This window comes from Brassica napus, chromosome A2, assembly GCF_020379485.1.
Source record: "Brassica napus cultivar Da-Ae chromosome A2, Da-Ae, whole genome shotgun sequence".
NCBI lineage: Eukaryota > Viridiplantae > Streptophyta > Magnoliopsida > Brassicales > Brassicaceae > Brassica > Brassica napus.
In genome coordinates this window covers 17,830,877-17,902,428 of record NC_063435.1, presented here as the reverse complement: position 1 = coordinate 17,902,428, position 71,552 = coordinate 17,830,877, and the positions used below count along the sequence as shown (strand labels likewise).

The following is a 71,552-nucleotide window of genomic DNA, read 5'->3' as shown; positions in this document are numbered from 1 at the left end:
AATTAAGGATTAATCTTTCTTTAATTAATGATTAATCTTGGTTTAACTAAGGATTAATCTTGTTTTAACTAAGGATTAATCTTGGTTTAATTAAAGATTAATCTGTGGTTAATTAAGGATTAATTATGATTTATTAAGGATTAATTATGGATTAATTTTAGAATAATTATGGAAGTAAAATCATGTGAAGTCTTGTTATATTCACTATCCCTAAAGCCCCCGCATTACCGTGACTTGGTCCTGCGAACGGAACAAGGTCATGAAGACACGATGATGGGGTAGCTCCCTGGAGACCGTCTACTGCATGACGATGCAGTGTCAGATTGTTCATACCGGACGTTCGACAATGATGGTGATGCTAACTCACTAGTCTCGGTTAGCCTTAGTGGTTTCTCGGGTCTAGTATATATATTGTATTATATGAGTATGGTAACGGGCGGGTGTTGTGGAAGTGATGTTTAAAATAAGAATTCACAATGATCATTGGTATACTAAAGTATCGTACTACTACTTGCATGATCATGGATATGCATTTGATAATTGTTTGGTTTATTATTGATTGTGTTGTGATTCTGGATTCACTGAGTAAATTAGTTGCTCATGACTCATTCGTGTGTGCAGGTAACCCTTAGGCGGGAGACACTTTACTTTTTGGACGGAAGGAACGGCCAACCAGCGGTAGTATTTTGTTGTCCTTGCAACGTACCTTTTGATGTATATTTACTTAAAACGTTGTTGGGCAATAGGCCATAGGATAAAACTATAACACTTTATAAGATGTTTAGAGTAAATAAATAATGTATAAAAGATGTTTATAAATCACGAGTTCTCATATGATATTAGTCCTTGTCCGGGACGAACTAACTATCGAATATTGCTTTATCGGGTTGAAAAGCCTAGAGTAATATCTGAAAGGAGCGTCTGTGTTCTTTGATTGTTGGTCTAAGGCGATCAGATTTATTTCGAGAACCTCGGGTCGACCATCAGGGAACATCGACCGTGTCATTTCTGGTTATCTACGATCGGGGGTGTCACAGCCGCAGCTCATGGGCATCGACTATCAGACCTAAGGCCAGCTTCTCCAGATGGCTGTGGCGGGTCTCTGAATCCAGGAGAGCCTTACTCCTGTTGTAGATTGCTAACTGCTTGCTTCCTTCCTCACGTACTAGGTCTGCGGCAACCAAACCTCACACTGTAGATTTTCGTTTTAATTAGGAAAGTCAAGAAACCCTAACTTTTCCGAAGGTCCAGGATTCTCTGCGAGAGCCAACGATAAGTAACCAAATAGATGCGGAAAATATGTAAAGACAATAACGCGAGTTTAGAAAGAGTTGATGTTATTTCGAATCCGCGTAAGAGCGTTGAGATCATTACAAAAGATTACAAAAACTTCGGCCGCAAGAGCTGTCAGCGAGTTCCTGATATACCTTGGATTGACCCGTTTTCACCCATGGTATATAGGTGTTTTACTATATATATATCTATGTTTTCTACTCTTCTAGGTATGTTTTCAGGTTTAGGTGCATTTCGGAGTAAAGCTATAACTTTGGAGCATTTTGGAGCTTAAAGGACATTTCACCCGAGCTGACCATGTAGAGGTCGACGAGAGGAAGAACAATCGATCGATGCGCATAAGTGCTGTCGATCGACACCAGGATATGCCTCGACAGATGAAGATTAATATCGATCGATGTACACAAGTACCATCGATCGATGTCGAGGCATTGGACACGCGACATTTTGGATCCAGCGGACTTAAAACCCAAGGCCAAGCCAAATTATGAAAATGCCCTGACGAGCTTTTAACCTAGTAGATTATATACTGCCTAAGTGTTTTTGACGGCAAACAGAGCTTTTTGGTTACAGTTCTACTTTGAGAGAGAAGAGAGAGTTTTGGAGAGAAGATCACTTGTGATTGGAACTCCTTTTTTTCATTTCTTTTCATCTATACTATGAATTCCCATTTCTTCATTGTCATGAATTGCTTTGCTATGTCTGAGAAGTTCATTTATTAGATCCAGGGTTCAGATAGGTTTGTGGGATTAGCCCCAAACTATAGATCTGCCTTGTTATGATATTCATGATAGATTTCTATTCATTGCTTGTTTTAGCCTTGCTAACTAGAACTTGATCATAGGATTGTATACTCAAGCACCGTTGTTATCCCATCCTGACATCTATCTTTCATATTAGGACTGCTAGAGAGGGCTAACCGCCAATTTAGTATCTTAATAGGGCATATCATACTCGCGCATAGGCCTGGCTAGAACCCGTCGATCGATGTCCTCAACTGATCGATCAACTTAGGCAAAGGTGTATCGGTCGACGTCCCAATAGGACCATCGATCGACACTCTTTTGTTGTCAACATACTCACCGTTGAGACACGAGATCTAGCATGTTAACCAGTGAAACATGCGACAGCTGATCACTGAGTTAAGCGGTTGAGCTCTAACATATCATGCATGCAACAAATAGGCATCTATAGATATTATAATCTCCAACACATGAATAGTGGTCCTGCATCTAATATCATTTCCAACCAAGTTACATTTACTATTTACTTCGCTTGTTACTATTGCTATTTCATTTAAAAAATTTACAACTCTTAGAATTAATAAACATTAGATTTAATTGTTCCCTAGCTCTTTGTGGATTCAATCCCTAAGTACTACATCTGAACCTCTTTTGATGAGAGTAACACTCCTTAGGGTAATTTGAGTGGTATCAGTTCCCTAGTTCTAATGACCAAAAAGCTTAAACCTAGTTGAGTCGCAAATCGATAACAACAAACGGAAAAGATATGAAGAAAAATGTTTTGATTTGATTTCAGACTGAACCTTATGAAAGGCTGCCTACGTTATCCATTTCTCTCGAGTCTTTTTCTCCGGAAATTTTATCGAGAGTGTGTCGATAAAGATTTCGTACAGAAACGCAACTTTTGGACGTTTGTTTGCAGATAACCAATTTTGACCCCAATAGTTAAATGTTTGCTTCTTGTTGTCGATAAAATATATGAAGAACCATGAGTTTGCTTTTTATTGCAAGAAATATTTTCCGGGGATTTTCAGACATTGATTCTGTCGTGACCGATTTTGATCCCAACAGTTAGCCCACCAGCTCTTTAGAACCATGAGTTTCTATAGCGTGAGGTTCTAGAGAGTGGCTTGGCAAGTTAGGCAAGTTCGGTAAGTTAGGCGGAATTAATGTTTGAACTGGTCTGTCTTATGTGGTCTTCTCGCTCTTCTAATAGTTGAACGCGATAAGATTGGGGCTGCGCCTTATGACAGCTACCTACGTACCCTTGTTGAAGGGATCAAGCATTCCGTAGTTCGTTTTGGAGTTAAGGTTCTTATGACCTGTTTTCCAGCGAGACCTTTACGGTCTAGTTTATATGTAGAGGTTATCGGGCATGTTGCTGACGATGGCATTTTATATGGGTGTAGAAGGAAGACTACGAGTTGTCATCTCATAGTTTAACTCTGTGTGAACTACTATATCCATGATCTGTTTTGAGATTTTCTGCAGTGCGTAAACTTGCAGGATTTCTGAAGACGCTCGAATATTAGCCAGGAGATAAATTTTGGGATCTCGTATCAGGGTGTTTGATACTATGCCTAGAGATGTTAGAGACCAGTGTGTTGGATTTAAGGCAAGACCTAGGTCTAACCACAGCTTTAGGGGGTGCGATGACTACTTCGACTTACGTTTCATGTATCGTTTTCAACCTGATTTCGTCCGGCTTTTAAGTCCGCAATATGTTCTCGGCTTACGTGACTTGTATGGTAGGAATCGAGCATCTCCTCCAGGACAATTTTTAAGTCTCCCGAAAGTGCTGACCAAAATTTCATATTTTTTGTATAGCGCTATTACCCTTGTGTCGGGTGTTCGAGAGCTATCTCTACAAAATGGCTTAGTCTGTCTAGGACGTTGAGAGTTTGTTGTGATCAGCAACAAAACTTACCGGTAGATATTACCGTTTTTGACTCTTCTCGAAGGATACATGTTTGAGAAGATGTTAGTGCGTATGACTGTTTGGTCTTCCAAGAAGGTGTTTTTATCGAGGAAGGTATTTTTGTCGAAAAAACTTATTCTTCAAGCGTCTGCGACGTCTCGCGATTCTGAAGGTTGGTTTTTCTTTTGCATGCCGTGTTTTCGTGGTTGAAATGTTTGCGGGCTTGAAAATGTTTTGCGGTGTTGCAAGAGTTTAGTCTTAACCTTACGTTGGAGAAACATTTTTTGGTTTGTCTGCGGATGATGTTTGCAGCCAAAATTTTTATTGTTGTTCGGATGGTAATTGTTTGATTTGCGATCGAGGAATTAGGACCGAGGGGTCGCGTAAATTTGTCCATGGGAAGAAGCATTTTCCTTCATAGTGCTTTGTGAAGTGTTTGCCTTCTGAGATCTATTCCGTGCAATTTTTTTAGGATGTTTCGTATAGCTCTAGGAGCTTTGTTACGAATTTTCCCTTACATTCCGCGTATTATGCATAAAACATAGAGTGCTTAAAGTGAATTGTGGAATGAATCGAACTTGGTCGATTGTCGACAAGTTTAGGTTTTCCGTTAACCGTTTGGTTGTTAGGACTGAGTTTCGTTACGAAGAACTTATCATATGTTTTAAGACAAATCATAGATTGTCGTTTAGCCGTTAAGTGATGGAGCGATGGTTTCTTAAATAGTTTGACTTGGCGTGAAGGATGTGTTCACTCAGATAGCCAAGGACGTTGTAGGTCAAGGATTAGACCATGTTACTTTCGGGTTAACATTAAGGTCATGTTAGTTTACGATCGCCCTTAAAGGCGATGCCAAATTCGGATTTGGACCTTTACTGGAAGATGTAATAGACCGAGGGCGAAAGAGCGCTTGTCGAGATTGATAGGCTAAGTTTGCCAGAGTTATCCGTGTTAAGATGGCCGATAGTCATAGAAAACGATTCTCCCCTTTAGGTTTCAGTTATACGATGAATGTTTTGTATAATGTTACATATAGTCTTATGAAAATTGATTCGTTTTGTCAGAGGAAGACGTAGCCTAAGAGGATTTATACATAACCAGTGCGGAGTCAGTTGCAGGCCGTTTGCCTGCTCGGATGTGACCGAGGGGAACAAAATGTAGAAGCCAGTGAGCCGCATGGCTAAAATATGAGATATTTTAAATCGTAATGCGAAGAGATCTCTCTTTAGATTGATCATCCAAAGTCAGATTTTACACCTTTGTATTTGCTATACGAAAAATATTTCTTCGTAATTATGTTTACTTTTGAAAGTTTCTTCGTCTGAATTGATCTGATTGTACGAAGGATTTTTTTTGTAAGTAACGGGCGATCGGTTTTATGAAGGTTGTAAATCGGTGATACTTATACACATGTCAAAGTAGTTACGTTTCTGCGGATTTTACTAGAAACATTTCTGCTTTGATGTTAATCTTTGGTGCAAGTTGCTTGGAGTTACTCATGGAGTGTTATCGAAGTTTATTTCATTATGATCTAGCCGCATAACTTTTTTCATAGGCTTTTGAGAGGATTGTCATGACATATTCGTTTCTGGAACAAATTGGTCAACCAGCGGTAGATCTAGCCAACGATCGGGAAGAAAGTGTTCCCTTCAATGTGCTCCCTGCTACTTTTATTCTCAAGTTTTCTTCGTCGCAACTATTTTTGATGATTTACCGTGACTCACTTGGTTCAACGGAGACTGAAGAAATGCTTTGATGCTTGAAGATTTCTCGTAAAATATTTTATATGAAACATGCTTTATAAAGCCGGAGAGGGTTTCAAGACTTTGGCTAATAGTCGAGTTTCAGTTTGATATTGGTACAGGTTCTCTATAGGCATGATTGCGACAAGAAATGCTGTATAGTCTTTGATATTATGTTCATGATCGTCTGGATATGTTGCTGGCGTTTAGACAAATTTCCGATCGTCGTTTGCCTATTTGGGCCGATTTGCTTTGACGAAAGCGTTTTCTTGATGATTTGCAAAATCATTTTGAAGTTTGGGAGTATATGAGTATAGTATACTTACCTACTCCCCCCCCCTTTTTTTACACGAAAGAAAACAGTTGAATCGATACTTTGAAGGGTTGTGTACGTTTCTTCTTCCGAGGTTTGGAATGATCGACAATCCGGGTCGATTTAAAGACGACGCTGGGACTGTGATTTGGTTGTTTCCAAGTTGACGACTTGGAATGTCGGTTTTGAGAAAATTGCTAGAAACGATTCGGTTTTAAGACGGCGTTAATGTATCTAGATTTTCTCTCTTTAGGAAGCGAGCTGGATATGCGTGGAATCGTTTCTCGATTTTCAGAGAGTTTAGATCGGTTTGCAAGATCTGGCTGAACAGTTATGGAACAATATACCGAGACAAGAAAAATCGCCTAAGCCTTAATTCGCTAGACTATCCACCTAGGTTTTAAGTTCCCTAGAGTTCTATGGCAGTTTCAAAGTTGTTTTTATTTCTTAGTAGTTTCCTACGAAAATTCCTAGTCTGGTTTTAAAAATTTCAAGTCGGAAATACCTTAGTTCTCTCGATGATTCGGGTTAGTCTCTTCTCCGTTTTGCTTGCTCATTTGCCCTTACTCTTTTATTGTCTGTCTGCCCATTTCGAATAGCAAGAATATTGATTCTTGATGGACTTCTCTGATTTCCTGGCCGCGTTTAGGCTGCTGCCAATCTTTCGGTTTTAATGATCCATGTTCCAATCTTAGTATCATTGGATTTACAAAAATGAATAAGCATCTCGTCGAAAACTTTTTAACGTTTAGGAATAGCCAGGGACGATCAAGAGATGCCAAGGATGATCAGGAAGACTTGCCAGGTGATGAGGTTTTGGCGACAGATCAAGGCATGAGAGGAAGGATGGTGAGACCGTGGAAAGAGGTGGATGGGTGAATATTGATTCTTGGATTTCGCTCCATCTCTTTCCTTATCCGAGATTATTTTTCTGCGATCATTGTTAGATTTTCGAAGGTTATCAAATGTTGCCAACTTAAGTTTTACTATAGTTTTCTCCGAAAATAATATGGAGTTTAATTTTACGAAAATTATTCCGCAGAATGTTATCCATTTTAATTTTACTAAAGTTGTTTCGTAAAATGTTGTCGAGCTTAATTTTTGCAACGATTATTTCGCAAGATTTTGTCGAGTATAATTTTTACAAAATTTTTTCTGTAAAGATGTTTTCAAGTTTTGGATGTATGTGAGCCGTGACGAGGTTAATCACTGCAACCAAGCTTAATCATAAGTTTTTCTCATATCCGTGGGATTGATCCATGGAATTTTAAGGATGGGAAAAACGCTAGACTTAGGCAAATTCTCAGGTATGAAAAGCATGCAACTTAGTTCAGGCTAAAGGGTTTGACAGTTTTTGAACTCAAACAATGGTAAAACCAGATAGGTTTTCTTTACTAGATCTCGGATCTCAACTTCCGTCTTTTGATCTCGAGAAAGAGTCGATCGATGTAACTTAATGCACATCGTTCGATACACCTTTCAAACAATCGATCGACACAACGATAGTAGCGTCGATCGACGGTTCTTCTAACAAGCTTTACGAGCGGGTTTGAAGCTGTTCTCTAACCTTCTAGACCAACTCTCGTTGTTATCTAGTCAGTTAGATCACGCTGGCTATTTCAGGTATTGAGGGTAACGGTTGGTTATCGCTATTAATCCTAAGATCTAAAATGAGGGTGATCAATCCTGATTTTAGCACTAAGCTCAACAAGCATGAAAGAACAATCAAAACACCTTTTTAACAGTCTTATTAGTAGCACATACTTTTAACCTTAATAAAAAACCTAAGTCTAACAATTGGGTTTACTCAGACATATTCATGAGAGAGAAACTCATGTTGGTTTGAATAAAACTCAAATGAAATATTGAACACAGAAAGTAAGAGTAACAGAAATAAGAGAGTTCAAGATCTTCTCTGTTATGCAGTCTCAGATCTCTCTCCAATCCTAAGTTCTTCTAATGGTAGCCAAAATGCTTCTTCTCCAAACTAGGTTTTTAGGCCAGTCTGCCTCTAAAATGATACAAAACCCTAGTACATATAGCCTAATAGGCGGCTAAGAGCTTAGGTTGCAATTAATAAACTTTATGGAAATGAAATCTTCTAATTTCGTGATTAGTCCTCGGGTGATCCAACATTGATTGATGACTCTGAATGGCTGTTGATCGATTTTAGTTGGCTTCGGTCGATCGACAATGCTCTTCAAGCGTAGATCGATGATCTACGCGTAAAAGTACTCCAAAGTATCCCAAAAGCTTCATTTCCTTCTATCAAGTAACTGAACCTGTAATTGTTTTGAAAAGACTCTAAAACATGATAAATATATCTTAAAACACATATATACTAATAGACAATATATTTTACCCATTTTTAATCATGGTCTATAAGTGTTTTAAAGTGTTTTAAGATATAATTATTATGTTTTGGAGTCTATTTAGAGTATTTACAGGTTCAGGGACGTTTAGGAGAAATATGGTGATTTTGAAGTCTTTTGGAGCCTTTGGAGGTGTAGAGTTGCACAGACGCGTCATATGTTTTGACACAAGATAGATCTTTGAGTTAGCTTTCCAATGACACCGGTCTCAAGTCAATCAGCATCCTGTAGCAGCCGTTATGCCCATTTTACTGAAGAGTGGTCAGTCTGCCTCGCGAGAGGATGATGCCGAGAAGAGGAAGCCACGTCGATCGGTGCAGCACTCTGCACGTCGATCGATGGAGATCCCAGATCGTGGGCCTTGTATATTTTATGACTGCGTGAAGCCCAGAAGTAACCACAAATTACCAGAATGCCCTTGGACGGCCAGAAATCCTATTTATGTTATTTCTAAGCCATTGTTGACGGCTACGCTTTTTACACACTTTCTTGGATTCATAGTTTTGTTAGGAGAGAAGGGAGCAACTCCTATCAGAGTCCTCTTGGAACTCCTTTGGTTTTATTTTATCTATTTCATTTCAGTTTTTTCTATCTATTCATCTATGACTTTTGTTTTCATGTCTGAGTAGATCCACCTGTTAGATCCAGGGTTCAGATAGGTTTGTGGGATTAGCCCCAAACTATAGATCTGCCTTGTTGTGATATTCATGATAGATCTATACTTATTGCTTGTTCTAGAGTAATTAACTAGAATATTGATCATATGATTGCATACACAAGCATCCTTGTTATCCCATCATGACATCTATCTATCATATTAGGATTGCTAGAGAGGGATAACCGCCAATTTAGCATCCTAATAGGGCAAATCATCTCGCGCATAGGCCTGGCTAGAACCCGTCGATCGATGTCCTCAACTGACTATCGGTCGACGTAGGTAAAGGTATATCGGTCGATGTCCCAATAGGACCATTGGTCGGCACTCTTTTGTGATCAAGATACTAACCGTTGAGACACGAGATCTAGCGAGTTAATCAGTGAAACATGCGACAGCTGATCACTGAGTTAAGCGGTTGAGCTCTAACATATCTTGCATGCAACAAATAGGTACCTATACGAATTATAATCTCCAACACCTGAATAGAAATCCTAGATCTAGCAACCATCCTTCCATCGAACAAACCTTGCCAAGCTGAACAATTGAATTGTTCAACTTATTTACTGCTTTGTTTATTTAATTGCTATTTTACTGCTTTATAATCTATTAGCCTAGTTTATTATAAATTGTTTAGATCTAATCGGTTCCCTAGCTCCTTGTGGATTTAATCCCTAAGTATTATAACTCGACCTCTTTTGATGAGAGTAACACTCTTTAGGGTAATTTGAGTGGTATTAAATTTAGCGCCGTTGCCGGGGAGCTTTGATCACCATTAGATATTTTTAGTTAGATTTAGTTTAAGTTTTATTATTGTTCGAAAAAAAAAACTCATAAAATTTTTTCTTCTATTTCAGGTACATACATATCAGTACGAGAACAATGAAGAGAGAATTTCTAGGTCCTTCAAGGAAGGAGTCTGCTGGTCTATGCACGATCCGTAAGTCTAAGAGGGAATTATCGATCGACACCCTCCAAGCAGCATCGATCGACAGCATACACCATCAATCGATCGACACCATTCATCCGACGTCGATCGACAAACGACAAGCAGCGGTGATCGACAAAGCCAACAAATCGTCAAACAACACTGTTCACCGAGGACTATTCATCGAGGTACTGTTCATCCATGTTCTGTTCATCATAATACTATTCATCCTAGTACTGTTCATCGCGATACTATTCAACGCGACACTATTCACCTACCGTCGGTCAACACTATTCAAATTTCGTCGATCGACACTATTTATGTCCCGTTGATCGGCACTGTTCATCTCGTGTCGGTCGACACTATTCATATCCCGTCGATCGACACTGTTCATCCTGTGTCGGTCGACACTATTCATATCCCGTCAATCGACACTGTTCATCCTGTGTCGGTCGACACTATTCATCTTCCGTCGATCGACACAGTTCATCTTCCTTCGCTCGACACTGTTCATATTTTGTCGCTCGACACTGTTCACCCGAACACTATTCATCCGAACATTGTTCACCGTGATACTGTTCATCCGAACACTGTTTATCATGACATTGTTCATCGAAACACTATTCATCGCGGCACTGTTCCTCCAATGACAAACACCACTTACGGAGAGACAGAGAAGGTCGAAGCGCTCATACTTAAGATCGACAAGAAAGGTATTTGGCGAGATGAAGAAGGTCGCCCTTGCAGCCGCACAAGAAAATTGATTAATGCAGAGGGTAATGAAATCCCTGATGTAATTGATGTTGCTGAGATGAATACATTTGATCTGACGAGCCAATGCTATAATTGGGGAAGTGAGGATCTTTTCCGAGGTCTTCCTCATGAAAATCCCAGAAACCACATCGAAGAGCTTGAGGGTCTAGTTTCAAGGTGTAAGCAGAAACAAATATCCGAAGACCTCATACTCTGCAAGATTTTCCCTTATACTATCTCTGGAGATGCTTTTAGCTGGTTCAGTAAGCTACAGCCAAGATCTCTAACCTGCTGGGAAGACATCAAAGACGCCTTCCTAGGTAATTTTTTTAGCGAAGCAGTAGCAACTTGAAGTAGAAGGTTTGATTACATGGTGGACAAGATGATTGAAGATCACGGGAAAGGAATAATCACTAGTCTTAGTCAGATTAGTATTAGTCAGATTATGGATTTTGCCTATAGCGAGCAGAATGGAGATATTGGAACACCGACAACTCATGTCAAACAGCCAGCCATTCAGGTTCACCATGCAGATGAGAGTAAGCAGAAGCACAAACTGAACAGAGAAAAGCTGGTCAACCATGATACAGTTGAGGATGAAGAATATCATGTACCAGGAGAGCAGAGCAAAGTAGAAGAATCTGCTACAAAAGATCTGACTTCAGCATCGATCGACAGTAGTAACTCAGAATCGATCGATATCCGCACTTCAAAAACGATCGGTACAGATATTTGTCATCGATCGATACCTTCTACAATCCCTGATGCTACCACTGTGTATGTTAGGACTGGACGACCGAAAGCAATTAGAGATTATAACAGTCCTGAGGACGCCTATGCTAAAAGGTCTGCATTGCGTCGTTCAGCACTTCAGAATACTGTCCTTGAGCTGCACCCTGCATATATCTCTCTTGTGGGTCAGCATTCTATCCATGGTTTTCCTCATAAAGATCCCACTAGCCACCTGGAGACATTTGTAGATCTAGCATCGACCATTAAATGCAATGGAGTCTCTGAAGACTACTACTTTTGCAAACTATTTCCATACTCTCTTGCTGGAGATGCAGCTCATTGGTTGAAGAAGCTACCACCAGGATCTATCACTACCTGGAATGACATCAGATACGCCTTCCTCAACAAATTTCTCTATGATGCTGCAGCAAATCTAGAGATTGAAATAAGGTCTATGCTGGAATATATGGTGGAGGATGATGAGCAACATGAGTCTGGAATGCTGAGCAAAGTAGAAGTAGCTGATATTAGTGACACGACCTCAACATCGATCGACATCCCAACCGTAACATCGATCGATACCAGCTTTTCAACATCGATCGACCCCAACCTTCAAACATCGATCCATACAAACTCCTGTTGTCGATCGATACCACTCGAAATCCCTGAAAAATCGAGTTGTCTTCAGAACAATGCAGACTCGACACTGAAGAGCATCGATGTATCAAGTTGTTACTCTGACCAAACAGTAGAAAAAGAAATCACCATGGAAGATTTCTTGAAATTAGAATAATTCTTGGAGTTTGAGGATAGACAACAGCTTGGAGATTTGGATTTGAGTGAAGAAGTAACTATGGAAGACTTCTTGGAGCTGGAGGAATGGCTTGGGGAATTAGACCAGAACGCGAAGCAGAAGTTTGATGATCAGCACACTTCGGGAAGAGGTCTGAAAATTTCATCAAAGGCTGACGACATCAATTGACATCAACCTGATGAGATCGATCGATACACTCCCTGCATAATCGATCAACACCCACCCTACGCCATCGATCGACAGTCGCCACACATCATGAATCTACATACACCCGACTGCATCGATCGACGCCCGCCCAATTGTATCGATCGATACTCATGGTTGGATGAACTATCTGGATACCCAATTGAACCAGGACCGATTGAGGAGATAATGCACATGTCTAAGACATCACACATTGGTGTCCCCGAACATCTAAGACCACCTATATGCGCAGAAGAAGCTGTTGGGATTTACAAAAGAGTGAAGAGGATACATGATCCTGTGAAGATTATGGTTCCATGTGCAGTGTTTGAAGTTGAATCTCCTATCCCACCAGATAAAGGTGTGTATCTGAGTTCTTACATTGAGGTATTGAATGATCAACATCATGTAGAAGCTTCTCAGAGAAGGCTGCGATTTAGAGATGAAGTAGATGAATGCCCAGTAGAAGCACCATCGAGCGACATCAGCAAATCGGAATTGATCGACATTAACACTTCATCATTGATCGATACCGATCATATACCATCGATCGACACCAGACGCGAATCAGAGCAGAATGAGTATGAATTGTGTGGAAATATTTTTTATGGAGATACCACCACGCATTCAGATAAGTCTAGGGGAAAGAAGTGGAGGAACTGGAAGAAGAAAAAAAGAATCAATGAAGGTTCTCAGTTATCATTGATTCCTCACTTCTCAGATGATGCCAGGAAGTCCAAAGTGAGATTACACAAGTCTGTCGGAAAGAAGGGGAGAAATTGGAAGAAGCGGAAACGAACCAAAGGAGGTTCTCAATTACCATTGACTCCTTACTTCTCAGATAGTATCAGAAAATCAAGAGTGCGCAGCAAATGCTTCTCACATCCATATGCAAAACTTAAAGCAGTCCTTATTGCTGAAATGATAGACAAAGGAGAAGGGTATATGGAGGAGGCTTTCACACAAGAATGATAAAGCTTCAAAGAGTAGACATTGAGACTTGATTTGGAGCAAGTTCTCATTTTTATGCGGACTTAATCAGATCTCCAGAAGTCAAGCTAATGACTAAAAATAAGCGCTGAGTGGGAGGCAACCCACTGTTAGGTTTGTTTTAAATATGGTTTAATTTTCATTTATTACTGATTTTTCTTGTTTTCTAATGATTTCAGGTTAAAAAAAAAAAATTTATTGGTTTTATTAGTTAAATATTACTAACTTTTAGACTTTTACTGTTTTATTTATGTTAGGTACAATGAAAAGATCCGAGGAAGACGAGTTTCCATAGAAATCGACAATGGCTAGCTAACATCGATCGACAGAGCATTACTAGCATCGATCGATTGCCACTTAATTGTGTTGATTGATAGAGCATCACGAGTATCGATCGCCACTTAACTGTGTTGGTCAACATTCATATCAACGTCAGTTAGCTGTTTAGAATAGGGACCCGAGTAAACGATTGCCATGATATCGACCGACGAGAACAGTCGATATCGATCGACATTGCTACATCTTCCACGACCGATGACAACACGTTTACATCGATCGACATCCATTCCGGTCAAATATATCATTCTAACTTGTTAAATTGATTACTTATGATTTATTTACACCATAACTCCGACTGGATATACACTGGTCACAGCGTTATCTAAGTCTGGGGGAAGTTCTACTGATATTGTGTTTTAGTTAAAAAAAAAAAAAAACACAGATCCATGTAGACGATTGCTAAGATCATCGACCGATGTGACCATCTCGATATCGATCAACAACACTTCATCAACAACGATCGATAGTCACTTCATTGTATCGATCGATACTGAGCATGATATCGTTCTTACTTGTTAAATTTTGTACTTCTGCTTTATGATTTTCACCTTACCACCGACTGTGTTACACTGGGGACAGCGTAATTTAAGTCTAGGGGGATTACTAACGTTTATCTACCTTTATGAGTCTTATTTAAAATATTTTCAAAATTTGTTTTTATTGAGTCAAGAAGAGGGTGATGATCTAATTCGATTTATTACTTGTCATCTAAACCACTCTTTAGACCAGTAGTAGAGATACTAAAGTGGATCAAACTGTCACTATGTTTGCACTTGCTGAGAGTGTTTGAAGGAACCAAAGCTGACCTCCAACCTAATTTGACTTGATTTGCTTGTCTTGGGGCTTGGTATACAAGGGATCGGAATCCTCCTGCAAGTCTGAAAGGTAAACGCTCATATGTGTTGATGGTTCCCTTCCTTCTCTCTCTTCGGCATCTCAAAGATCAAAATTATAAAGAAAGGATTGAGATGATTTCCTGGAAGAGGCAGAGGGGTAAGAGTGTCTCCTGTGACCCCATTATTCTAAGTCTGAAGGGAATGATCACACATTGTAGAAACGATGGGTATGAGTATCTCCTATGACCCTATTATTCGCTACACTTTGTCAAAAGAAAAAAAAGAAAAAAAAGGAAAAGAGCATCATGTCAATAAGATGAACTAGATGTCTAATCAACATCGAAATTCATTGGGATTGAAACTAATAAAGATATTCAGAGAAGAGAGTAGGGAGAAGAAAGGAATCAGATGAAACTACCTACTTGCTTGAGTTGAGTCCATGTGTTCCTTGATCGATACTCCCAAGGTAAAGCCTGCACTTTTATTTTATGCAAGAAATGAGGTTAGTAGAGGGGATTGTCAGACAGGATCTGTTGAGTTGTTGACTAGGTGAATTTGGTTGCTATACTAGGATATTGTATAATGTGCTTCTAAAGTTAGGATGTCTATGATTTGGTTTGCACTACTAGAAAGATGATGACTGAGTTTTTAAAATCTTTTGAGTCCCTGCAGTTTTCAAACCTCTTTCAGAGAGACTGCCTGTTGGTTTTGCTTGAGGACAAGCAAAAGGGTAAGTCTGGTGGAGTTGATAGACCATATATTTTACCCATTCTTAATCATGATCTATAAGTGTTTTAAAGTTTTTTAAGATACAATTATTATGTTTTGGAGTCTATTTAGAGTATTTACAGGTTCAGGGACGTTTAGGAGAAATATGGTGATTTTGGAGTCTTTTGGAGCCTTTGGAGGTGCAGAGTTGCACATACGCGTCAGATATTTAGCTATGGATAGAGACCTTCCGACACTTAGATTGAGCCCATATTTTCCCACAAGATAGAGCTTTGAGTTAGCTATCCAATGCCACCGGTCTCAGGTCAATCAGCCTCCTGTAGCAGAGATTATGCCTGTTTTATTGAAGAGTGGTCAGTCTGCCTCGCGAGAGAAAGCTATCGAGAAGAGGAAGCCACGTCGATCGATGCAGCACTCTGCACGTCGATCGATGGAGATCCCAGATCGTGGGCCTTGTATAATTTATGACTGCGTGAAGCCCAGAAGTAACCACAAATTACCAGAATGCCCTTGGACGACCAGAAACCCTATTTATGTTATTTCTAAGCCATTGTTGACGGCTACGCTTTTTACACACTTTCTTGGATTCATAGTTTTGTTAGGAGAGAAGGGAGGAACTCCTATCAGAGTCCTCCTGGAACTCCTTTGGTTTTATTTTATCTATTTCATTTCAGTTTTTTCTATCTATTCATCTATGATTTATGTTTTCATGTCTGAGTAGATCCACCTGTTAGATCTAGGGTTCAGATAGGTTTGTTGGATTAGCCCCAAACTATAGATCTGCCTTGTTATGATATTCATGATAGATCTATACTTATTTCATGTTCTAGAGTAATTAACTAGAATATTGATCATAGGATTGCATACACAAGCATCCTTGTTATCCCATTCTGACATCTATCTATCATATTAGGATTGCTAGAGAGGGCTAACCGCCAATTTAGCATCCTACTAGGGCAAATCATCTCGCGCATAGGCCTGGCTAGAACCCGTCGATCGATGTCCTCAACTGACTATCGGTCTACGTAAGTAAATGTGTATCGGTCGATGTCCCAATAGGACCATCGGTCGACACTCTTTCGTGATCAAGATACTAACCGTTGAGACACGAAATCTAGCGAGTTAACCAGTGAAACATGCGACAGCTGATCACTGAGTTAAGCGGTTGAGCTCTAACATATCATGCATGCAACAAATAGGTACCTATACGAATTATAATCTCCAACACCTGAATAGAAACCCTAGATCTAGAAACCATCCTTCCATCGAACAACCCTTGCCAAGTTGAACAATTGACTTGTTCAACTTGTTTACTGCTTTGTTTATTTAATAGCTATTTTTCTGCTTTATAATCTATTAGCCTAGTTTATTATAAATTGTTTAGATCTAATCGGTTCCCTAACTCTCTGTGGATTCGATTCCTAAGTACTATAACTCGACCTCTTTTGATGAGAGTAACACTCTTTAGGGCAATTTGAGTGATATCATATACCATGACTGAAAATTGGTGAAATCCATGGTATATCAACTCCCCCAGACTTATCATTTTGCTTGTCCTCAAGGAAAACAAACGGACAGTCTCTCTGAAAGAGGTTTGAAAACAGCAGGGACTCACAGATTTAAAACACAGAAGTCATATCGCATTCCACATCTAAAAAGTCCTAATCACAAAACACATTATACCATATCCTAGCTTAGCAACCAAATTCCTCTAGCTAACAACTTAGCAAATCTTATCTGACATTCCCCTCGACCAACCTCATTTCTTAGGATAAATAAAAGTGCAGGCTTTACCTTGGGATTAACGATCATAGGATGCAAGGATTGTCAAACAAGTATCTGGATCTGCAGGTAAAAGTTAGTTCATATCTTCTCTCTACTAATTTCTCTCTTCGGTCAAAGTCTGCTCATATTGCATGATCATTGACCAAGATTGGACAGGCTTCCATGAATCAAGTCATGTTCACTTCTTTTTGACCTATATCCAAGAATTCATATGAATCGAGCCTTGACGATTGCCGCCTCCAAGTCCCGGTCGAATTCTTTTTGTTGGAATCCTTATGAAGCAAGCCTTAATGGTGTAGCCACCAAGTTCGGTTCGGATTCCTCCTAAGTACTTACCTATTATATATATATATTTATGTTTTTTTCATATATCTCTACTTATAAATCAAGGGTCGAAATAGAGAGAGAAAAGGTGATAAATCTACACAAGGCTTTACCTTCCAGACTTGTTTGACGAATCCGATCCCATGTATACCAAGCCCCATGTCAGGTTAGTGTTGGAGGTTAGCTTTGGTTCTTTCAAACAAGCTAGGCAAGTGTGTATAGTTGACACGTTGATCCACTTTAGCATCCTTAGTGCTATCTGCGATTAGTAAATCTAGAATGGTGCTAAAAAGTGGTTAGACATTGAAGTAAAAATCATAAGGTCTTATTCCCTTTCTTGACTCAATAAAATTATTTTTAAAGATTTTGACAAAACTCAAGAAAATGGTGTTAGTACTACCTCTCCTAGATTTAAATTACACCGTCTCGGTGTAAAGTCCCCAAAGGTGGTGATAACCAAAGTTAGATGTTTGAGAAGTTAGAGCAAGGTGTCGTACCTCTCTGTCCCGCACATCGATAATACTTAAATGGGCAAACGAGCTGGATCAGGTCTAAGAGACCTTCAATCCTGGCCAACCCTTAATTACAAGTGGTACAACCACGCAAAAACAAAACGAGTATGAGACATAAGGTAGGAATGGGTCTGCGCAAGCCCGAGTATGCCGTCAATACTACCTAAAACCCCTGTATAGCCTCAGGCATATCGGGGTCCAAAGAAAAAATACTAAAGTGTGAAAGTACTTGTATTAAAATACTATGTGCTAGAATAATACAGGGGACACGAGGTATAATTTCCCTTGAGCAAGTGCAAAAGTCCGGGAGCACCAGATAATACTCTACTTCTCCAGATGTGGAAAATAGCAAAGCCTGGCACTTGGGTTTTCACCCACACCAGCACCCTCTAAGCCTGATAGTGGCTTTCTGCAGAAAGCAGCATGCAGCATGGGAACTCGATAGTGACCAGCGTCCGAGCGAAAGAATGCGAAATCCCAACAGGTACCGGTAGTGGCCTCGCCTAGGATGGCAGAATATGTTCCCTTAAAATTTAAACTGAATACGCCCGGGTTATTAAGAACTTTCGGGTCCCCATGCAGTCTCCGGGTCCCCATGCAGTCTCCGGGTCCTTAACAAATTTCTTCAGGGCCTGGAAAAGGTAAACCTCCAGGTTCTTATTAACCCCCGGGCCCGACTACGATCTCAGGATCCAAAGATAAAACCTCCGGGTCCCCAAAGATCTTCGGGCCATATACCCTCGGGGCTAAGACCTCAATTCCGAACTTACGGGAAAAAAGGAAACAGGGTTTGCAGGAAAAGAAATCCATTACGAAAAAGCATTGTTCCAAAGGAGAATCAAGAAAGGCAGTAAGGAATTGGAATGTAATAATATCGATTCATAACGGATTCATATTGATACATGCATTAGGATCCCGATTTATGGATCCCTCGGTTCAAGAAAGAAAAATAGGAGGATCGAACCACAAGAAGCCATTATTCAAAGAAAAACAGATTCGACAACAAGCAACAAACATCTAGAAAGGTGGACCGGCTGAGACTCGAGACTCCGCAGCGGACCTCGAACCTACTTGAGGGCACCCTCCAAAGTGATGATCTGATCCTTCAGAAGAAAGCAGATGCCGATGATATTCTTCTTCGGGATCCCAGCGTTCTGTTCTTCCTTCCAGCCACTCCGTATAAGCTCCCATCTGGCCGAAGCTCTCACCTGCCAAATCAATAAGTCACGCTGAGCTGCCATGTCTTGCACCCGGTTACGAAGAAGAAACAACTCAGTAAGAAGCCTCTGCGGAACGCCCATTAGCGGTGCATCTCCAATCGCGGTCCTGGAGGGGAGCGGCCTAGTCCTAGCAACTGGCGGTGTTGCCCTAGTCAAACGAGGTGGGGGAGTATAGAAAGAGCGTCTTCTTCGCGTTCCAACCTGCTGATATTTGTCATAAAGGCCAGAAACAGGGAGTCTCGCAATATTCCCTGAAAAGTAAAAAGTGTAGAGATGAGACCCTACCAAGACAAGATTCTATTAAGAAGGGACCAAGAAGCAGAAATTTACCCCAAAGACGACGATGACGCATGACCTTCTTACTCATCAGGAAATGTACTCCACGGAAACGTCGAGGGATCGCTAACATCTTTTTTGCTACTGCTTCCCCAAGAAAGGATACCGGACGAGAGACATCTAAAAACAGAACCAGTTGTCAGCATACCAACAATCAAAGAAGGAAAATGCGCCAGAAGCATGACTTACCAACAGTACGCCAAAATGTAGGATAATGGAAGGGTTCCTGGATCTTCATAAACACGTACCGACTGGTCCAATTGTCCCCAAAGGGGTAATTACCCCGGGTGCCTCTCGAAGGCTCTTCAACCAAGGGAGCGCCGTCACGAGGCTGAAGGTGGTAGAACCCATGCATGATTGTCAAAGGGGCAAAGTATTAGGAGTATAGAACTTCGTATACCCCGGTATCAAGGTCATAAAGCTCCCCGAGTACTTGGATCGACATTAAAGTCTTCCATGATAAAGGAGTGAGTTGATAAGGACAGAAACCCAAAAACGATGATACTTCAGCCACGAGCGAAGGGACGATCCCTCGGAAACCTGCTATCAGATACGCCTCAAAAATAGCTATCTCGCCTGGCCCCCCATCAGGAGCGCGCTCAAACTCCAAGGAACTCCTCATCTGCACCGAAGAGTGGATCCCGGACTTTCTCTGTATCACCTTCAGAACTCCCTCCTGAATTCCAGAACACGGGCCATCGTCGATAACGAGGGAACCACGTTGCTTCAAAGGTGCCATTGGGATCGCCTCGCTATCAGTTTCAGAAACTTCTCCGAAAGAAGCGACATGGGAGGAGAAAGGATCAGCAAACAGGCGGCAAGGCCTTATGCGGCCACCCACGAGTGAAGCAGGAAGATCAGAGTTCATCTTCTTAAATAAGGGATGAACGAAATTCTACGCATCGGGCACCCTAAATATATGCCTGATTATTTCATTTTTGGAGCCAGAGAAAAGGAAATCAGATAATTCCAAATCTTCGGAAAAATCCTTTATTAAAAAAACAGCCGGCCTGGAAAAAGGAAAGGTGCCAAGGGAAGCAATGGCTACACCTTTCTCCTCAAATCGACGGATCTTAGTCTCAAAGGCCCCAGAATCACCCCAGCAATAACTCTCTCTAGCCCGTGCGTGGTTCAAATTTCAGACCTCCAGCCTCGTCATCTCCAGAAGATAAGATAAACTACTACTAGACTCAGGTCAAACACGAAGGAACCGGTCCTCACCTGGGTTCAGAATGAGTTCCGGCTTGAGTGGAACCCAGGCTAGCAAGACCAATGGAACGGGGTCCTGCCTAAGGGGATCCTGCTGAGAATGAGCAACCCGGTTGATTTGAGTACACAAGTTATTCCCCGACTTCGATGACGAAATCGAGAAATAAGGGGGAAACTGTTGGGGAAAAATATCCCGGTATCATTTCCTCCAGCCTCCAGGCAGGACCCAGACCCTCGGGTCCCCGATAAGGGAATGCTCCAGGTCCCTGCTTGAAGGAACCCCGAGTTCGGTCCCTGGAACCGAGCTCCCTTCCAAGAAATGTAAAACTTCCGATAAGGAGAACCTTCCATATTTCCGTATATGGAAGCGTTTAACTTAATGGAACCGACTCCTAGACGACTATATAAGACCTACTAAAACCCTAAAGCAAGGGATCGACTTCTCCAAGGCTTAGAGACTAGGACTAGACGGCTAGAATTAGGGTTCTTACTCAATACCTTGTAACCTCGCTTTTTCGTGCTTGTTCTATCTAATAAAAGTCTCTTCAACCCTATCTCTTTATTATCCTCTCTAAATCCTCACGAAATACATACAAATACCCTTGGTTTACTAGCTTGTCCATCGTTCCGTAGTACTCACAAAGAGCCTACACAAAAATCCCCTAAAACTAGGTAGTCTTGCAAAGGCAATTTTATCTCTTCACCTTTTATCAAGGTGGGGTTTATCTCAACAGGGATTTCAATCCCCTGTTTAGTTTGGCTAGCCTCATTGCTCAATTGACCTATTGGTTCAGTTTGGACTACTTCCTCATTAATAAGCTCCGTAAGAGAAGACTTACCTGCTTCCGACTGGGCGGTGTCGATCGATGTCAGGAACTCCGTGTCAGTCAATTCTTCGGTCTCCACGTCGCTCGATAACATTGCATCTTTGTCGATCGATGCTCGGCCGAGTTCTATGTTCTCCATTCTTAGTGTCTGCGTAGACAGGGAAAGAAAGAAAACTTAGCATGTTTTTCGTAACAAGTCTATACTAAATTCTAAATTAAATCTAATGGTAATAAGAAAGAGTCCCCGACAATGGTGCCAAATTTGATATCACTTAAATTACCCTAAGGAGTGAATTACTCTCTCAAATAAGAAGTTCAGATGTAGTACTTAGGGATCGAATCCACAAGGACTCTAGGATTACTCAATAGATCTCAGGGATTAGAAATAAACATAGACTAAGAGGTTTATTTGTTTAAAAGCAGTAAATGATGAGTCGAACAAGGTAATTGTTCGACGGTATAAGTTGAAGTTGTTTTAAGGATGGAAAAACAGCTAGACTTAGGCAAATTCTCAGGTATGAAAAGCATGCAATTTAGTTCAGGCTAAAGGGTTTGACAGTTTTTGAACTCAAACAATGGTAAAACCATATAGGTTTTCTTTACTAGATCTCGGATCTCAACTTCCGTCTTTTGATCTCGAGAAAGAGTCGATCGATGTGACTTTATGCACATCGTTTGATACACCTTTCAAACAATTTATCGACACAACGATAGTAGCGTCGATCGACGGTTCTTCTAACAAGCTTTACGAGAGGGTTTTAAGCTGTTCTCTAACCTTCTAGACCAAATCTCGTTGTTATCTAGTCAGTTAGATCACACTGGATATTTCAGGTATTGAGGGTAACGGTTGGTTATCTCTATTAATCCTAAGATCTAAAATGAGGGTGATCAATCCTAATTTTAGCACTAAGCTCAACAAGCATGAAAGAATAATCAAAACACCTTTTTAACAGTCTTATTAGCAGCACATACTTTCAATGTTTATCAGAAACTTAAGTCTAACAATTGGGTTTACTCAGACATATTCATGAGAGACAAAGTCATGATGGTTTGACTAAAACTCAAATGAAATATTGAACACAGAAAGTAAGAGTAATAGAAATAAGGGAGTTCAAGATCTTCTCTGTTATGCAGTCTCAAATCTATCTCTCCAATCCTAAGCTCTTATAATGGTAGCCAAAATACTTCTTCTTCAAACTAGGTTGTTAGGCCAGTCTACCTCTAAAATGATACAAACCCCTAGTACATATAGCCTCACAGGCGAGGCGGCTAAGGGCTTAGGTTGCAATTAATAAACTTTATGGAAATGAAATCTTCTAATTTCGTGATTAGTCCTCAGGTGATCCAACATCGATCGATGACTCTAAACGGCTGTCGATCGATTTTAATTGGCTTCGGTCGATCGACATTGCTCTTCAAGCGTCGATTGGTGCTCTACACGTAAAAGCACTCCAAAGTGTCCCAAAAGCAACATTTCCTTCTATCAAGTAACTGAACCTGTAATTGCTTTGAAAAGACTCTAAAACATGATAAATATATCTTAATACACTTTTATACCATGACTAAAAATGGGTGAAATCCATGGTATATCATTTAGACAGAGAAATCGCGAGCTCGTTTCATTGCACTTCCTGTGGCGAAAAGTCACGGCTAGATTTTCGAATTTCTCAAGAACTGTGGTGTTTGTGTAAGCGTTGGCCATAGGCGCAATGGCGGCTGGAGTTGTCTTACCAGCGTTGTTGCGAACTGCGATTTTGTCTTTCGTATTTCCTGACATTGTTTTGATCAAGCGTTTTGCGGCTATGAGTTAGAGTAATCCATACCCCGCCCCTCCTTTTATCGCCAAACTATGGAAACCAAAACTCACACCGTCGATTTTCGTTTAAATTAGGAAACCCTAACTTTCCGAAGGTACCGGATTCTCTGCGAGAGCCAATGACAAGTAACCAAATAAATGTAGCAAATATGTAAAGACAATAAAGCGAGTTTAGAAAGAGTTGATCTTATTTCGAATCCGCGTAAGAGCGTTGCGATCATTACAAAAGATTACAAAAGCTTCGGCCGAAAGAGTCGCAGCTCGAGAACAACAAACAAAAAAGATATGAAAAAGGTTTTGATTTGATTTCGGCCTGAACTTTATGAAAGGCTGCCTATGTACCCCTTTCGAGGATCAGTCGAATGTAGTTCGATTGAAGGAGTAGAACAATAGATCGAACTGCCTAGGCAAGTTCGTCTAGTAATCAGGTGCCAGTCATAGAAACAAAAAATGTCGAGAATAATGCCTAAAAGTTTCTAAATGCAGAGAGTTCTAAGTCTAAAAGAATTGTCCCCTTGCCTCTTCAACCACGACGTCCTTATATACTCTTCCTAGAGGCGGTTTTCTCTTTCCATTTCTGCCCTTGGTCAAGTTTATCGCTTCGCGGTAATATTCCTTTTTCCTTCGATCTTTGTGTTTATCTTTGGAAACTTCACATTTATCCTCTGACCTTGACATTTATCTTCTCCTGCATCACAAAAGATAAACCGTCATAACGATTGGGCTTGATTTCGTATAAAATCGTAAGTGGGCTCTTATCCCCGTTCTGGGCCATTTCGGGCCGTCTTCCGACTTAGGCGTTTTTACGATTTTATAAAAAGAGCGCTTTTGAAACGATGTCGATTTCGAAGAACATTCAAATTCCTCGTATAGCGTAGGCAATTCGAGGTGTTCAGCTTACCGTTGTCGTTTTATATGATCGATACGAATGTTATTCGAGAGAAAGAGTTCTTGCGGTTTTTAAATCGTAAAGTGCCAACGGTGACTCCGATCGAGATGAAACAAGAGCAGGTTCGTTCTAATCCTTAAAGGGGGAGCTGCGAGGATGGGAAGAAGACAGGACGATCGTTCCAGAACGGCCATCCGCCAAACTGTACTAGTCTAGCTCGGCGGATTACGAGCTGGTCGCGTGTTCGTTCAAGCTCTTCGGATGGCCGAGCTGGTCGCATGTTCGATCCAGATCGGCCATCCGCCGAACTGTACTAGTCTAGCTCGGCAGATGACAGAGCTGGTCGTGTTGTTGATGGCCAAGCTGGACAGTGTGCTCCGTTCACCCTTCAATAAAACGGGCATAACATATGCTACAAGATGCTGATTGACCTCAGACCGGTGGCATTGGAAAGCTAACTCAAAGCTCTATCTTATATCCAAAAACGGGCTCAATCAAGCCATGGGAAGGTCTTCCTCCATAGCTAAAACTATGACGCGTCTGTGCAGTTCTGCACCTCAAAAGGTCTGAACGAACGAGTTGGACTGCGTGTTTGGTTTCGTATTCCATTTCTCTCGAGTATTTTGCTCAGGAACCTTTGTTGAGAGTGTGTCAAGAAACGTTCGTACAGAAACACAATTTTTGGACGTTTATTTCGAGATAACTGATTTTGACCCCAACAGTTAAATGTTTGCTTCTTATTGTCGATAAAAAATATCAAGAACTCGTCGTATAACCTGTTAAATAAAAATTATACGAAATTTTTATTGCGAGAAATATTTTCCGAGAATTTTCGGAAATTGATTCTGTCGTGACCGATTTTGACCCCAAAAAGGTCCATAGCCTCGTTCGCTATCCTCAGCGATAATTTTGTGGAACAATTCGCCAGCAGCAGAGACCTGGAGAAAACCTCTGTTGGTCTATACGAAATCCTCCAGCATCGGGCGGAACCCCTGCGAGGCTACATAGCCTGCTTCAATCAAGAGAAGTTGGCCATTCCCGAATGCACCATCCCCACTGCAATCTATGCCTTCAAGAGAGGCTTACTCCCCTGCGGGGAAAATGGTAAGAAGATGTTGCCAGTCGCTCTAAGGCGCAGATAAAGCAAGACCCCAAGGCGGTCAGAACGGATCTAACCGAGCGAGACGAGAAACATTCTCCAAGACAAGCCAGGGATTCCGGGAACAGAAGCCAGGGCAGATACCAGAACCGGCCGAACAAGAAGGCAGAAGGGATGGCAGTGTCCACGTGGCGAGACATCTCTCACCTCTCCATATCAAGGCTGTGGAAACTGAAATTCGCACTGTCGATTTCCGTTTAAATTAGGAAAGTAGGAGAACCCTCGTTTTCCAGAGGTCCCGGATATCTCCTAATACCACACGCCAAGCAATCATAACACGAGATAACAACGATAAAGTATAAGAAATCATAAAAAGAGAACAAAGAGAAAGTTTTCTCCATGCCTAGTTGCTCTAAGTGCTAAGTTTTCTCTGAAAAAAGTTTTCTCCATGCCTCTCGCCTAGGACTCCTTATATACTCGCTCCTAGTTCGGTTTACGCTTTTCCCCTTCTGCCCTTAAACCGTCATAGCCTAAAAATGGAGATATTCTATTTTTCCCGATCTTCGTAAGCATCTTCCAAAACTTCGTATTTATCCGCGTAAACTTGACATTTATTTTTCCTTGCGAACCAAGCGTAAACCGTCCTACGGATTTTGGTTAAGAAACACATATTTATTCTTAGGACTTCTAGGATAAGGACTAGGACTGTTGTGGAGCATCCATTGGATTCCCTGCAACAAGATTCACCGACATCTCCTGCAACAAGATTTACCAAGACACCCTTATTTAACTTGTTTCTATTTCCAATTTAGTTAAGCTCTATAGACGTTATGCGTATCATCTTTTACCTGTGGAACGGCCTCTTATGTAGATGCTGATGCTACATACTCAGCTGCCTTTGTTGATGCTTCGGCTGCTTCCTTCATTTTTTTCTCCTCCTCCAACATTTTCCTACATTTGAGATTGAATCAACCGATGAGTAAGAGGAGATTGAATCAAACAAATTGTTTATTCGAAGATCAAAAGAGACCACCTCTGCCAAGTGGGTATGTAGTCATTAGCGATACAGAAATTTTCATGATGCTCTGACCAATTCCCATTTTCCTCCCTGTACCTTTCACAAAAACTCAAACGCCACATATTCAATTTCACTATAAAGTCCTTCACCATGATGGAAGAAGTGCAAACTGTTCCATATCCCTGAAAATTGAAAATACAAATTAATATTGATAGTTGTAAAATCATAACGCTAATTAGTTCTAATTCTTACCACAGTGTCGACAAAAACCGAGTTCAGCACGTCATCCTCATCAGCTCTTGTTGGATTGGTCATTATTGTCTTAGCAATCTGATAGTCATATAGATGTTGGTCTTGATACTTTGCCAGCATGTTTTCAAACTGAACCATGAGAGCTTCAGACTGCATAATTCCAAAAAAAAATTTAGAAATGATTCCTAGCACTAAACGTTTGTTCATTCCTTAGCAAGCTTCAGACTGCATTTCCAAAACTAAATCATTTCTGAGCACTCAACGTTCTGTCTTATTGGTACCTTAGCATTGGTGGGATCATTGCGACGCATACCATTTAGACTGCACTCGGACAAAATGTCTGCATCGGGAGTAACTTCATGGTACTCCGGAGAATAATCTGCAGTGTTGTTGATGTAGTAACATAGAGTTACACTGGATGTCAGCGACAATAAGATAGAAGTTCCATAGGTAGGATTCCCAAAGCTTACACCTCTCTACGAAAATGTTTGGGAGTACGGAGGCCTATACAGTATAAGATATAAAAAACAAACAATCAGTTCTTTTTTTTTGGCAACTTGTATATTAATAAAAACAGAACTGTAAGATAATACATCAGATTTTTATGAGCCAAAAACATAAGGTCCTTCGTTTCTTCTAAAGGAAAAAATAAACCTGTCCCAAAAGACTAGAACAAGAACTTCTAAAACAAAGCTCTAATCCTTACAAACACCTGTAACGTCAACCATACAACCACATTTCCAACAGATTAACATAAGCACATATTTGTACTCGGAAACTTCAACTAATGAAACTACTAAATCTGTCTCCAAAAATCTTGAGGCTTTTCCTGTACTTATTTGTTTCTATCAAAGAAACCTCTACGTCTAACATCCAAAGTTACTAGAACAAGAAAACGTACACACAGTTTTCTACATACAAACAATCGATCTAAGACAAGGAAAAAAAAACTTAACAATTTTGAAGAAAGAAAAAATATATACCGTTGTAAAGTCAAAACAAAGACATTATATCCCTGAAGTCCGCGATAGAGCATATGGATGAAACATAACAGCAATCTGACCATTTTTAGAAAAAACATAAAGAATAACCTCCCGTAACCTTGTTTCTTCCACCGTAAACCTGTTGGTTTTCATCCCAAGAAGCAGCAGACCTTACACAGCTGTGATCATCATCACTGTTATGCAAGTGCAGAAGCGCGTAATAGCGGCTCACCCCCCCCCCCCCCCCCCCCCCTCCAGCTAAATGCAGCAGTACCCATTTTTTAGAGAAAGTGAAAACCGAATGAGAAAGAAAGAAACTGGGGAGAGAGAAACGAAACTGGGGAGAAAGAAACTGAGGGTTATAAGTTGATTTTCTTATAAATTTATCATGTAATATAATATTGTGTGTTACAGGTAGTCATCATCATTCCACAACATCCATCACTTCTTATTTATTTTATTATCATACCAATGAAAATTTTATTCAAGGGATACTCAATGTCAGAAGCAGTCATATCAAAGATCTTTGAATTCAAAGAAAATACAAAAAAAAAAGATTTTTTTTTAAATACATATAAATATTATGTCATCACCTCATCATTTAGTTAACTTGGAGCGATGCTGATATGTCATCACCTCATAATTTAGTGAACTTGGAGTGATGCAAAGGAAGCAGCCAGATCCAACGCCGCTTGTAAGTGAGAAGCATTCGTTCCCTGAACCAAAAAAATAAAAAATTGTTGACAATTGTAAAAGATAAAACTAGGAGTTATGTTCCATTCATTTACATGGACGATAACATATTATACCACTAGCCAAGATAATTACCAAATCCAAATGATATAAGATGAAAGAACTGACATTATCCATCATAATTACCAAGCACATAATGTGTTTAAGAAAATGTTTTAGCATTAGCAATATGAACCAAAAAGAAGATCAGTTTAGCATTACCTTCTTAACGGTCATATTCTCATGTCTGCCGAACATTGTGTAGTAGTATGGTGTAGAGTCCTTTGTATTCAAATTGTCTACCTTTCCACACTTCAAAGCAGTGACGAGCTTGAATTCACGCAGAGACAATCTTACTGGTTTTCCCCCAAACAGAACCCAAATCTCAGTTTTATTTGAAACTTCTATTTGCCTTCTAAGCAAAAAAAACCCAAATCTCGATGACCATATGGGTTTCTCGGCCAATTCAAACAGCTTCTCGAATCCGTTCTTCTTGAAGACATCAATCTCATATGGTTTTAGTATGGCTAAAAGATCTCTTAGATGCGTCATAACAGAGTAAGTATTAACCTTCTCTCCGTTTGGTTCCAGCCCCGCTCTGAACAACCATTTTGGGAGACCAGAATCCATTTGTATATACAGAACGGTGAGATCGTGAATTTGTCAGTTTAACAAATTCCAAAGATTGTGAATTTGCGATTGATCGAAACCGTTAATGTTTAAAGACTTACAATTCACTGGAAAATGCCGAATTTCTTGACGGTGGCATAGGGTTTATCGCCATCGGGGATGAAGAGAAAAGCAACAAAACAAAAAAATGTTGCTTGGATCGTTTTCTCTTCAGTTGGGCCACGTATGGGCCTTTTCTCTTATTTAAAGAAGTTCTTATTAAAAGAAGTTCTTTTTTTATGTCCAAAAACAAATCAGCTCTTCACTGTCGCAACTCACAATCTTCTTCTTCTTCACAAAATCGCTTCGATTCCGTCACGAATTTTTGATTGGATTTCTGGGTTCTTTCTAAGAAAGCAGTCGACGTGTTGATAAAATCAACGAAGAAGATCCTTCGTGCGTCTTCTTCCTCCTCTCTGTTTTGGGTTTTTAGAGTTTATCTTCGAAAGTGAAATTGATTGAATTTAAAAGGGTAAATGAAAAGTTTTGTGATTTTTATTTCAATCTCTGAGATTTTTGAGTAGCTTTTTGTGTTTTTGAATCTGTAGATTTTTCCAGTAGCTGAAAATTGAGGTCGATTTGAACCGAGGAGTCCAAGCTTCCACAAGAAATTGATTTGGAAGATCATAATACCACCGGTAAGAAATTGATTTTTGGAACTTGATTTTTCCGATTGGTTTGTTTATTTTATGCATTTTACATAGAAATTCCATGTTTTGGTGAAGCCCAATTTGAAACACGAGATATGTTTGGATATTTACATAGGCTAATGATATGTGTTGCTATCTGTATCTAATTTGTCAGTTTTAAGAATTCTCTAAAAGGTGGTAATTCTCTGAAAGCTGGTAACCTCACGAATGGTTGTATATTGATTTTTATGTAGGAAGACTTGCTTTAAACACCATGAGTGTCAAAACGCTTGAAATGAAAATGCATATGCACACGTTTCTGGCTTGGAAATTGGACCCAAGAGTGTCTGCGCTTGTGGAATCACATGTTTCGGTGGGTTTTGAAATTCAAAAATGGTCTTTATAGGCAAGATAGTAATCTTCTTAGTGCCCTTGCCTCGATGTATGATGAGAGTAAAGATCATTTCGTCATTGGGAATCCTAAGATGGATATTGATTTTGGTCTAGAAGACGTTTTATATATTACAGGTCTTCCAACTGACGCAGAACATGTATTTATCTTTTCTTTTACTTCAACATATCTTTAGTTTTAGTTATTCGATTTCTAATGCCCAATTTGAATACAGGTTTCAGGATATGAGAGTCAAAACATCAAGGGTACAATCATGGAGCATTTTAAGATAAATGAAGAGAAGGCTGAGTCATTAATGATGAACTCCGGTAACAGTATTGATCTCTCAAGATTGAAGTTTGAATTTGAGATGGTACCACAAGAGGAGGATATTGACTTAGAGCCTTATTTCAAGGCTTATCTCCTCTTTTTGTTGGGAGAATTCATTCACCCAAACAACAGCTGCTCTTATTCTCCCATGTACCTACCACTGCTTGGATTGAATGTTGTCAACCACTATGCTTGGGGAGCAGCTATGTTGGCGAATATGAAAGAATCTATAGAAAAAGTGAAGAAAGTTGGGAAATTCACAAGCTTATGTGGTTTTTCGTACGCCCTCACGGTAAGGTCTTTAAAAAACAAAAGGTAGTTAATATGATTCATAATAAATCAATGATGTACAATGACAATTATTGTTCTTTATCTTTTTCTTATAGGTATTTGCATTAGAGCGGTTTCCATTCCTTAGAGAAAGATGTGGATCATCACCTCTATATTCTCTACCATCCGGATTTCCCTTGATTTTGGGGTGGATGGAGGCGTTGTGTAAACCGAATAAAGACACGAAAAATGTAAAGTCTGTGGGATACTACAAAAAGAAGCTTCAAGACATGGAAGAAAAAGACGTAAGATCTTAAACTCTTATTTCTGTTTTTAAATACATATAAATTGAATATATATCATTATAAATTGAATATATATCGTTTTTAACTGAGAAGCATAGGTTGTGTGGCAGCCTTATAACAATCGTGACTTTAAACTGTCGGAGAAGTATGCTTCTCAGTTGCCTATGGTCTTTTCACGCACACCATGTTCGTGATTTAAAGAATGTGCGTATAATCGTCCAGATGTATGTTTTAAGCAATTAGGATTAGAGAAGTCGCAAGTCAAAACATCGTGGCCAAAGATTAAGAAAAAGGAGGAAATTGAAACTAAGCAAATACAAAAACAAAGATTGGAAATCTTCCAACCCTTACTACAAATTCGTGGCTGAGGAGTGGACTAAGCGATATGAAAATTTTATCTGTGAAATTGCTCGAGATGAGGTGACGAGTGTTCCTGAGGTGAGTTGATTATTTAAGTTGATTTTTTTTTGTTTGTCTTTGTGTACTTCGTATTATTGTCTTTGTCTCCGTAATAACAAAGTTTTTTTTCTGAGGAAGAGTTGCAAGTGGTGGATATTCTACTTCTCATTCTTTTCGAATTAAACATGAGAGGCCTTATTTGGTCGAAGACAATGAAGAGGTGATTTTGAATTCTTGTTTTAATTTTGTTCCTTCTTTGTTTGAACTTTCATTTGTATCCGAGTGTCTTCTCTCAACTAATTGAGCAAAAGCTGCTGATTGTCAATGCATGTCAATAATCAATGCATGTCAATGGTTTTCATAGGGACCATCGGATCATAGAATGGTGTGTGCCACACATGTTTGTGAGAATGAATCATCGGATCATAGAGATTCTGCGTGTGAGAGCACGCATGGGGATAATTCCACAAATGCACACAGCAGCGAAAAGGAGCAACCATCACCATCATCACACAACAATGACAATGGTAACATACCATCTTAACACGCTCTCAACATATGTATACTAACCATTGTGAAATTATGATATGCCATTTTTAAATAAACAGGGGACTACGTAACTGTGGAGCCGGAGCTGCTAGAGCTACAGGTGACATTTATTCTCTTTTTTTAGCACAAATGAACGTTGAACTCCCCTTGGTATGATGTGCATTATGTGGTCTCTCAAATCCGAACAGTTTGGTTATCTCTCATTGCCTTATTTAATTGTTTACCTCTAATTTTACTCTGATTTGATTGTGGAGAATCAGGTTGAAAGACTTGAAGAGAATAAGGTTACGACTGTCCCTCCTCTGAGTGTTCAAGCAAGTTGATATGACTCAAATTACCCTAAAGAGTGTTACTCTCATCAAAAGAGGTTCAGATGTAGTACTTAGGGATCGAATCTACAGAGACTCTAGGATTACTCAGTAGACTTAAATAATTATAAATGAAGATAGACTAAAAGGTCTTAATAGTTTTAAAAGCAGTAAATGATAAATCGAAAACAATAGTGATTCAATAGATTAAATTGAAGTGGTTTCAAGAATGGGAAAGCAGCTAGATTCACGTAATTTTCAGGTATGAAATGTACGCACTTAGTTTAGACTAAAGGGTTTGATGGTTTTTGAACTAAACAATGATTTAACCGGATAGGTTATGTTTGCTAGATCTCGGATCTCAACTGTCGTAGTTTGATCTCGAGAGAGTGTCGATCGATGTGACTTGATGTACATCGACCGGTACACCTTTGTAACGATCGACCGACAGAACGATAGTTGCGTCGATCGATGATTATTCTAGCGAGCCTTGCGAACGGGTTTAACTTGTTCTCTAACCTTCTCAGACCAACTGTCGTTGCGCCTGAGTTGGTTAGATCACGCAAGTGGGTTCAGGTATTGAGGGGAAACAGTTAGTTGGACTCAATTAATCCTAAGATCTAAAATGAATGTGATCAATCTCAATTTTAGCATTAAGTTCACAAGCAATGAAAGAACAATCAAAACACCTTTTTAATAGTCATATTAGCAGTACATAATTTCAACCATGGTGAGAACCTAAATCTAACAATTGGTTCACTCAAACATATTCATGAGAGACAAAGTCATGATGGTGTGAAATAAACTTAAATGAAACATAGAACACAGATAGATAGAGTAATAGAAATAAAGGAGTTCAAGATCTTCTCTGTTTTGTAGTCTCAGATCTATCTCTCCAATCCTAAGCTCTTCTAATGGTAGCCAAAATGCTCCTTCTCCAAACTAGGTCTTTTTGCAAGTGTCTCCTAGAAATGATACAAAACCCTAGTACATATAGCCTAACAGGCGGCCAGGGACTTAAGTTGTAAAATAATAGATCTTCTGGGAAATGAAATCTTTTAATTTGCGATTTCATTCGTGTGACTGGGAATCGATCGATGCACATGTATGTATGTCGATCGATGGTAAGTGATTATGATCGACCGATGTTGCTCTACAAGCGTCGATCGATTTTCCTTGCGTAAAAGCATTCCAAAACGTCCCAAAAAGTATTATTTCCTTCCATCAGGTGAATAAACCTGTATTTGCTTTGAAAAGACTCTACAACATGATTAATACATCATAAAACCTTTATATACCATGCATAAAAACGGGTGAAAATCATGGTATATCAAATCCCCCAGACTTATCTTTTGACTTGTCCTCAAGTTAAACCAGCGGACAATCTCTCTGGAAGAGAGTTGAAAACATCAGGGACTCACCGATTTGAAACATTGAAATTATCACCTCTATAATATTGCATTCCACATCTAAGGTTCCTTCTTACAGATATACATTATGCAATATCCTAGCTTAGCAACCAAAATCATCTAGCCAACAATCTTAACTAATCTTATTATCAATCTCCTCAACCAACCTCATTTCTTAATGTAAAAAGTGTAGGCTTTACCTTGGGAGTATCGATCACAGGATGCAAGGATTTCAGACAAGTATCTGGAACTGCAGGTAAATGTTAGTTCCTAATTTCTCTCTCTCTAATTTCTCTCTTGAGTCAAAGTCTGCTTCCATTGCAGGATCAGTGACCAAGATTGGACAGGCTTTCATGAATCAAAACTTAATGGTGGCTGCCACCAAGCTCTATTCACTTCTTTTTGACCTATATCCAAGAGTTCTTTACGAAAGCGAGCCTTGACGATTGCCGTCTCCAAGTCCCGTTTCGAACTCTTTTATTGGAGTCTTTTATGAATCAAGCCTTAATGGTTTTAGCTACCAAGTCCTGTTCAGACTCTTCCTAATTAAACAATTGATCTTATTTTATTATATGTATATATTTTATATTATTATTATTTTTTTTTTTTTGACTAACTAATCTAGGGTCGAAATTAGAGAGAGGAATGTGATATAAAATTCTACACAAGGTTTTACCTTCCAGACTTGTCTGAAGAATCTGATCCCATGTATACCAATCCCCAAGACAAGCAGTGAAGTCAGGTTAATGTTGGAGGTTAGCTTTGGTTCTTTCTAACAAGCTAGAAAGTGTGTATAGTTGACTGGTTGATCCACTTTAGCATCTATAGTATTATCTGCAATCAGTAAATCTAGAATGGTGCTAGAAAGTGGTTAGATATTCAAGTAGAAATCATTAGTTCATAACCCCCTTCTTGACTCAATAAAATTATTTTTGAAAAGATTTTAGACAAAAACTCAAGAAAGTGGTGTTAGTAACTACCTCCCCCAGACTTAAATTGCACCGACTCGGTGCAAAGTGCCAAAGGGTTGGTTAAAATTAAGTTAGATGTTTGAGAATGTTAGAGTGAAAATGAAGTACCTATCCGTACTACACATCGATCAATGTAATCCTCTCCATATCGATCGATGTTACTCGCCTAGAATCGATCGATGTAATCCTGTCCATATCGATCGATGGCGAAGCACAAAAATTTTGCATGTGCTTGGTGTCAAACTTGAAGTTCCTTGCCTAATGTTAGCTCTGTTAGACAACCATGCATGAGAAATAATAATAAGCATCCTCAGACATAAAATATAAGTTTAAAAACATAAATCCTACAAGTTCAGAAAAATAAATAAACAAGTTCATAATAAGAGGATAAGAGATAGAGATGTGAGGACTAGTCGGTGTCCTCATCAGTCGCCTCATCGTCCTCTGGGGAAGGGTCCCTGCGTGCTGCTGCTGGGGCCTGCGCTCCTGTGGCTCTCCTGCTCCGACAAGAAACTCTAGCCCAGATGGCCTGAAGAGCGTCCACCACGAACCTCTGAAAGTCTCCCTGGTCATGCATAGGGATGTCCGGTATGTTCGGGAAGTCGGGGAGAGGAGGTGCCTGTGCGTCCTGAGCTCTGGTACGGCGAATGCAGGGAGGTCGGCGTGTCATGTTCCGCGGGTTGCGGAGGAATGCCTCGTCCGGCATGCATAGAAGCTGCTCCACGTTGTTCCCAAAGTCAGTTATCCTCCTATCTGGTAGGGGTAGAAGGCGATGCTCATCGTGGATCCTGAAGCGCCATAGTTTCCCTTCCTCGAGCCATAGCGAGTGCACTAAGTGCTGCTCGTTGAGGAAGGCGTGGTCGCGGTCGGCAGAGCGAGGGTCGAGGCGGATACCGAGGTACTGGAAAATCGGGGTCAGAAGACTCCCAACTGTCTCCTTCTTCTTCTTACCCTTGCTGGTGAAGGGCTTCTTATTCAACTCCATCAAGTGCGCGGCAAAGACAGCTCCGAGGTTCGGCGGGCTTACTTTGCCGTCCTCGTCCAACTCAACCAAATCCACCACGCCATTCACTGCGCAGAAAAGTAGTGTGAGCTCCTTTATCCTGACCTTGTTGGGCTCCATCTTGCAAACCAGTGTGTTTGCAAGGAGCCGTAGGAAGTAGCAAAGTGCAGGATGGCGGATGTCTGATAGCACGGCCCTGTTCGTGTCCCAAAATCCTGTGCCGACGATGTCCCAGAATCCCTCGAGGTGTGGGAAAGGTGGGACCGTATAGGAGGCGATGCTCTCATTGAAACCGTAGATGCGGCAGAGCTTGGTGATAGTGATCCTATAGCGTGTCCCTCTGGCGAAGAAGGTCAAAGTACCATCTCCCGCTACCCTCGCTGCTGAAGTCCTGTAGGTGACCTCGACAGTGGCCATGAACTGGCGGACGAGATCGGGGTAGAGGTCGTAAGCGCGAGAGGGCATGGTACCGAGTCCTAGCTGTGTGATCATGTCCTGAGCTTCTTTAGGATGGGTCGGTCGAGGAATTTGGTGGGCTCGATAGACACTCCCAGCCAAGCATTGTAGAAGAGGCTGTCGTTGTCGTCCCAGTTGTCGGACATGGCACGTTGACGGCACTCGTTGCTGTTGATCGCTGCCTTAGGATCATCATAGCCCGGGACATAGAATGGTGTGTTTTCGGCGCGAGGCCATGGAGGACGCTGTGGGTTGGTGGAGCTGCTAGTCTCGTCGAACCTCTTTTTCGACCTGAGTTCTCTGTTTCGTCCGTTTGTCTCTGAAATGCTCATCTGAAACCAAGAAGAAAAGAAAGTTAGCATTGTCGATAAAAGGTAGTATCGATCGATGGGTTATACAGAACATCGATCGATATTGTCGTGTCGGAACAATCGGACAAGAAAGCATCGGTTGATGCGAACGAGTTCATATCGACCGATGTCGAATCGCGAAACCTGCAACATCACTCAACTCCAAATCGCGTATATATGAATCAAAGGGTATAGAAATCACAAACCGAACTCTAGATAAGCAATATGAACTACAAAAACATCTCTCAATCACACTAAATCAAGCGTACTAGTCCAACTCAAAACCAAAACCCTAATTTTTCAAAAAATTGAAAATTTCGAGTGCATACCTTAAATGTTGATTTCGGGAGTGGATTTAACAGTTACAGAGTGAAAAATCGAGTGGATTTAGGCGAAGAACGGACGAAATCCGTCAAGAATCGAGAGAGAAAATGGGTGTTTTTGTTTTCGGTTTCGGTTGTGAATGAGGAAGGGGAATGGGTCGATATCGAGTGGAATATGTGTTTTAACCATCGATATGCCCGCATCAATCGATGGCACTGATGCCTCGTCGATCGATGTCCTTTTTAAAGATAAATCCTAATTTTTAAATCTTCTAAATAATGCTAATAAAAAAAATACGGAAATTACTATTAATTATTATTAAATATAATTTATTAATTAATGATTTTTAATTTTTTTAATTAATTGTTTTTTTTTTATAAAATGGGTTGCCTCCCATTCAGCGCTTAATTTTTTTTTAAAAGTCTTTAGCTCGACTTCCTGATTAAACTAATTATCAGGTTCATACAGCACCATGGGCGTTTTTGCTGGTGGTTTTGCCCAATAATGATTAACTCGTTGGCCGTTCACTGTAAATTCTTGGCCTTTATCATTTTGTAAGGTGATAGCTCTGGAGGGTTGAACGTTCGTTACAGTGAAGGGTCCAGACCAACGGGATTTTAGCTTTCCAGGGAATAAAGTTAATCTAGAGTTATAAAGGAGGACTTGATCATCCGGTGCGAAGTTCCGGGATATGATCTTTTTATCGTGATAAGCTTTAGTCCTTTCTTTATAAATTTTCGAAAGCTAAATGTCTGATTTCATCCAGCTCGTTGAGCTGGATGAGTCTCCTTTCTGCAGCTGGTTTGATATCAAAGTTTAAAAGTTTGGTAGCCCAAGCTGCTTTGTGTTCCAGTTCGACTGGTAAATGACATGATTTGCCATAAAGGAGGTGGAATGGTGTTGTTCCTAACGGCGTTTTGTAGGCGGTCCTGTTGGCCCCAAGTGCATTATCTAGTTTTCTAGACCAATCTTTTCTGGAGGTTCCTACGGTTTTCTCTAAGATTTCCTTAATTTGCCGGTTAGAGACTTCTACTTGTCCACTTGTCCACTAGTTTGGCCCAAAGTGCATTATCTAGTTTTCTAGACCAATCTTTTCTGGAGGTTCCTACGGTTTTCTCTAAGATTTCCTTAATTTGCCGGTTAGAGACTTCTACTTGTCCACTAGTTTGTGGGTGGTAAGGTGTAGCTACTCTATCATGAACACCATTCTTTTTAAGCAATCTATCAAAGATTTTGTTCATGAAATGAGTTCCAGCGTCACTAATGACTACTCTTGGAACTCCAAATCTCGGAAAGATTATACTCTTGAAGAGTGTAATAACCACAAATGCGTCATTGGTAGGTGAAGCTATTGCTTCGACCCATTTGGATACGTAGTCTACAGCGACTAGTATATATTTGTTTCCATATGAAGACGGGAAGGGTCCAATGAAATCGATACCCCAGCAATCAAAGACTTCAACTTCAAGAATGAAATTTTGTTTCATTTCGTGTCTTTTGCTGATTTTTCCACTCTTTGGCATCTGTCAAATTGGGTTAAAAATGCGTGGACATCGCGAAAAGTGGCCGGCCCCGAAAATCCTGCTTGGAGAATTTTCGAAACCGTTGGAAAAGGTAGAGAAATGTCCTGCATAATCAGCTCCGTGACATTGGTAAATAATGTCCGGAATTTCAGCTTCAGATATGCATCGTCTGTATATGCCATCAGAACAATGCTTATAGAGGTAAGGTTCATCCCAATGATAGCGTCTTACTTCTCTGAAAAATTTCTTCCTCATATATCCCTTAAGTTCGTCTGGCTCAACTTCAGCTGCCAAATAGTTAACTATGTTGGCATACCAGGGTCGGTTATTCGAGTTTCTACCAATCGCGTTTACCTCCCGTTGTGATAATTCCTCAGGTGTGAGATTAATCTCATCACCAGAAACAGTAACTTGTAAATCGAAGTTGATTTTAATAAACGGGGGTTCGTGATCTTGGTTATTGGAGAGTTGAGAAGTTACATCAGTCTCATCATCGATCGATGTATCACTACGTGAATCGACCGATATGCTAACTCTCTCATTGATCGATAGATCTTCAGATGTGAGAGATATTTGACCGACGAAGGATGTATCTATGTGTGCAACATTCTCTGTGGGAAAGAAATCGTCTATAGGGACATCATCCTCTATCCTTATCCGCGAAAGATGGTCAGCGACTCCATTATCTACTCCTCTCTTATCCTTAATTTCGATGTGAAACTCTTGGAGTAGTAGAATCCAGCGTATGAGTCGAGGTTTAGCATCTTTCTTTTGCATTAAATACTTGATGGCAGCGTGATCAGTGTGAACTATCACTCATGAGCCAATCAAGTATTGACGGAATTTTTCAAAAGCGTAAACTACAGCTAATAGTTCCTTTTCTGTTGTCGCGTAATTCTGTTGCGCTTCATCAAGCATGCGGCTCGCGTAGTAAATGGCATGTAGCTTTTTGTCTTTCCTTTGGCCTAAAACTGCTCCAATTGCGAAATCGCTCGCATCGCACATGATTTCGAAAGGAAGATTCCAGTCGGGGGCTTGTACGACGGGGGCAGTGATAAGGGATTTCTTTAAATCTTCAAAAGCTTTCATGCATTCAGGGGTAAAATCGAATTTAATATCCTTGCATAATAGGTTATTTAAAGGTCTAGCGATTTTGCTGAAGTCCAGTATAAATCTCCAGTAGAATCCGGCGTGTCCGAGAAAACTTCGCACTTCTTTAACAGTTTTGGGTGGAGGTAAACTAGTCATTACTTCAATATTAGCTCTATCTACCTCTATACCAGCGGTGGAAACCGTATGTCCTAATACTATTCCATCGTTAACCATGAAATGACATTTTTCCCAGTTTAGGACAAGGTTCTTTTCTTCGCATCTTTCCAATACTTTGCATAAATTGTCGAGGCAACTCTTAAAATCTGATCCGTAGACTGAAAAGTCATCCATGAATACTTCCATGAAGTCCTCGATTATATCTGTAAAGATTGACATCATGCAACGTTGGAAAGTGGCGGAGGCGTTACATAGACCAAATGGCATTCTACGATATGCGAAAGTTCCATAGGGGCATGTAAACGTTGTCTTTTCTTGATCATCCGGGTGTATAGGAATTTGAAAAAATCCGGAATATCCATCAAGAAAACAGTAATACTGGTGATTAGCTAATCTCTCCAGCATCTGATCAATAAAGGGAAGGGGAAAATGGTCTTTCCTAGTAGCGGCATTGAATTTCCTATAATCAATACACATCCGATGACCAGTAACGGTGCGAGTCGGAATGAGTTCGTCCTTTTCATTCTTCACTACAGTGATACCTCCCTTTTTGGGTACAACATGTACGGGGCTTACCCATTTGCTATCCGAAATAGGGTAAATAACTCCAGCATCAAGGAGTTTTATAATTTCCTTTTTAACTACTTCCTTTAGATTCGGATTCAATCTCCTTTGCTGCTCTATTGATGTTTTAGCGTCATCTTCCAAGTTAATCTGATGCATGCAAAGATCGGGAGAGATTCCAGGAATGTCATCGAGAGAATACCCGATCGCTTTCCTGTACTTGCGTAATTTATTCAGCAATAAAGCAAGTTCTCCGCTAGTAAGATTGGCGTTGACGATAACAGGGTAGGACTGGTCATAAAGGTAAGTGTACTTAAGACCGCTGGGTATAGGTTTTAACTCTACCTTTGGTGCTTTATCTTTAGACCAATTTGATTATGAGGGAGGTTGTCGATCGACGGTATCTTGTAGGTATCGATCGATGACAACTTCTGAGTCGTCATTTTCTTCTATGTTTGCAACTTTGATGCTAGTGTCCATTAGTCGCATGTAATCGTCTGTCCTATCTGATATGCTGAAAATTTCATTTTCCACGTGGTTAAGGGTGTCTTCTAAGGGGTTATCTGAACACATGTTTAGGAAAGTGTCTTTTTCATCCTCAGAAACTTTTTCCACGTAGAAGGCCTGGTCATCTATTAGGGGTCGCTTAATCAGTTTTTCCATATCAAAAGTCATCGAGATATTCCCTATGTTCAAATTAATTCGTCCTTCTTTGACGTCAATGATTGCTCCAGCTGTAGCTAGGAATGGCCGACCCAGAATGAGGGGGTCTTTGGGTTCTTGTCTGTATATCAACACAACAAAATCGTAGGCACGATGCAATCATTAATCTTTATGGGAACATCTTCGAGAATCCTTCGGGTACCCTAATAAATCTATCGGCTAAAACCAGGATGATCGGAGTTGGCATAAACTCTTTATATCCTAATGTTACTGCAACAAAGTAAGGCATAAGGTTCACGCTAGAGCCGAGGTCACATAATGATCTAGGAAAGCGCGTGTTTTCTATTTTACAATCTAGGACGAAACTACCAGGATCTGATCTCTTCGTTCGAGTTTCTCCTTTAATCATAGCACTTACTTCTTCTGAAATCATCATCACGCTATGTTCTGCAATTGGATAGTTTGGAGATGTCATATCCTTTATATACTTTTTAATCGAAGGTGCTATTTTTATAGCGTCACTAAGGGATATCTCAACAGTAATCTTATCTAAGGCTTTCTTGCAGATTGTGTTTTCTAATGATTTTTTAGTTTGCGTTTTAGGAGGAAAAGGGGGTAAAGTTCTATAGACTCTTTCATTTATGGGTTCGGGTTGAGTAGACCGTCGATCGACGGGTTTTTTGGGTTGTCGATCGATGGTAGGTGTTTTGGATCGATCGACGTCAGTTCTGTACTGTCGATCAATTTCGTCCTCTATCTCCGTATCTTCTTCTAGTTCTAAGTCTATTGCTTTTTCCTTAGCCTTTTCAGCGGTAGTTTTCCGGTTCTCTTGAGATGGATTTGGGTCAAGATCGTTAAGAAGAATAGGATGAGAGTTGATTTTTCCGGTCTTGTCGGCGTCGTCAGATTTTCCAACATCTGAGTTATTCCTCGTATCTGCTGCGAGGTTTTTCCCGCTGCGCAGCATTACGGCATCTGAGTTATTCCTCTTATCCAGCATCTCTCTTTATGGCAGTTGCAATCTCAGCTACTTGACCTTCCAATTTTCGGATTAGTTCTCCTAAAGAATCTGTTTTTTCCATTAATTCTCCGTAAACCATATTTATTTTTCTGTAAAACTCCGATTTTGTCTTACGGTTGCCAGTAAGAGCTTGTCTGATATTAAACCTCTCTCTTCCGGTACGTGATTTTACAACAGTGTCATAAGCTTGGGTAAAGCTATCGACATTAAGCACAGAGTAGAGATCGGAACAGTTCATTCCTTCATCCAAATAATCATTGGTGTCAGACAAAGTGTTGTCGTCGATCTGGGCTATATCAGATCGGTGTTTGTTTTGAAGAAAGGAATGAAGGGATTTAAGGGAATTCTTAATTTCTATCAAGTCAGAATTGTCTTTTGGACTTGTGGCCTGTTCCATCTCTTCATCCATCTTTTCATAGGATCTTCCCGTTGTCATATTCTTGATAAGACGTCTAGCTCCTTCGGGATTCCTAGAGATGAATGTTCCATCACTCGCTGTATCGAGTGTGGTTTTATAGCTCAAGTTAACACCTCCATAAAAGATATTAAGAAGTTGTGGTTCTGAATAACCATGATGGGGACATTCAAGTTCATAGCCTCAGAATCTTCCCCCAGGCGTTTTTAAACGATTCGCATGGACCTTGGCGAAATGTAGAAATTTGCTTTCTTACTTCCCAGTAGCGTTAATCAGTGAAAACTTCTTTAAGGAAGGCACTTCTAATATCTTCCCAACAAGTGAGTGACCATGTTGCTAAACAGTTTAACCGCCAGAGGGCTTCTCCTTCTAGGGAGAATGAGAATAGTTTGCAACGATCATATTCATCTGGTAGTAATTCTTCTAAAGTTTCAATGTGATATTGTGGGTGTTCTGGGAGGGATCCACGGAATGGGTTTTGACGAACCATATGGTAGTAATCTCCGTTAAACTTAGATTTCTTGGTATCGTCTCCTGGTATTTTAATAGCGGACCTATTGGAATACGTCCTACCAGGATCAAGGTAGTCTTGTATGGACAATTTTATATCTTCACCTTTAGTTAAGGTGGAATTTTCCTTAACAGGGATTTCAGTCCCCTGTTCAGTTTGGCTAGCTTCATTGCTCATTTGACCATTTAGTTCAGTTTGGACTACTTTCTCATTAGCGGGCTTGGTAAGAGAAAACTTACCTGCTTCCGGCTGGGCGGTATCGATCGATGTTGGCAGCTCCGTATCGATCGATTCTTCTGACTCAACATCGCTCGATGGAAACGTGTCTCCGTCGATCGATGGTTGGTCGCGCTCTGTGTTCTCCATTCTCGTGTCTGCGTAACAGATTAAGAAAGAAAACTTTAGCAAGATTTTCGTAAGCCAAATTTGATATCATTCAAATTACCCTAAAGAGTGTTACTCTCATCAAAAGAGGTTCAGATGTAGTACTTAGGGAATCCACAGAGACTCTAGGATTACTCACTAGACTTAAATAATTAGAAATGAAGATAGACTAAAAGGTCTTAATAGTTTTAAAAGCAGTAAATGATAAATCGAAAACAATAGTGATTCAATAGATTGAATTGAAGTGGTTTCAAGAATGGGAAAGCAGCTAGATTCAGGTAATTCTCAGGTATGAAATGTACGCACTTAGTTTAGACTAAAGGGTTTGATGGTTTTTGAACTAAACAATGATTTAACCGGATAGGTTATCTTTGCTAGATCTCGGATCTCAACTGTCGTATTTTGATCTCGAGAGAGTGTCGATCGATGTGACTTGATGTACATCGACCGATACAACTTTGTAACGATCGACCGACAGAACGATAGTTGCGTCGATCGATGGTTATTCTAGCGAGCCTTGCAAACGGGTTTAACTTGTTCTCTAACCTTCTCAGACCAACTGTCGTTGCGCCTGAGTTGGTTAGATCACGCAAGTGGGTTCAGGTATTGAGGCGAAACGGTTAGTTGGACTCAATTAATCCTAAGATCTAAAATGAAGGTGATCAATCTCAATTTTAGCATTAAGTTCACAAGCAATGAAAGAACAATCAAAACACCTTTTTAATAGTCATATTAGCAGTACATAATTTCAACCATGGTGAGAACCTAAATCTAACAATTGGTTCACTCAAACATATTCATGAGAGACAAAGTCATGATGGTGTGAAATAAACTTAAATGAAACATAGAACACAGATAGATAGAGTAATAGAAATAAAGGAGTTCAAGATCTTCTCTGTTTTGCAGTCTAAGATCTATCTCTCCAATCCTAAGCTCCTCTAATGGTAGCCAAAATGCTCATTCTCCAAACTAGGTCTTTTTGCAAGTGTCTCCTAGAAATGATACAAAACCCTAGTACATATAGCCTAACAGGCGGCCAGGGACTTAAGTTGTAAAATACTATATCTTCTGGGAAATAAAATCTTTTAATTTGCGATTTCATTCGTGTGGCTGGGAATCGATCGATGCACATGTATGTATGTCGATCGATGGTAAGTGATTATGATCGACCGATGTTGCTCTTCACGCGTCGATCGATTTTCCTTGCGTAAAAGCATTCCAAAACGTCCCAAAAGTATCATTTCCTTCCATCAGGTGAATAAACCCGTATTTGCTTTGAAAAGACTCTAAAACATGATTAATACATCATGAAACCTTTATATATCATGTATAAAAACGGGTGAAAATCATGGTATATCACAAGTAAAGGAAAAGGAAAAAGAACAAAGACTCAGGTGACGTTTATTCTCTTTTTTTTAGCACAAATGAACGTTGAACTCCCCTTGGTGATGTGCATTAGGTGGTCTCTCAAATCCGAACAGTTTGGTTATCGCTCATTGCCTTATGCGGTTTAAAAAGATTTTTTACTTGGCAAGAAAAGTGACCTACTTGGCCGTGGTGTTTCTTTGGCTTAGCTAAGCTGTGCTTCTAACTCACTGATTATTCTCCAATAATTGTATAGATTTTGGATAAGAAAGTGATAAATGTGGATGAAGAAAAACCTCAATCTTCAATGGTGGTGGAGCAAGCAGTTGAACTGCCTGCTGGGTAAAATTGACTTGTTTTCTGTTTAGCCTCATTAAGTTACATTTCTGGCTGTATATAACCTAATATTTGATGAAACTTGCAGCTTACTCGAAGATATATGCTACCCATCAAGGTAAATCTATCTCAATATCACTCTAAGCTAACTTATTTTATGTCTGTAACTCTCAAAATATCATTGTTTTAACTTCACTTCATCTGGAGATTCAGAAATGATCCAAACTTTGTTAACGTGCATTGTAAAGATCTTGAGTGCCTTGCTCCTCAAAAATTTCTGAGATCACCGGTTATGGATTTCTACATCAGGTAACTTTGGTGTGGTATCTTGCAAGAATTTGCTATCTTGTATTATTCTAGCACTACTTTCATTAAATAAGTGTATATCGAGTGCATACATAGTATTGACGAGTTTGAGATTTTCCTGTGAACTTGGTGAAAGCATCGCATAATTTTTGTAGGAGATTATTGTCTCTGTTATCTGTGGTTAGGTTCTTGCAGCAGCAGGTACCTTCAGCGGATCAAATCTCTGAGGATTTTCATTTCTTTAATACTTATTTCTACAAGAAACTCTGTGACGCTCTTACGCACAACGTGATTATTTTCCTTGGTTATCTCAAGAAAATGTATCAATTGTTTCCCAATGCATTATGTTTGGTTTGCATATTAAATTTTTAAGTTCTCGAGATGTTTCAAAGTCTATGGTTTTAGATTTGTATCCTTGTTACTTATGTTGGCTGGTCTATCCGTTTGTTTTCCTTTCATTAAAATAGGGGAATGACAAGGAGGCCTTTTGGATCAATTTCAGGAATTGGTGGAAGAGTAGTGACATATTCCGTAAGGCTTATATATTTATACCAATACATGAAGAGTAAGTCTTTTTACTTTCTGATAGAGATATTCTTATGTATCATAAGATTTCTATAGAAATTTTGATTCTTGTACCATGTTTCAGTTTGCACTGGAGCCTAGTAATAATTTGCATCCATGATAAGGAAGATGAATCCGGATTGACTATACTTCACCTCGATTCATTAAGATTTCATTCGAGAAGAAGAATTGTTGAAAATGTCAAAAGGTGAGACACCAGGAGCTTTGCCTTTTTCGCGTTATGTTATCTTTTCACTCCCTTAGCGTTCTATGCATATGGTTTGAAAATGCAGATAGATATCAATTTCACTAGACGCTATGTAAACTTGTTGCAGTTTTCTAGAATATGAATGGAACTATGTGAAACAAGGTGATTATTCCCTGGATTTACCAGTCTCGAAACAAATATGGGAAACTTTCCTGCATAGTATCAACAATGTTGATATAGAGGTTAGACTTTTACCTTCTTAGTCCCATGATTGAAGTAATTTCGTTAGAACGATTTCTTCTACCTAGACAATACAACCTCCCAAGAAAAAGATCAGTCATCTTATGATATTTCTTTGCGCAAGCAGGTTCCGCAACAGAAGAATGATTTTGACTGTGGTGTGTTTGTTCTCTTCTTCATTAAACGGTTCATAGAAGTGGCACCTCAAAGGCTGAAAAAGAAAGACCTTGGAATGGTGAGTTTATCTCAGACCCTATTCCTAATACCAGATTATATAGATCTCCGTACTCTTGTATGAACTTGTGTGTTTCAATTCATACAGTTCAACAAGAATTGGTTTAGGCCGGATGAAGCCTCTGCTCTGAGAATTAAAATCCAAAACACGCTCATTGATCTATTCCGTGTCGGTGATAATCTCCTTCAGGAGCCAATAAAGGTCTATGGGAGGAAGAGGAAGAAACAGAGTAAAGGGATAGTGGATAATGTGCCGGTTGCACTTGATCGTCTGGTGGGTAATACGCCGGTTGCACTCAGGACACAAAATCAACTTGCAAATGTAGGGAGGTCCCAATATGGACGCCTGTATGTGCAACCAGACTGTTTCACGCCGGCCACATATAAAAAGTAAATGATTTAGGTACAATGTAGCAATTTAAGGATAATCAGTTGAATATATTTTCTGGTTGAATGGATATCAAGATGAGCTTTAGATTAATGTTTCTTTCCCAATTTGATAATTGCAGGTCATTGTCCTTTGGAGTTTGCTAAGGAGTTGATCCTTCTACGTCTCTCTTTTTCAGAACTCTTAAGCGTAGATTCCTGACTTGGTTCTGATGTTTAAGTCACAACCCCTTTTTTCCGATCTCGTCGAATTTCTCAGCTAGTTCATTAAACTTATTCTAAAGTTTCTACAACTCTTCCTCTTTCCTGTTTTTATAATCCTTAAGACATAAGCTAGATCCACTTATAAAGGCTTTAACCAACAAGAGTGTCAACAATCTTATAATAAACCATAAGGGTTTATAAATCTTTAATAAAGAAAATTTTAAAATATGATTTCTCTTAAAAGAATTAAACTAAAGAATTAAAATAAATAAATTCGATCAAATCAAACCGAAAACAAACCAAACCGAGTAATAATCAATTTGGTAATAAGTTGGCTTCATTTCAATTGAAGCGGACAAAATAATTAAAACTAAATTCCCTTCATTAACTTTATACAAATGTAAAATCATGTGTACAAAGATGAAAATTTAGTTTTATATTGGATGTAATTAATTCTAATGTGTTATTATATTTGTTTTTAAGAAACTTTAGTTTGTTATAGAAATTGTAGTATATTTATAGGAACTTTAATATACTAGAAACTTTAGTTTGTTATACCAGATCGTAAGTCACTTTAGGTTTTCCGACTTAACATGAATTCTAATGCGTTTGATGATATGATATTTATTGATGGGGCGAGCTTTGGTGTATTCGGTTAAGTGGAATTGATTGTGGTATAATAATATAAATATCGGTCTAAGTACATCCAACTGTATCCTACTGTATAAAAACGTATCCAATTGTATTTGCCACATTTGGATTTTGAATATATACTAAAACAATTATTATTTTAATTTTCTTTTTATAAATTTTTGAAATTTTATTTTCATATTATTTTATTATCTTAAATGGTCATATCCAACTTTGTCCGTTTATGTAATAAATAGAAACACGCGTGTACTGGTTCCCGGTCGTTTCGATGGAATTTCGGTTACATCAGTTCCAAGTAATACTATTTCTCAAGAATTACCCAGTATTATCCTATATGCCATTAAATTATCTCAAGTCGATAAAACCGGGAACCAAAAACACCGAACTAGTCATATGTTTGTTTTGTCTGGTTTTATTGTCTGTTGCGAAGATGATTGGGAATGATGATGTTGTTTAAGTCTGTACTGTATGATGTTGTTTTAAGTTTGTACTTTAGACTCTGTGTTTCAAAAATTAAGCTCTTTTCCCTTCTCTTATTTATATACGTTTTATATAACATGTATTAGTGTTACTAGCTGTACCAGTATGACAACACCGAAACATGATTGGTATGTTACAAGTAAAAACATGAGAAGACTTCATGACGATTTTGGAAGACTTCATGACGACTTTGGATGACTCTCGGAAGACTGACGGAAGACTTCACAAACGTGTTGTGTTCCTTAAGTCTTCTTAAAGTCTTCCTAATGTCTTCTTAAAGTCTTCACGAAATGTGATGTACCTGTTTTGTCAGTTGCGATGATGATTAGGAATGATGATGTTGTTTAAGTTTGTATTGTATGATGTTGTTTTAAGTTTGTACTCTAGACTCTGTGTTTCAAAAATTAAGCACTTTTCCCTTTTCTTATTTATATACGTTTTATATAAATAAATTAGTTGTTATAAAAAGTTTAATATATCAATTTAGTGTTTTCGTTGATGAAAAAATTGTTTTACTATATCTTCAATAATAGTTTTTCAATAATATATATGATGTTATATCGTTTTAAAATCGGTTTTCAATAATATATATGATAAAGAAAATATTTATAAAACTTAAAGCGAAAATATTTTTTTATATATGATGTTATTTCATAAAAAGGAAAGTTTAAAAAATAATCTTAATATTAGTGTAAACAATTAATCTTGCTTTTTAGAATAATCGGTTATGTTTTAATGCAATTATACCTATCATATCATTATTTTATAATTTAAAAACTTCATGACGACTTTGGACGACTCTCGGAAGACTTCACGAAACGTGCTGTCTTCCTTAAGTCTTCCTAAACACTAAACCCTAAACCCTAAACCCTAGACCCTAGACCCTATTGTTACTAGTTGTACCATTATGACAACACCGAAACATGATTGGTATGTTACAAGTAAAAACATGAGAAGACTTCATGACAACTTTTGAAGACTTCTTGACGACTTTGGACGACTCTTGGAAGACTTGCGGAAGACTTCACGAAACGTGCTTTCTTCCTTAAGTCTTCTTAAAGTCTTTTGATGTTTTCTTAAAGTCTTCACGAAACGTGATGTACCTGTTTTGTCTGTTGCGATGATGATTAGAAATGATGATGTTGTTTAAGTTTGTACTGTATGATGTTCTTTTAAGTTTGTACTCTAGACTCTGTGTTTCAAAAATTAAGCTCTTTTCTCTTCTCTTATTTATATACGTTTTATATAAATAAATTAGTTGTTATAAAAAGTTTTAATATATCAAATTAGTGTTTTTGTTGATGAAAAAATCGTTTTACTATATCTTCAATAATAGTTTTTTAATAATATATATGATATTACATCATTTTAAAATCGGTTTTCAATAATATATATGATAAAGAAAATATTTATAAAACTTAAAGAGACAGTATTTTTTTATATATGATGTTATTTCATAAAAAAGAAAATTTAAAAAATAATCTTAATATTAATGTAAAAAATTAATCTTGCTTTTTAGAATAATCGGTTATGTTTTAATGCAATTGTACCTATCATATCTTTATTTTTTAATTAAACATTTATATAATAACATATAACAAATTACTAAGTACTATAAAATAAGTAGTACTCCAGATATTAAAAACGATAGAATGGTCATAAGCAGTCATATACATTTAAGTAAGAGCAACTGAACGAGCATGTCCGTTGCGTTTGTGTAACTTAAACATGTATGTCCGTTTATGTTAAAATTCCTTGAATCCTCGTTATAACATGTATTAGTGTTACTAGTTGTACCAGTATGACAACACCGAAACATGATTGGTATGTTACAAGTAAAAGCATGAGAAGACTTCATGACGATTTTGGAAGACTTCATGACGACTTTGGATGACTCTCGGAAGACTTACGGAAGACTTCACGAAACGTGCTGTGTTCCTTAAGTCTTCTTAAACTCTTCCTGATGTCTTCTTAAAGTCTTCACGAAACGTGCTGTACCTGTTTTGTCTGTTGCGATGATGATTAGGAATGATGATGTTGTTTAAGTTTGTATTGTATGATGTTGTTTTAAGTTTGTACTCTAGACTCTGTGTTTCAAAAATTAAGCACTTTTCCCTTTTCTTATTTATATACGTTTTATATAAATAAATTAGTTGTTATAAAAAGTTTAATATATCAATTTAGTGTTTTCGTTGATGAAAAAATTGTTTTACTATATCTTCAATAATAGTTTTTCAATATTATATATGATGTTATATCGTTTTAAAATCGGTTTTTAATAATATATATGATAAAGAAAATATTTATAAAACTTAAAGCGAAAATATTTTTTTATATATGATGTTATTTCATAAAAAGGAAAGTTTAAAAAATAATCTTAATATTAGTGTAAACAATTAATCTTGCTTTTTAGAATAATCGGTTATGTTTTAATGCAATTATACCTATCATATCTTTATTTTATAATTTAAAGACTTCATGACGACTTTGGACGACTCTCGGAAGACTTCACGAAACGTGCTGTCTTACTTAAGTCTTCCTAAACACTAAACCCTAAACCCTAAACTCTAAAAACATGAGAACACTTCATGACGATTTTGGAAGACTTCATGACGACTTTGGACGACTCTCGGAAGACTTACGGAAGACTTAACGAAACGTGATGTCTTCCTTAAGTCTTCTTAAAGTCTTCCTGATGTCTTCTTAAAGTCTTCACGAAATGTGTTGTACCTGTTTTGTCTGTTGCGATGATGATTAGGAATGATGATGTTGTTTAAGTTTGTACTGTATAATGTTGTTTTAAGTTTGTACTCTAGACTCTGTGTTTCAAAAATTAAGCTCTTTTCTTTTCTCTTCTCTTATTTATATACATTTTATATAAATAAATTAGTTGTTATAAAAAGTTTTAATATATCAATTTAGTGTTTTCGTTGATGAAAAAATCGTTTTACTATATCTTCAATAATAGTTTTTTAATAATATATATGATATTATATCGTTTTAAAATCGGTTTTCAATAATATATATGATAAAGAAAATATTTATAAACCTTAAAGAGAAAATATTTTTTTATATATGATGTTATTTCATAAAAAGGAAAATTTGAAAACTCTTTGATCCTTGTAAACAGCAAAACTCTATCAGCAAAACTTGACATTTTTTACTATAAGCTTCTCAGATACATGACTTACAGATCTTTATTCAAAAACTCCATTAAAGCTTTAGCCTTCTTCTTGTCAACCGGTGCAAATGGTTCATATCCATGACCAATCTTCTTGGTTGGAACTATCTGTTTAGCTGTGCTTTTTCCCTGAAAAGGAGATTTCTGTGACGCAGCAAGCTTCCTCTTTCGTTCACTCTTTTCACGGCACAATTCCATAATAGCATCTTTTTTTTGTCGCGTCTTCCTTCCTCCTTCTTTAAATCTGATTTGGTTGCCTTTGTTTTGTCCAAAATAATAACACTTTGTTCTGTCATGCCACCGGGTTCTGTGTTCTCCCTTTCTCGTTTGTCCCCGTTCACACTCTCACTCGGCAATTCCGTTACCAAACATCATAACTACATTAACAAAAAAGCCAACACCAAAATTCATACATAACAAACCAAATCCAAGAGTCTGACATAAGGAAGCACCAAATACACTACGGTAGGGGGTTTGGTACTAACCCCTGGTTCTCGCCGAGCCTTATCGTCAGTATTTCACACCATTTGTATTTGGGAAGGGGGTTTGGTACTAACCCTTGGTTCTCGCCGAGCCTTATTGTCAGTGTCTTTCTGGTTGATTCCCACGTTCTTCTCCATAGCTTCCATCCTAACCTCTGGTTCTCGTGGAAGCTTATTCTGCTCTAACTCTGAAACTGTGAGTTGAAGTTCGTTATGGTCAGTGTTTTTCTTGTTGATTCCCACGATCTTCTCCATAGCATCCATCCTATCCCCTAGAAGCTTGATCTCCTTTACGCCTTGACCAATCCCAACAGTCACAACTTTCGTCATCTCCTGAGTGTCTTTCTTGTTGATTCCCACGATCTTCTCCATAGCTTCCATCCTATCCCAGAGAAGCTTGATCTCCTTTACGCACTGACCAATCCCAGCAGTCACAACTTTCGTCATATCCTTGAACATTAGTTCAATTTCTTGTATCATAAGCCCATTCCTGGCAGCAGAAGACTCTAACGGAGGCTCTATAGGATCCCTGATGTACCAGCCTTGGTACGAGCTTTCTTCGGAGCTCTGCTTTCTTCCTTCACAGGGCGCTGATGAGGTTCTTTCTTCACATAGACAGGATTGGTCCATTGCTTAGTACCTTGGGCTGGCCAGCACTCTTGGGTCCACTTTTATTCAGGTTTAGCAAACATGAACTCCACCAAGTTTTTAACCGAGACATCAACCCCATCATTGTCCCATGTAGGGTACATTTCACCTATCTCCTTCGCCACATATTTGAACACACGAGTCTGCATTAAGTAAATATAAAGTTAGTTACCCTCTTGATCAGAAATACATTAATCAGTACTATACTATTGGTGATACATGTGTGTTGAGACCCTCTTTGCCACATTTTATTCCTCTTTGTCCATTGTAAGCCATCAAAGGGGGAGTCGGTGTGTTTCGTATGGGCTTCCCAAAGGATGCAGAAAAGTAGGGCAGAGCAACGTAGATCCAAACTTGGAGAACTTGAACAAACCCATCTATGGTATAACAATTGCTTGTCAAATCTTTGAACTTCACAGAGTCCATCAACCACTTAAAAGCCAATCTCCCCATGGGTATGTCTCAAATTCATGTAAATTCAACACTCTTGCAGGCATCGCCCGTGTAGGTGATATACCTTGGATTTGACCCATTTTTATCCATGGTATATAAGTATTTTACTATATATATATATATATCTATGTTTTCTACTCTTCTAGGTATGTTTTCAGGTTCTGGTGCATTTCGGAGTAAAGCTATGACTTTGGAGCATTTTGGAGCTTAAATGACATTTCACCCGAGCTGACCACTTAGAGGTCGACGAGAGGAAGAATAATCGATCGATGCGCATCAGTGCTGACGATCGATATCAGGAAATGCCTCGACAGATAAAGATTAATATCGATCGATGTACACAAGTACCATCGATCGATGTCAAGACACCAGACACGACATTTTGGATTCAACAGACTTAAAAACCAAGGCCAAGCCAAATTACCAAAATGCCCTGACGAGTTTTTAACCTAGTAGAATATATACTGCCTAAGTGTTTGGCGGCAGAGGAGAGCTTTTCTAGACCTAGTTTTGTTACAAGTTTCATTTGGGAGAGAAGATCACTTGTGATTGGAACTCCTTGTTTCTATTTCTTTTCATCTAGTCTATGAGTTTCTATTTCTCTATTGATATGAATTGCTTTGCTATGTCTGAGTAGTTCAACTGTTAGATCCAGGGTTCAGATAGGTTTGTGGGATTAGCCCCAAACTATAGATCTGCCTTGTTGTGATATTCATGATAGATTTGTATTCATTGCTTGTTTTAGCCTTGCTAACTAGAACTTGATCATAGGATTGCATACTCAAGCACCCTTGTTATCCCATCCTGACATCTATCTATCATATTTGGATTGCTAGAGAAGGCTAACCGCCAATTTAGAATCTTAGTAGGGAATTTCATACTCGCGCATATGCCTGGCTAGAACCCGTCGATCGATGTCCTCAACTGACAATCGATCGACGTTGGCAAAGGTGTATCGGTCGACGTCTTAATAGACTATCGATCGACACTCTCTCGTTGCCTGCATACTAACCGGTGAGACATGAGATCTAGTCTGTTAACCAGTGGTACATGCGACAGCTGATCACTGAGTTAAGCGAATAAGCTATAATATATCATGCATGCAACAGTTAGGCATCTATAGGTATTATAATCTCCAACACCTGAATAGTGGCCCTGCATCTAATATCATTTCCAACCAAGTTACCTTTATTATTTACTCGCTTGTTACTATTGCTATTTCATTTAAACATTTACAACCTTTAGAATTAATAAACACTAGATTTAATTGTTCCCTAGCTCCTTGTAGATTCGATCCCTAAGTACTACATCTGAACCTCTTTTGATGAGAGTAACACTCCTTAGGGTAATTTGAGTGGTATCAAATTTGGCGCCGTTGCCGGGGAGCTTTGATCGCCATTAGATTTAGTTTTAGTAATTCTTATTCTTTTCTTTACCCCTTTCTTATAATATTTTTCTTGTCTTTTCAGGTGCATTCCCAGCGGTACCAGAAGCAACAAGGAGAAAGACTTGCTGTTCTCAGACGATCCTGCTCATTTGGAACGCACCATCCGTAGAGGTCAACGTTCCACATCGCTCGACGCAACCACTTCGTCGTCGATCGATACGCACAACCAACCGTCGACCGACACCAGACTATCATCGTCGATCGATCCCAATCGTTCGACAACGATCGATACTACACCACGTACGTCGATCGATATCGTGTCGTCAAAAATTGTAAACATTATTATTCTAACTCAGGACGAGAACGGAAACCTGTATGACCAGGCCGGTCATCTGCGTAATGCAACATGTCAGGAAATAGATGCTCAAGGAACTGTAATCCCTAATGCTGATGCTACAGGAGCTGCTTAACCTGTAGATGAGGACGCTCGATCGAAACCACTAGCCGACTACAATCGCCCAGATGAGTACTATTCCAACAGATCAGCTATTCGACTTCCGGAGATCCAGAAGCAGAATTTCGAGCTGAAGCCTCAATACTACACTCTCGTGTCACAGATACCCTACTCTGGGTTACCGCACGAGAATCCTGTGGACCATTTGGAACGGTTCGAGGATCTAATCGCTGCTATTCGGATGGAAGGAGTCCCCGAAGATTACCTGCTGTGCAAGCTCTTCAGATACACGCTAAATGGAGAAGCGATGCACTGGCTTAGGCAGCAACCCACAGGATCTTTAACATCCTGGAGCGACATCAAGAATGCTTTCTTACGAAACTTCTTCGATGAGGCGCGCTCTGAAGAACTTCGGAACAAAATTTCCACATTCTCGCAGAAGGCTGGAGAGTCTTTCAAAGATGCGTATATTAGATTTAGGTTCTTCCAGCGAGAATGTCCACACCATGGATTTAACGAAGTGCAGCTGCTAAGCACTTTCTTCTGAGGTCTCGCCTTACCGTATCAAATGGCCCTTGATACGGCGAGTGAAGGAAACTTCACTACTCGGAATCCGTTGGAAGCTGTGAGACTTATCGAAAACTTTGCTAACAGCAGCAGCACCAAAAACACTGACTCTGAACGGAAGAAGTCTGTAGCCTCTATCAGGAAGGAACAGATGGACGAAGTAAGAGCTAAGTTAGATGTGGTGCACGAGCTTCTTAGGAAGCAAGTCTGTTCAGCTGAAGGAGAAGTAGCAGATACGAAAGGAGAAGAAAATGTGAACTACATTGGAGGTACCGGATTCCAGAAATTTGGAAACCAGGGCAGAAACAGAAACTTCTATGGAAATGGCCAAAGAAGTAACCAAGTTCACAATTTCAAAAACCCTTCAACAACAGCAAGAGCTACTCGAACTCTTACTACCAAAATCCACCACCCCAGACTCAGGAAAGCGAGATCGAAGAGTTGCTTGATCGAGTACTGTTGGGACAACAACAAATCACCGTGGATTTCAACGGTAAGATAGACTCCGCCTACAACAATTTGAACACCAAAATCGAGACCTTAGGGACTCAGGTGAGAAAACTTGAAACCCAAGTAATTCAGACGGGCGAGACTATAAAGAGGCAAGAAGATTTCGCTAGAGAGGCAAGAGCCGACAAGGAAAACACCACGTAAATGTCATCATAATCTCACAATTGGCGAGAAATGAAAAGCTTGAGGAAGGAGATTTCAAAATCGAAAGCTCCATGAGTCTCGGCGGATCCCAATGGTGTCGACCGATGTCGATGAACTCGCATCGATCGACAGACCATGATGAATATCGATGGCTGGATTACTCCAGTTATCGATCGACGTCGTCTGCCAAATCGACTGAATGCAATGCGGTTCGAATTCTAACTCATGAAGAATTCGCAGCTAAACATCCTCACCCACCCTCCCCTTTCTATGAAAAAATCGATCGATCAGTTGAGCCAACCATCGATCGACAGAGTGAGTCCGACGTCGATCGTCACAACACACCTCCCATCGATCGACAGGAACCTCTGACATACCGAGTGCGGTTACCCTCAATCGATAATGATTACATCAACACACTCAGACCACCACCTAAACCATTAGCAAACCCACCCGAACCAAAACCCAACCCTTTAAATAGTTCACCAGAATCAGTTCAAGAAGAACAAGAATCTGAAGGGAGAAGGTTAAGGAAAAGATTCCTAAAAACCTTAAGAGGGAAGCTAACGATAAGGAGATGGATGGTTTCACTAAACGAGTCCTCAGAATCCCAATCGAAAAACCTTTTGATGAAGCTTACTTCACACACCGGTTATCGATGTTCTTCAGAGAAACAAAGATAACTGAGGAGGACATTAAGAGAATGTTTCATCAAGTCAGAGAGAAGATGAAACACATGATCACATTGACGAAGAAGAGTGATCCTGGGAAGTTTGCAATACCATGCGTAGTCAAGGGTGTTGAATTTCCCCATTCAATGTGTGACACAGGAGCATCAGTTAATATCGTCCTTAGGATCATGGCAGACCAGCTTGGTTTGACCATCGAACCCTCAACGGAATCCTTCACCTTCGTGGATCTTTCAGAGAAACGATCAGGAGGTATCATAAGAGATCTGGAGGTACTAATTGGTAATGCCTTTGTCCCTGTAGATTTTCATGTCCTAGACATCGAGCTTAACTAGAACTCTTAACTTCTGCTTGGAAGATCTTTCCTAGCTACAGTAGGAGCCGTATGTGACATGAACAAAAATAAATTGTGTCTAACGCTCATAGACCCAAACATCCACTACGACCCCATCCGACCTAAGAGAAAGGTCATTAATTCTGTGGATTATGGGAAAGAACTTGGCTTCATTGGCGCATGCCATTGTGGAGCAGGGTATGAATCGGAGTACGAAACAGAGTACTCGGAATCGATCGACACCCCAACCTTTCCATCGATCAATTCCAATGTGTCAACGGTGACCGATGACCGCAACAACACGTCACTCGACGTAATGCACCCAGTTGACCATTTCGCTTCACCTAATCATTGTTACCAACACTTTGCCTTCCAACCTCCAAGCAAGAGAGGACATGAAGATTATTCCATAGGCAGTTGGGCAGACAGTGGTTTCCATGAAAGTTTTGCAGTTGACACTGTAATTACTTCACCTAATGAGGAACATACAGAGGAATACGATGAGGATTATTGGAAAGAACGTGCAATAGAAATGTCTCTGCAGGATGAAATGTAATAACCCTCACGAGCCAGTTAATTTTTGGTCGAGAAAAACTCCGCTCGACCAGTTTGGAGTTGGTCAATCAGATTTAAAAATAAAGTCGACCCGGTGAATTAATACCTCGACGGGACTGTCTTGTGGTCGAAAGGCCTCTCATTGATAGTTCTGGTAGAGTGTTAATAATGTTGGTCGAATTTTATTTAAGCTAGGCAAGCTTAGTTGAAAGCAAAACGAGATTCGAAGGATGAGAAATTTTAGTCGAAAACTGTCCGAAATTGTCGTTAAGTTTCTTAACTAAATTCCGACCAGTCTAATACCTTCACCAGCTATTCTGCTTGCTTTCTCAGTAAATCAGTCACATGAGCTGCACCTACCTGCTTGCTTGCTTCACTAAAGTCACATGAAAGTCACAAGCTGGTTGCTTGTTTAATAAAAACAAAATAATCTTTCTTCAAAGGAGGGAAAGGACAGCAACTTGCTTTGGTTTAAGTAAACCCTCAGCTGAAGCAACCCCTCATGCTATAAAATACCTTCTTCTCTCTTCTGGACGTCCGGTTGCACAAGAAAAACCAGAGAAAATTTCAGAGAGAAAGAGAGAAAGAAAAGAGAAAAATCTGTGAGAAAAACTCATGCAAAAATTCAGGAAAAAATCAGAGAAGAGAAGTGAGCATGGACGACCCTTTCTCACCCTTCTGTGTATTTAATCAGTGAGTTTTGGAGTGTTTAAGAGCTGAAGATTTGGCTTCCTGAAGTAGAGAATCACCCATGTTCTTCAGCCTTTGATTTTGATCGGTTAATTCGTGGTTAGCTTGAACAGAGACAACCAGTCAAGTTTAATTAGTTGAGTAAAACCGATGGCCAAGGAGAGTATTCGGATCAGCCGGATCCTTGTGATGGTTCTGAACTGAGAGTGATCCAGAAGTGAAGTGTGATTAGCTTGAGCTTGAGTCTAGTCTTCCTTAGCCAATCTCATGGATTTAAAGGTGAGTCTAGATAGATGATGAATGAATTATGAATGAATATGCATGATTGCATATTGAATATGGTTGATTAATTAAGAATTAATTAAGGGATAATCATTGATTAATTAAGGATTAATCATGGATTAATTAAGGAGTAATTATGGTTGATTGATTAAGTATTATCCCTTGATCTATATTTATATATGAAGTATTTATCTAGTTTAAATACTTAAGAATTAATAAGAATAATTCTTTGAGGTTATCCCGAGCCTTAGTACTTGTTCTCAAGTACTAATCTATAAGTATTCTATTAATAAGTGTGAATCATGTGAAGTCTTATTGTATACTCACTCTCCCGAAAGTCCCGCATTGCCGTGAATTGGTCCTGCGATATGGATCAAGGTCATGAAGACACGATGATGGGGTCGCACCCTGGAGGCCGTGTAACTGCATGCAGCGTTGGATGTTCTATCTTGGAATATCTGATGGAGATGATTGTTATATTTATTCCCCGTTAAGCTCGGTTAGCCTTGGTGGTTTTCTGGGTTTAGCATATATATATATTAAGAGTGAGTGATTGGCGGGTATCGTGGAGGTGATGTTTAAGATAGATTCACATGGATGGATTGAGAGGCCTTATAATAATATTAATTATGGAATATAATTCCACTGCATTCAAATGGTGTCGCTTGCTCGGGATACTATTGATATGTGTTTGGGTGTGGGATTAGACTCACTGAGTAAACTCGTTACTCATGACTCATTTGATATGCAGGTAACCAGTAGGTGGGAGACCTTTACTCTAGGACGGGAAGGAACGGCATTAGCCAGCGGTAGTTTTATTATCCTTGCAGTCGTTTTGATATACTTTATGTATAAGGTTTGTTGACCGAAAACCTCGAGGTTAATCTATAAGATTTTGTAAGATTCTTTTAAATGAATAAGTATATAGTGTATAAAGAATGTTTTTAAAGTACGGGTTCCAAATGATATTAGTCCTTGTCCGGACGAACCAACTATTTGGTATTACTCTTAAGGTTGTAAAGCCTCCGGTTGTACCTAATAGGATATGTGTAATTAGGCGGTTGGCCTAAGGTACCTGGATTTATTTCGGGAACTTCGGGTTAGTCGTTTATGTACACATTGTGGCTTCTCGGTTTGGTTTCAGTTACGAGTGATCGGCTGTGCATGTTCTTGTTTGATTGTTGCACGGCTGGTCGAGTCAACTTATACTTAGACCAGATCGGGAGTGTCACATGAAAGACTTGAAACACATAAGTTCACCAACACGTTTCCAACATCGTTCGATGCTGTGCACTCCACATCGGTCGGTACCCACCCTCGTCCAGCAAAACAACCGCTTACATCGATCGACACCCACACTGGAACATCGATTGATATTCGCACCGCAGCGAAAATTTAGGAGCAGGAGAATATTCCCTCCCCAACTAGGTTTATAGATACCTATATAAATCGTTTTGCACCTCCGAAACCACCTACACACATCAGAGCAAACACACAAGCAAAAGAGATGAATACTCTTCCTTCTACATCTACAGAAAAATCCATGAAGAGCAATCATCTCAAGAACACAAGTTCTGCAGAAATTACTCTGCCATCGATCGATGTAACTGTATCTACATTCATCGATACTACTCTAAACCCTAATCTTTCTATTTCTAAATTGAATGATTATGCAAACATTGATTACGGTTTTCTAACACCTGATGAATTTGGTACTTTCAGGGACCCAGATGGCAACGCACGTGCAATGGATGGAAGGATTTTACAAGTGTCCAGAGAAGACATAGCAGACATCCTTCAAGTAGCCAATGGACCTGACAACCTATTCTCACAGCAACGTGGCACTCCAGACGTCATTCAAACAGATCTTAACAACCACGTAGGAGTCGCCACAACAGAGATCAACCCAGATCTATCACTTCAACCAAAAGGGCAAGCATCGATCGACGGTACGACGGAGACATCGATCGACAAGGTAACACCAACGTCGATCGATAGAGATGACCCAACGTCGATCGACAGACGTTATGAATGTGGGAACCGGGCTTTTGACATGTACGGAGCCAGAAAGTTCACTTGGGAACAAAGGGACAAGTATGGAGTCTACAGAGATGAGCGTGGACACGCACGAGGCGTAGTTGGTGAGATGATACCTATCACAAAGGAAAACATCAGGAAAATACTGGAAAGAGCATCTCTTTTTGAAGAGAGCCACATCTGTCTTCCAGTACATGCCACTTCCTTCACACTTACAAGACTGGCGCTAGAACTCTACACCAAAGATGAAATCGATTAGATGGTGTTTGGTATTTGTGGAGCTCAGGAGAAACTGGGAGAGGAGCTCAAAACATTGGTAGAAGATACACATCAGCCTTTGGATAGAGGCTACAATGATCTTTTCAGATGTATGGCAGAAATGAGGACATAAATCGAGAGTTTACGTCAGCAACTTGAGAAGGAAGCTACGACCTCAGCATCGATCGATGCACCACATGCAAAATCGATCGACGTTAGTCTTCCTACAGCTCAGATCCCTGCAGAACCGCAATGTTCAACACAAAACAGGGATGAATGGGAAGTCTCATACATCGACACCAGGATAAACGACGTTTACTGCCCTCTCAACAACAACGTGGACTGGCTAAGCACTAAAATCAAGCTACTACAGCAAGATCTGGACACCATTCGCAAGAAGGACCAACAACCAGCCACATCGATCGACATGTGTGCCTTCACATCGCTCGATGCCAAAGTCTCAGCCATGAATGAGAGGCTGAGGACTTACGAGGATATGCATGACCGCTTTATATCACCAGTCATGATAGATTTAAACAAATTGTCTATTCAATTACTTCATGCCCAAAAGGATATTGAGAACATTACTAATCAATTTTTTTTGCAGGCAAAATCAGCATCGATCGACAGGCTACGAGGACCTTGGATCGATGGCAAGGAACCAGTGGAGTTACTTCCTTACACAGCAGCAGAGGTTGACAAGATCACATCCAAGATCTACACTGCTCTAGACACCATGGAGGAACGACTTGACAAACGCTGCGATGACATCTACTTTCCATTCGACAACAAAATCAATGGACAATACAACCACGCAGAATGGCTACAGAAAGAAGTCAAAGCCATTCAGAGGCAACTCGCAGCTCAACACCAGATATCAGCATCGATCGACAAGACACTAGCAAAATCGATCGATGGCAACTCGCCGAGATCGACCAACCAACACATAATCGCATCGATCGACGCCGAGTCTACACCAATCGGCAAGCAGCTGATACACAAGACGGTAGAGTCAATGCAAAAGGAACTGGCAGATCTTTCAGCATACGCCTATGACAACATAGGCTGGCAGCAGGTCAGCATTGACAACGTTCAAGAAAGGCTACAGAACATCTCCAATGTACTTGAGAAGATGGATGACAAATGGACAAGAAATGATGAGGCCACAAGAAGTTTCATTGCATCTTGGTCCAGAATGCGCAGAGATGACGTGGATACTTGCTTTCCAACAAGCAGCTACTTCTCCACCCAATAGCCAATCACTACCACAGTCAAGCTAAATGACTATAACCAAGCGCTGAGTGGGAGGCAACCCACTATTAGGTATTTTACTTTGGTTTTATTAGCTAGCATTTAATTTCTTTCAGATTTAGGAGACCCAAGTAGGAGGACCTGAATATCGACCGACGACGAGACGTCGACATCGTTCGACATAGGCAACCACACGACGATCGATGTAACACTTACACATCAATCGATATCTAATCCGGTTAGATGTATCTTCCTTACTTGTTACATTTCGTACATCATGAACTATTCATCATAACTCCGGCTGAGTTACACTGGGAAAGTGTAATTTAAGTCTGGGGGGAGATTTACTGATATAATTTATTTTATTCTTATGTAAAAAGAAATTTCAAATAAATTATGCTTACTTATTGAAAATAGGGACTATAATCTTATATTGATTTAAACATGAATATCTAACCAATCTTTAGCACCATTTTAGATTTACTGATTGCAAATAGCACTAAAGATGCTAAAGCGGATCAACCTATCAACTACACACTTGCCTTGAACCGTATGAAGTAGCCAAAGCGGATTTCCAACACTAAACCTGAGATAAGCGCTTGTCATGGGGCTTGGTATACATGGGATCGGATTCTTCAGACAGGTCTGGAAGGTAACGCCTGGTTTAGATTATTTATCACATTTTCTCTCCCTAAATTTCGACCCTAGATTAGTTAGTGAGTATAAAAAAAAAAAATAATAATAAGATCTATTTTTTAATTAGGATGAGTCTGAACAGGACTTGGTGGCTAAAACCATTAAGGCTTGATTCATAAAGACTCAAATAAAAGAGTTCGAAACGGGACTTGGAGGCGACAATCTTCAAGGCTCGCTTTCACAAAGAACTCTTGGATATAGGTCAAAAAGAAGTGAACAGAACTTGGTGACAACCACCATTAAGTTTTGATTCATGGAAGCCTGTCCAATCTTGGTCACTGATCCTGCAATGGAAGCAGACTTTGACTCAAGAGAGAAATTTAGAGAGAGAGAAACTAGGAACTAACTTTTACCTGCAGCTCCAGATACCTGTCTGAAATCCTTGCATCCTGTGATCGATACTCCCAAGGTAAAGCATTCACTTTATATTTATGCTAAGAAATGAAATCAGTAGAGGGGATGTCAGACGTGAATTGATGAGTTGTATTATGTTATAAATGGTTGCTAAGCTAGGATATTGCATAGTGTGCTTTTGTGATTAGGACTTTTTAATGTGGTTGCAAAATTGTTGAGGAAAGATTTCTATGTTTTAAAATTTTAAGTTCCCAAGTATTTTCAAACCTCTTTCAGAGAGACTGCCTGTATGTTTTGCTTGAGGACAAGCAAAAGGGTAAGTCTGGGGGAGTTGATATACCTTGGATTTGACCCATTTTTATCCATGGTATATAAGTATTTTACTATATATATATATATATATCTATGTTTTCTACTCTTCTAGATATGTTGTCAGGTTCAGGTGCATTTCGGAGTAAAGCTATAACTTTGGAGCATTTTGGAGCTTAAAGGACATTTCACCCGAGCTGACCACTTAGAGGTTGACGAGAGGAAGAATAATCGATCGATGCGCATCAGTGCTGAAGAACGATATCAAGAAATGCCTCGACAGATGAAGATTAATATCGATCGATGTACACAAGTACCATCGATCGATGTCGAGACACCAGACGCGACATTTTGGATTCAGCAGACTTAAAAACCAAGGCCAAGCCAAATTACCAAAATGCCCTGAAGAGTTTTTAACCTAGTAGAATATATACTGCCTAAGTGTATGACGGCAGAAGAGAGCTTTTCTAGACCTAGTTTTGTTACAAGTTTCATTTGGGAGAGAAGCTCACTTGTGATTGGAACTCCTTGTTTCTATTTCTTTTCATCTATTCTATGAGTTTATATTTCTCTATTGATATGAATTGCTTTGCTATATCTGAATAGTTCAACTGTTAGATCCAGGGTTCAGATAGGTTTGTGGGATTAGCCCCAAACTATAGATCTGCCTTGTTGTGATATTCATGATAGATTTGTATTCATTGCTTGTTTTAGGCTTGCTAACTAGAACTTGATCATAGGATTTCATACTCAAGCACCCTTATTATCCCATCCTGACATCTATCTATTATATTAGGATTGCTAGAGAGGGCTAACCGCCAATTTAGAATCTTAGTAGGGCATTTCATACTCGCGCATAGGCCTGGCAAGAACCCGTCGATCGATGTCCTCAACTGACAATCGATCGACGCTGGTAAAGGTGTATCAGTCGACGTCTAAATAGACTATCGATCGACACTCTCTCGTTGTCTGCATACTAACCGGTGAGACACGAGATCTAGTGTGTTAACCAGTGGTACATGCGATAGCTGATCCCTGAGTTAAGCGAATGAGCTCTAATATATCATGCATGCAACAATTAGGCATCTATAGGTATTATAATCTCCAACACCTGAATAGTGGCCCTGCATCTAATATCATTTCCAACCAAGTTACATTTATTATTTACTCGCTTGTTACTATTGCTATTTCATTTAAACATTTACAACCTTTAGAATTAATAAACACTAGATTTAATTGTTCCCTAACTCCTTGTGGATTCGATCCTTAAGTACTACATCTGAACCTCTTTTGATGAGAGTAACACTCCTTAGGGTAATTTGAGTGGTATCAGTAGGCGATGAGTTCTTCTTCCCTTCAATGTATCCTGTGTAGATGGCTAGGTAGCCCAGGCGCATGCGGTCTTCCCGAGACCACTCTCCACATTTCTTACATGCTGCTATTATTTGCAAGCTACTTGGACCAGCATCAATATCCACACCCATCAACTCCCAGAAACGTGCCAACTCATATGTCACCTCTACAGTAGGATGATATTCGCAGTTTAGACCAGTGATGTGCTCGAACTCAATCAGGGAAAACCTTGCCAGCTGTGGACCAAAATGACACCAGAGCTCATACTTCTTCTTGATATCCAGCTGGTAACATAACATATAATGAACCAACCTAGACGCCCATTCAAATTTCAACTCCCAAAACTTGATGAACACTCCCAACTTTGAATTCTTCAGCTGCTCCCATTCATCTTCGTTAAGAGCAGCCTTTAGAGCAGGAAGCAACTTCGCGTCATCGGTATAATGCCCAATGCTTTTCATTGCAGCTGGCTCTTCCCCTAAGGTGAACAACCTCACATGAAATTTTGGTAAATCCATTTTACAGCCTGCAAAACATTGAAAACCCAACACCTCAGACACAAACATGAGAAAACTTCATGACGATTTCGGAAGACTTTATGACAAGTTCGGACGACTTCCGCAAGACTTACGGAAGAGTTCACGAAACGTGCTGTCTTTCGTAAGTCTTCATGAAGTCTTCATGGAGTCGTCCAAAGTCGTCACGATACCCTGAAGTCAAATCTGAAGAGAAACCATGATACATCGATCATATGGGTGAACATACCGTTGGAAAGCGGAGAAGTCAAGGTCCAAAACAGAGAAGTTACAGATCTGCCAAAACTCGAGAACAACGAAGAAGTCACGACAGAGAAAGTTCTTTGTCGTCGCTGAAGAAATGGAAAAGGGAAATTTGAAATTTCAGAAAGAGAAAATTAGTGCCTCCCGAGTGTGACAGTTACAGAATTAGGGTTTGAGGAATATTGATAATTTTATGGAATCCTAATTTTATTAATAATCCCGAGTTTTAGTTTGGGTCGCTTTTAGTTACGAGTGAAATTGGGATCATTAATATAATGTAATACGAGTGTTCCCTCTTTCTTTTATTATATTTTACATTGTTTTGTGAATTTTTTTGTTGATAATGTTTAGTTCTGGACATCTGGGTCGGGTCGGGTTTTGTCGGATCCGCAAACTCCGGGTCCAATAAATCTAAATCATATTGACATTTATAATTTTCGGGTCAGGTCTTGTTGGGTCTGGGTCAGTTTGGGTCTACAATTCCAGTACCCGTAAAATATACATATTTTCGGGTATTTTTCGGAAACAGGTTGGTTCGAGAAGAGAAGAAAAATCAGTTCTAAAATTTGAAGTTCAGTAAAACAAAATCAGTTCTTAGGTACGTGTTCTGGAGCTCCTTTTGCTTACTCAGTTCCAGTCTCCATTACTATCAATATAAGTGAACTGGATTGAAACGGAGGTAGTGAAATAGAGTAACTCTATTATAGAGCATCTTGATTCTCTGCTCTTTAATCTCTAGCGGCAGCTAAGAGTAACACATCTTTTTTTCAACATGAAACAGACCATAAAACCAACTAAAACAATACCAATATAACCTAGAAAATTAAAAGAAAATAAAATAAATCAAATTCCTTGAAGGAAAAAATGAAACATTGGATAAGATCAACTCCAATATCTCCATAGCTGTGTGAGCGTGACTTTCCCGTCTCAGCTTTGCTCAAATCACTGTAATAATTCTTGGCATGATCCATTGGTCAAGGTGGAGAAATGACGGCAATGAAAAAACTGGAGAGCAGGAAATACGTACCAGAAGAGGTGGAAGAGAAAGCTAGGAAGACATCAGTGATTTGTGTTGTGGGAACCGAAATTCACACCGTTGATTTTAATGAATAAAAACGGAGGAAAACCAAGTAAACCTAATTTTTCCTGAAGGTCTGAATTCTCTGTATAATCACGTAAACAGATAGATTGCAAGATGAAAGTAAATAGTCGCTCGGAGGCGTTTTATTGATAAGAAAGTATGAGTACAGGATTTCTCCAGGAGGAGTAGAGATATCTAACAAGAATAGAACGAAAAAGGCAGCAAAACGTCCTAGGTTTGGCCTCGCCCGTCTAACCACCAAAGTTCTAAATTCTCTAAGCTAGCAGGAGTTTGTTCACTAAGTCTAAAATCGGATCCCTTTTTCTTCTGCTCCAGCTCTCCTTATATAGTTGCTCTAGATCGGTGGCCCATTTATCCCTTTACTTTGGGCCTAAGTTTATCTCTTTTGGAAATATTCCATTTTTCGTCGATCTTCGTATTTATTCTCGAGTCTTGACATTTATCGTCGGAAACTTAGCATTTATCATATTCCGCAAGTTAGAATAAACCGTCATAACTCCTATGGGCTCAAATCCCTTCTGAGATCGTAGGTGGTCCTCTAGACGAGTTTGGATCCTCGCGGACCGTTCTTAGGCCTTTGGGCGTTTATACGATTTCTCAGTTTTAGTCGTAAACTTCGAGAGTAACTTTAATCGAGATGAAACGAGAGGTATATGGTCCCAAAGGTCGGATGACACAGCTATACGGAAGATACGGGAATCGAAACAAGTCGGACAGGCCGAGACTGGGTCGCGCTTGCCCGTGGGCGAGCGGCCCTTCGTTTCGACCCCAAAAATTTGCCCCCCAGCCCGTAAGACTTGGAGACGATTTTGCGGGCGAATGACGTATATTTTTTTAATCGAAATCTTTGGTTTAGAATATTTTATTTCGGAAATCCACGTCACCTCCATGACTTTATAAGTAGTAGCTCATCATTCATCATTCTTCACACATCTCTTTCTCTCAAACTTTTCTCTCTTCAAATTCTCATTTATTTTATTTGGTAATATTTTACTATATAACAACATCATATAGCATTCTATTCTAATATATCGTGATGAATTGGAACGACTTCAAAAAGACTTCATGAAGACTTACAGAAGACAGCACGTTTCGTGAAGTCGTCTGTAAGTCTTCCGTAAGTCAAACTCTAATTTTGTATCTGTCGCACTCGTACAAGTCCGAGTCAGTCAGACGAGGAGGCACTTATTTTTCCTTTCTGAAATTTCAAAATCCTCCCTTTCCATTTCTTCAGCGACGACAAAGCACTAGTCTTATCCGGACTATAGAAGAAGATCATCGCAAATGGTTGCTACAAGTTCCTCCTCGCAAAGGGCTGCTGCAATCTCCTCGTAAGTCTTTCGCCGCCTTAAATTGTGTCTTGTGGTTTGCTATTTGGATTGTTTATTCGATTTATTGACATATAGATTGCAAGATACAGTTCCTCCACCTGAGAGCATGTATTTTGATCCATCCTCTTATGGAGAGAAATGTTCTTTAGACACGATGACCAATTTCAGCGTTACCTTGAAAATCATAGAGAGGAAGCTGAAAGATAGGGCTATGTGGTTTAAGGAACATCCTCAATTTCAACATATCTTTCATATGCCTTGACAGCTTCATAAGTACATGGCACTGTGGGATATAATTCTTAGGACAGCATATATTAGCGATGATGAATGGTGGACTATTCTCAATGGCGTTCCCCTCAGGTATTCCTTACGGGAACATTCATTGTACACTGGTTTATGCTGCGATCCCCTCCCACTAAATTTTGAGAAATGTTTTGAAGAGAGGCACAATCTAAGTTTAAGTTTTGCTGAGAAGTATTTTATAGACACATCTAAGGTCGATATCTTAGATGTGGAACAAAAACTAGAATCAATGGAAGAGGAAAATGATGATCTTGTGAAGATGGCGTTGCTTTTCTTCATAGGATCTGTCTTTAAAAGAAAGAAAAAAAAAAAAACAAAGTTATATAGACGTCTTCTATCTTAAGGTAGTAGACAATCTGAGTCTTTGTGAGACATTTCCTTGGGGTACTTTGTCTTTTAATGAATGCATATACATTCTCTCCTCCATGATGAAAAGAGCCAAAGGCCACCCAATTAAGTCATGGTCTTTCTCTTGTTTCATAACACCTTGAGCTGTGGAATAGCTTCAAAAGCAAATAGCTACAATGCAGAAAGAAAACAAATAAAAAGTCAAGACGTGAGCCACAAGATGTTGAGACAGAGAGCAGAAATCAAAGAGTGCCTGTAAGAGTTCCTGTCCAAGAATGAGTAAGAAGGAGTATGCTAAAACCGGTGAAAAAGGTTATCGATTGCAGACTATATATAATTTAATTGGAGCTGAGAAGGTTAGAGTTTCTTCTTAAATTTATTCTAATTATCGATTGCAGATTGTGAATCTTGATTTCATTGGTGTGTGTAATTGTTCTTTTTTACAGGATTTTGAGTCCATTTTGCTACCTGAGGTTGATGAGCAACATCTCGTGGCTCACGTTGAACCCGTAACATGTGACCCCACTATAAAGAGGTGGAAAGCAGTTTTATTGGAAGAAAAAGGGTCAATTTTCTGGGAGAATCTCTACCGAAGCGATCAACTGAACCGAGTTGTTAACGAACAAGAGAAGCCTGTCAGAAAAAAAGAAAAAACAGCAGTGCTAGAAATTCAGAGACAAACGTGGTGGGAAAAGTTGACCTTGGAAGAAAGCTTTGTGCATTGGAAACGACAGTGCTAGAAATTAGAACAGAACTGAATGCGCAACCGCGTCATGAAGATGAGCAACAGCATCAAATTCCCCCTCGTACATCACCACCGCGTCATGAAGATGAGCAACAGCATTAAATTTCTCCTTTTCCTGATGGTCGATTGAATGAATCGTCTGGTAGAAACGAAGAAGAGTGGGGATGGACGGGAACGGACGGGAACGAACAGGAACCACGGACGAGGAAGACCAAGAAGAGGAAGAAGAGTAGGAACAGGCGGGTTCTGGTGGAAACAAAGAAATACCACAGTCAAACGAAGAAGTGCCACAGCCAAACGAAGAAGGGCCTCAAAATTTCCAGCAGAAGCCAGTGCAGGTCTATGTGAGGAAGAAGAAGAAAGAAATGCCACAGTCAAACGAAGAAGTGCCTCAAAATTTCCTGCAAAAGCCAGTGCAGGCCTCAAAATTAGTGGATAATGTGCCGGTTGCACCCAGGACACGAAATCGACAGGTATGGAGATCCATTTATGGACGCGTATATGTGCAACCAGACTAGTACTCGCCGGCCGCATATAAGTAAATGATTCAGGTACGATGTAGCAATTTAAGGATAATCAGTTGAATATATTTTCTGGTAGAAAGGACATCAAGATGAATTTTAGATTAATGTTTCTTTCCCAATTTGATAATTGCAGGTCATTGTCCTTTGGAGTTTGCTAAGGAGTTGATCCTTCTACTTCTACCTCATATCAATACCTAATTCAAGAATTCAGTTTTAAGTTTCTTCACGTTTTGTCATTTCTATTGTTTTTTGCTCTATCATTATCTATTGGTTCGGTTCAAACAATAACATTTAACTATATAAGCATTATATTCTAATATATCGTGATGACTTGAAACCACTTCATGAAGACTTCAGGAAGACTTCATGAAGACTTACGGAAGACAGCACGTTTCGTGAAATGATGATTAGGAATGATGATGTTGTTTAGGAATGATGATGTTGTTTAAGTTTGTACTGTATGATGTTGTTTTAAGTTTGTACTCTAGACTCTGTGTTTCAAAAATTAAGTTTTTTTCCCTTCTCTTATTTATATACGTTTTACATAAGTAAATTAGTTGTTATAAAAAGTTTTAATATATCAATTTAGTGTTTTCGTTGATGAAAAAATCGTTTTACTATATCTTCAATAATAGTTTTTCAATAATATATATGATGTTATATCGTTTTAAAATCGGTTTTCAATAAGATATATGATAAAGAAAATATTTATAAAACTTAAAGCGAAAATATTGTTTTATATATGATGTTATTTCATAAAAAAGAAAGTTTAAAAAATAATCTTAATATTAATGTAAAGAATTAATCTTGCTTTTAGAATAATCGGTTATGTTTTAATGCAATTGTACCTATCATATCTTTATTTTATAAACAAGGAATTCCGTTTATGTTAAAATTCCTATAATCCTCGGTATACTATTTATACTAGTATAACATGTATTAGTGTTACTAGTTGTACCAGTATGACAACACCGAAACATGATTGGTATGTTACAAGTAAATACATGAGAAGACTTCATGACGACTTTGGAAGACTTCATGACGACTCTCGGAAGACTTACGGAAGACTTCACGAAACGTGATGTCTTCCTTAATTCTTCTTAAAGTCTTCCTGGTGTCTTCTTAAAGTCTTCACGAAACGTGATGTACCTGTTTTGTCTGTTGCGATGATGATTAGGAATGATGATGTTGTTTAAGTTTGTACAGTATGATGTGTTTTTAAGTTTGTACTCTAGACTCTGTGTTTCAAAAATTAAGCTCTTTTCCCTTCTCTTATTTATATACGTTTTATATAAATAAGTTGTTATAAAAAGTTTTAATATATCAATTTAGTGTTTTCGTTGATGAAAAAATCATTTTACAATATCTTCAATAATAGTTTTTCAATAATATATATGATGTTATATCATTTTAAAATCGGTTTTCAATAATATATATGATAAAGAAAATATTTATAAAACTTAAAGCGAAAATATTTTTTTATATATGATGTTATTTCATAAAAAGTAAAGTTTAAAAAATAATCTTAATATTAATGTAAAGAATTAATCTTGCTTTTTAGAATAATCTGTTATGTTTTAATGCAATTGTTCCTATCATATCTTTATTTTATAATTTAATTTTTATATATTAACATATAACAAATTACTAAGTACTATAAAATAAGTAGTACTCCAGATATTTAAAACGATAGAATGGTCATAAGCAGTCATATACATTTAAGTAAGAGCAACTGAACGAGAATGTCCGTTGCGTT

The 71,552-nt window shown here is 39.2% G+C and overlaps 4 protein-coding genes across 12 annotated transcripts; 1 reads left to right on the top strand and 3 right to left on the bottom strand.

Moving 5' to 3' along the window:
* Positions 1-17,572: 17,572 nt before the first annotated feature.
* On the bottom strand, positions 17,573-25,760 carry LOC106395497. Its single transcript, XM_048758669.1, has 3 exons — positions 19,707-25,760; positions 19,512-19,637; positions 17,573-19,432 (listed from the first exon to the last, which is right to left on the bottom strand). Exons 1-3 carry the CDS (start codon positions 19,870-19,872, stop codon positions 19,029-19,031), a joined length of 696 nt encoding a protein of 231 aa, XP_048614626.1. The 5' UTR covers positions 19,873-25,760; the 3' UTR covers positions 17,573-19,028.
* Positions 25,761-25,859: 99 nt separating this feature from the next.
* Positions 25,860-27,839, bottom strand: LOC106396557. Of its 2 annotated transcripts, XM_013836982.3 has the most exons (7): positions 27,611-27,839; positions 27,100-27,131; positions 26,909-27,006; positions 26,628-26,777; positions 26,391-26,557; positions 26,206-26,308; positions 25,860-26,113 (listed from the first exon to the last, which is right to left on the bottom strand). In XM_013836982.3, exons 3-6 carry the CDS (start codon positions 26,936-26,938, stop codon positions 26,221-26,223), a joined length of 435 nt encoding a protein of 144 aa, XP_013692436.1. In that variant the 5' UTR covers positions 26,939-27,006; positions 27,100-27,131; positions 27,611-27,839; the 3' UTR covers positions 25,860-26,113; positions 26,206-26,220. The 2 variants fall into 2 exon arrangements, with proteins under 2 accessions (XP_013692436.1, XP_013692435.1); XM_013836981.3 differs by having other exon boundaries at positions 26,909-27,131.
* A 198-nt stretch (positions 27,840-28,037) lies between these two features.
* LOC106396556 lies at positions 28,038-29,228 on the bottom strand. Its single transcript, XM_013836980.3, has 3 exons — positions 29,074-29,228; positions 28,565-28,940; positions 28,038-28,326 (listed from the first exon to the last, which is right to left on the bottom strand). Exons 1-3 carry the CDS (start codon positions 29,124-29,126, stop codon positions 28,255-28,257), a joined length of 501 nt encoding a protein of 166 aa, XP_013692434.1. The 5' UTR covers positions 29,127-29,228; the 3' UTR covers positions 28,038-28,254.
* Positions 29,229-29,244: 16 nt separating this feature from the next.
* On the top strand, positions 29,245-47,057 carry LOC106396553 (ubiquitin-like-specific protease 1D). 8 transcript variants are annotated; one of them, XM_022719123.2, is made up of 16 exons: positions 30,541-30,653; positions 30,748-30,936; positions 31,030-31,374; positions 31,474-31,555; positions 31,700-31,862; positions 31,944-31,984; positions 32,145-32,168; positions 44,677-44,762; positions 44,845-44,874; positions 44,970-45,065; positions 45,565-45,627; positions 45,712-45,834; positions 45,962-46,076; positions 46,202-46,309; positions 46,397-46,698; positions 46,818-47,057. In XM_022719123.2, the coding sequence occupies exons 5-16, from the start codon at positions 31,718-31,720 to the stop codon at positions 46,840-46,842; spliced, it is 1,158 nt and encodes a 385-aa protein (XP_022574844.1). In that variant the 5' UTR covers positions 30,541-30,653; positions 30,748-30,936; positions 31,030-31,374; positions 31,474-31,555; positions 31,700-31,717; the 3' UTR covers positions 46,843-47,057. The 8 variants fall into 8 exon arrangements, with proteins under 8 accessions (XP_022574843.2, XP_022574841.2, XP_022574840.2 ...); XM_022719125.2 differs by having other exon boundaries at positions 30,620-30,653; positions 31,047-31,374; XM_022719124.2 differs by having other exon boundaries at positions 30,636-30,653; positions 31,035-31,374.
* The last annotated feature ends 24,495 nt before the right edge of the window (positions 47,058-71,552 follow it).

Excerpts from the sequence above, each read along its gene's own strand:
- LOC106395497 (XM_048758669.1), bottom strand. The coding sequence starts at position 19,872 with ATGCATGGGTTCTACCACCTTCAGCCTCGTGACGGCGCTCCCTTGGTT. Across the intron at positions 19,638-19,706 it reads TACATTTTGGCGTACTGTTG|ATGTCTCTCGTCCGGTATCC; the intron begins GTAAGTCATGCT and ends TTCTGTTTTTAG. Across the intron at positions 19,433-19,511 it reads GCGTCATCGTCGTCTTTGGG|GGAATATTGCGAGACTCCCT; the intron begins GTAAATTTCTGC and ends TTTACTTTTCAG.
- LOC106396557 (XM_013836981.3), bottom strand. The coding sequence starts at position 26,938 with ATGCGTCGCAATGATCCCACCAATGCTAAG. Across the intron at positions 26,778-26,908 it reads ATGATCCCACCAATGCTAAG|TCTGAAGCTCTCATGGTTCA; the intron begins GTACCAATAAGA and ends GGAATTATGCAG. Across the intron at positions 26,558-26,627 it reads CGGTTTTTGTCGACACTGTG|GGATATGGAACAGTTTGCAC; the intron begins GTAAGAATTAGA and ends TTCAATTTTCAG.
- LOC106396556 (XM_013836980.3), bottom strand. The coding sequence starts at position 29,126 with ATGGCGATAAACCCTATGCCACCGTCAAGAAATTCGGCATTTTCCAGT. Across the intron at positions 28,941-29,073 it reads TCGGCATTTTCCAGTGAATT|AGCGGGGCTGGAACCAAACG; the intron begins GTAAGTCTTTAA and ends ATGGTTGTTCAG. Across the intron at positions 28,327-28,564 it reads AGAATATGACCGTTAAGAAG|GGAACGAATGCTTCTCACTT; the intron begins GTAATGCTAAAC and ends TTTTTGGTTCAG.
- LOC106396553 (XM_022719120.2), top strand. The coding sequence starts at position 30,006 with ATGTTTCGGTGGGTTTTGAAATTCAAAAATGGTCTTTATAGGCAAGAT. Across the intron at positions 30,654-30,747 it reads GTTTTTCGTACGCCCTCACG|GTATTTGCATTAGAGCGGTT; the intron begins GTAAGGTCTTTA and ends TTTTTCTTATAG. Across the intron at positions 46,699-46,817 it reads ACGCCGGCCACATATAAAAA|GTCATTGTCCTTTGGAGTTT; the intron begins GTAAATGATTTA and ends TGATAATTGCAG.